This window comes from Lactuca saligna, chromosome 3 (genome assembly GCF_052625555.1).
Source record: "Lactuca saligna cultivar CGN05327 chromosome 3, ASM5262555v1, whole genome shotgun sequence".
Taxonomy (NCBI): domain Eukaryota; kingdom Viridiplantae; phylum Streptophyta; class Magnoliopsida; order Asterales; family Asteraceae; genus Lactuca; species Lactuca saligna.
Genome location: NC_136419.1, coordinates 144,501,311 through 144,573,399, shown reverse-complemented (window position 1 = coordinate 144,573,399; position 72,089 = coordinate 144,501,311).

Below are 72,089 nucleotides of genomic sequence, written 5' to 3'. Positions count from 1 at the left end.
ACCGATACAAAGTAATGCCAAGTTAAGTAAGACTCAAAGTCCGAGTACTGAAGCCGAGATAGCCGAGATGACCCGAGTACCTTACGCTTCCGCAGTTGGATCAATCATGTACGCTATGACTTGTACTCGCCCTGATGTGGCCTTTACTTTGATCATGGTCAGTAGATATCAAGGGAACCTTGGTAGAGCTCATTGGATTGCGGTTAAGAATATCCTTAAGTACGTTCCGAGAACCAAGGAATAGTTTCTAGCTCTCTGAGGGAGTGATAACTTAAAGGTGCGAGGGTATAGTGACGCCAGTTTCGAGACCGAAAGGGACAACTACCATTCGCAGTCAGGCTGGGTCTTCACCCTAAATGGAGGAGCAGTGACTTGGAAAAGTTCCAAGAAGGAATCTGTAGCTGATTCAATGTGCGAATCCGAGTATATTGCAGTGAGAAAAGCGTCAAAGGAGGCGATATGGTTGAAGAACTTCATTGGTGACCTTGGAGTTGCGCCTGCCATAAAGGAGCCTATGGAAAATTTCTGTGATAATGAAGGAGCGGTTGCCTTGACCATGGAACCAAGGGATCATGGTAGATCTCGGCATATCGACAGAAAATATCACTTTATCAGACATCGAGTAGAAGAAGGACACCTAGTGGTTAAGAGGATATCATCAGAAGATAACCCAGCAGATCTGCTTACGAAGGGACTGAGTACGGTTAAGCCCTTGCAGCACGCTAGGAGCATTAGGCTGAAGGATGATATTAGTTTAGATTAGATAGTTTTGGAAACATATAATAGATAAATGTAATTAATGGTTGATGATTAAATAAAAGTAAAGTTATTTTCTTATGTTAATTGTTTAACTATTCTTTTTAATTTGCATGTTTTGACTTCTAGAATAATTGTGTTTGTTAAGAATAATCAAATTATTCAAATTGATGTTATAAAACGCGTTGTTGTGTATAATTTGATTGATGGATAAGTAAATGCATATAAGTCGAAGTTTATATGTTACTTTTATCCTAAGAGGGTAAAAGCAATATCACGTCCGCTCGATGGTTTGGTTTGACTTATGTGCCGGGCCTGGTCAGGACTGACTTGATGTGTTCAATTAAGTTCTATGTCAAATAAATCTGAGATCGAGAAACCAACTACTGGACAATTAGTTCCATGAGATTGTCCACATAATATCTAAACAGAGGACTGTACGATCCCTACTAAAGGACAGGTTACTAATGAGATCAGAGTTGACAGCGTCTTTGAGAGCTACGATTGCTAATCAGATTGTGTTTACATTTATAGTTACTAGACTTATCCAAGTGGGAGACTGTTGGATTAGTGTCTAAGGCTGTAACTATATTTGGTAATTACTTGATCCAGTTGTGCATGGTCCTTTTGGGTTGCCTTCACCATAGCAACTTGACAAGGTGATTTATATAGAGAGAAGAAATATTATTATTAATATGTTATAAGAATAATATATTAAAGGAATAATAATATTGTTTGATTAATATAAGTCATAACTTAATTAGGAATTAATTTGGTGACTTAAAGAGATTAATTAAATAAAGGGGCATAAACTGTCAAATGTGTGATAGTTGTGTTTTAGGCTATTAATCCTTATGGATAAGGGAATGGACGATTTTAAGGATATGGATGTCCTAGAAATCGTCCAAGGCCCTATCTAGAAGGATATTTGGATTGCTTTGAGGCTAAGTTATCCAATTAGGGTTTAAGGTAAATCCCTTGGAGCTCATAGTATAAATAGACCCTTAGGGAAGGAGAAATCGGCGACTCTATGCTTTGAGAAAACCCTAGAGCCGATTTCTCACCTCTCCCTCTCTCTCTCATATCATCTTCTTGCTAGTAGGTGTTTGTAAGTCATTAGAGGAGTGATAATTGTGACTCTAAGCTCCAAGGAAAAGGAGTTTTCAAGCAAGTAACTCAAGGTATTATTCTAGATCTGATTTCATATGTTGTAAATTGTTTGTTTACATTAGATCTATGATTCAAAGTCTTGGATACAAAGCATGTTCAATTAGAGAAATCTAGATCCAAGCAATAGGGTTTGCATGTGCACAAAGGAAAATTCTTATGGCTCAAACCCATCATGATACACATGCTATAATACAAGATTTGAAACAAAATGCACAAACTATTTATCTTAGAAAATATTGGATTTTTTGGAGTTTACAAACCAATGCAAAGTTTTCATATAAACATGCGTATGAACTCACCAACATTTTATATGTTGACGCTTTTCAAAAAAACTTGTATTCTCAGGAACTCATTGTGACATCCCCAAAATCTCGGCCAGAAAAGACCGATTTTCATTTATGCTTTTAAAATAATTTCAGAGTAAATCCTTTTGATTTGAAAGAGTTGCGGAATTTGTTCCCAAAAAACAAAACGTGATAAAACAATGTTTACAAAAGCATTTCATAAAAGAAATGTATTTTCATTATATAATCTAAACTCGGGATGTGATGTTCTGATACAGACCATAAAGCATAAACGATAACATTACAAGTCATTCAACAAATATATACATATACTGACTTGCAAACAAAACAACTTGATGGTTCATCCATCTTATGCCCTTGCGCCACTTCCTGTAATACAAATAAAACTGAGTGGGTCAGGCTTTGGAGCCTGGTGAGCATATAGGGTTTTCAACCCACAATAAATAATTATATTTAATTCCACCAATCAACAATAACCCAATTACTCATTCAAATTATTCTCACTTTACATCCCTAAAACAACTAACACAAGAGACCTAGTCTTAGAATATTTCATCGGGGTGACAACACATGCTTCGGTGGTTCCCCAGCAATATAAGTCAAATAAGGCAACCATGAGGGGGATGGAGTACAATGAATGAACACCCAAGTTCATTAACACCTAAAGGTGGCGAACCTGCTAGCCTTCCATGTGACTGTCTAGAAAAGTCGGTGGTCGTCATTTAAACTCCGCTAGATGACTGAATCAAAAACAACATCGAGGCCTCTCATCTGTTTATCACACAACTATCTACCCATGTTCTACCTGACATATTAGTAGATAAAAATATATATTTTTATATATAGTTTAAAACCTGTATAGCATTCTCATTCAATACATATTCCAAAACAACAGATGAGACACATATACATAACACATATTTCATAGAGAATAAATCGTATCTATGAGATAGAGGAAAATGAATATACATTCGCGCATATAACAACAAAATATACCCATAACACATATTTTATATTAAATACTTAATAATTATGAGTTAGAAGAAAGTAACCACACACTCACTTGATCAAAAGATGATCGGACAACACTACGGCTTATAGAAGTAGTAATCCTCAGCAGATCTGGAAGATCTATACAAAAATCGAACTTCTCGCGGGCAGAGCTTCGGCTCAGGAATCGCACTTCTCGGGATCTTCGGGACTTCGAAACTTGCTTCGGGGCTCGAGAATATTACCGGGGCTTCGGGGTACTTTTGGAACGCAAATCGAGGTAAAACCGGAGAGAGAAGAGAGAAAAAGAGCAAATGAGCTGGCTGCCCTCGCATCCTATTTATAGGAGGCTGAGCCTCGCACGTACGCTGGGCGTACGTTTCCGAAATCGTCACTGCATGCATCATCCGAAGAACTCGAGTGCGAGGTGCATCATGCTTCGCGGTACGTTTAGCGTACTTCGGATCAGATCGGTGACTCCTTCGGATATACATCCGAATTAAAGATTAAATTTAAATATTAATTATTTAATAAACTTCGGAAATTCATATCTTCTTCATACGAACTTCGTTTTAGACGTTCTTTATATCCACGCGTAGGTGAGACTACAATCTACAATTTTCTTTTAGACTTCGTCGGCTAATTTTGAATTTATCTTTATTATTTATTTTTAGTAGGTCCGGATAGGAAAACTTCGTTATAGATTCATAACTTCTTCGTTTGACGTCCGTTCTCGCCTAAATTTTCATCGCTTTGATACCAACAACGAGATCTTTGATTCTCATTTAGATTGCTTTGGCTAAAAACCGCTCGGTCTCAAATCGAGTATTTCGGGCTGCATACCGCTAAGTTGAAACTTCAATAAATCATAACTTCCTCATACGAAGTCAGATTTTGGCGTTCTTTTTATGCACGCTCTCGGTTTAACAAACTCTACGACTTTCGTTTAGATCACTAAGGCTAAATATTACTCTAACGTAAATTTCACTTTTTACGTCATTCAGCGTTGTCGGTTTTGTCGCGAAACTTCGACAAGTCATAACTTCTTCGTTATAACTCGGATTTCGGCATTCTTTATATATTCAGAATCCTTGTTTCGACCACTACATCTTTATGCAAAGATATTGGGATTATCCCACACTTCAAATTTGACGCTTATTTTAGTCTTAATTAATCAAATCACATAATTAAGCAATTAAGCACAAAACACATAATACTCAAATAATACGCTCTTATTATTTCAAAACGGGTTACAAAGGTTAACCTAGACTATTACATCAACGAAAATGCGTAGCCTGGAAACGCGGGCATTACAATTCTCTCCCCCTTAGGATGATTCCATCCTCGGAATCACACATCAACAAACAAATGCGGATAGCGACTCAACATGTCACTCTCCGTTTCCCAGGTGAGATTTGGCCCATTCGAATGTTTCCAACGAACAAGCACCAATTCGACCATCTTGCGTCGAAGCTTCTTAGTCTTTCGGTGAACAATTGCCTCAAGTTCTTCAATTAACCTCTTGTTTTCATCAATTCTCAATTCAGAAATTGGAATTATATCGGGAACTTCTCCTGTGAACTTCCTCAAATAACACACATGAAAAGTGTTGTGAATTCCATTCAGTTCTTCGGGTAATTCGAGCTTGTAAGCTTGGTTCCCAACCCTTTGAAGAACTTTAAACGGTCCAATAAACCTTGGACTCAACTTTCCCCTTTTACGAAATCTTATAAGTCCCTTCCACGGCGAGACTTTAAGCAAAACCGAATCTCCAACCTCAAAAGTCATCGATCTTCGCTTCTTGTCAGCATAGCTCTTTTGACGATCCTGAGCTGCTAACATTCTTTCCCTGATCACTTTCAACTTCTCAGCAGTTTGATGGACCATCTCGGGACCCATAAACTGTTTTTCCCCAGCCTCAAGTCAACACGACGGCGTACGACACTTTTGTCCGTACAAAGCTTGATAAGGTGCCATCTTTATGCTCGAGTGGAAACTATTATTGTAGGAAAATTCCACTAAAGGTAAGTGTTCATCCCATTTACCTAGGAATTCCAGGGTACATGCTCTCAGCATATCTTCAAGTGTTTGTATTGTTCTTTCACTCTGACCATCAGTCTGCGGATGGTAAGCTGTACTTAAACATAACTTGGTACCCATTTCCTCTTGTAGACTTTTCCAAAACCTTGAGGTGAAACGACTATCACGATCCGATACAACCGTTAACGGAACACCGTGAAGCCTCACAATTTCCTTCACATAAGAATTCGTGAGCTTTTCCATAGACCATTTCTCGTTGGCTGCTCTGAAATGCGCACTCTTAGTGAATCGATCAACGACCACCCAAACCATGTCGTGACCATTCTTTGTTCTGGGTAGTTTAGTGACAAAATCCATCGCAATGTCTTCCCATTTACCCGTAGGCACAGGTAAAGGTTCTAAACTCCCATACGGTTTATGATGTTGTGTCTTGACTCTCGCACAAGTCACACACTCGGCCACATACTTTGGAACATCGAGCTTCATCGTTGGCCACCAGTAGTAGGGTTTCAGGTCCCTATATATTTTAGTGCTACTAGGATGAATCGAGTACATGGTTTTGTAAGCTTCTTCCATCGGAAGATCCTTAATTCCTCCTGAATTAGGTACCCAAATACGATCTTGGAATACCTTCAGTCCATGACCGTTTGTACCAAACACCAACGTTTTACCGAAACGTTCCTCCTTCCGGTCATTCTTCTCAGAAGCTTCCTCTTGATCTTTCTTTATACTCTCCGCAATTATCGAGACAACTTCTATTATCAACACTCTTGGCCTTTTCCTCTCAACATTGACTTTATGACTAAGAGCATCAGCAACAACATTAGCTTTACCGGGATGGTAAAGTATCTCACAGTCGTAGTCCTTGAGTAACTCTAGCCAGCATCGTTGCCTCATATTCAATTCTTTCTGGTTAAGGAGATATTGGAGACTCTTATGATCAGTGAAAAGTTTGCACTTTGTGCCATAGAGGTAATGCCTCCATATTTTCATAGCGAAAACTACCGCTGCCAACTCCAAATCATGAGTCGGGTAATTCTTTTCATGCTCCTTCAGCTGTCGAGATGCATATGCTATCACCTTTTCTCTTTGAGTCAAAACACAACCCAATCCAACCCCAGATGCATCGCTATAGACAGCGAAGTCTTCAACTCCATCGGGTAGAGAAAGTATCGGTGCCTCGCATAGCTTCTTCTTTAGCTTCTCGAATGCTTCTTTATGCTTATCACTCCAAGCATAAGTAGCTCCTTTGTGGGTCAAAGCTGTTAATGGAGTAGCAATCGAAGAAAAGCCTTGGATAAACCTTCGGTAATATCCGGCTAATCCTAAAAAGCTTCGGATCTCCGTGGGACTTTTCGGTTGTTCCCACTTCATTAAAGCTTCAATCTTTGCTGGATCAACCATTATCCCTTCTTGGTTGACCACGTGACCCAAGAATTGGACTTGACGAATCCAAAAATCACATTTGGAGAACTTTGCATACAACTTCTCCTTCTTCAAAACTTCTAACACTTCTTGCAAGTGTCTGCCATGATCCTCTTGGCTCTTTGAATAAATCAGAATGTCATCTATGAACACTATCACAGATTTATCAAGGAAAGGATTAGAAACCCTATTCATTAAATCCATGAATGCTGCTGGAGCATTGGTTAGTCCAAACGACATAACCAAGAACTCGTAGTGTCCATATCTAGTTCTGAATGCAGTCTTCTCGATATCTTGCTCTCTTACTTTTAGCTGATGATATCCTGACCTTAGATCGATCTTCGAGAAATAGCTCGAACCTTGCAATTGATCAAACATGTCATCAATCCTCGGCAATGAATATCTATTCTTTATTGTTGCCTTGTTTAGCTCTCTGTAATCGATGCACATTCTCATACTTCCATCTTTCTTTTTCACAAATAACACCGGATCTCCCCAGGGTGATGAACTAGGTCTAATGAAACCTTTCTCCAATAACTCATGAAGTTGCATCATCAGCTCCTTCATCTCCGTCGGTGCTAGTTGGTAAGGTGCTTTTGCTATTGGCGTGGTTCCTGGTAACAAGTCAATTCTGAACCCTACTTCTCTATAAGGTGGTAATCCAGGAAGATCTTCGGGAAATACTTCCGGATAATCACACACGACTGGAATACTCTGCATCACCTTCTTTTCCTTCTTAGCATCAATCACGAATGCTAAATATGATGTACATCCCTTGGTCAAACACATTCTGGCTTTCATTAGGGAAATGATTTCAGAATTTACTCAGAGTTTGTCCCCATACACCATAAACGAATCTTTCCCAGGCGGGTTTACTTTAACTATTTTCTTCTTGCATAAAATTTCGGCATCATTGGCGCTAAGCCAATCTATTCCCAAAACGATATCGAAACCATTAAGTTCGATAGGCAATAATTCCTCGTGAAACTTATTCCCATTAAGGTCGATTAAGATGTTTTTCATACGATGGCTAATAGGTACAAACTTGCCACTAGCAACTTCGACTACTAAAGCATTATCTAGTTTATCAATAGGCAAAGCTAGTTTTCTACCAAACTCATGCGAAATAAAGGAGTAGTTGGCTCCAGAATCAAACAAAATTTGAGCAGGTAATTCGTTTACGAGAAAGGTACCTGAAGCGACATCAGCTTCATCTTTAGCAGCCTCAAGTGTCATCTGGAAGGCTCTCACCTTCGGCTTTGGCGGAATGTTGGGCTTAGCTGCCTTCTTCTTCTTCGGACAATCTTTCAAAATGTGCCCCTCTTCATTGCAACCAAAACACATCCTTTTGTTGGACAGACACTCATTCGCAAATTGCCCAACCTTTCCACACTTGTAGCACGTTACATCCTCGCTACATTTCCCAAAGTGCTTTTTCTTACACTTATCACACCACTTCGCTTCGCCTCCTTTTCCTCCAAACTTTTTCGAATCAGATTTCGAAAATTTGCTTCTCTTACCGGAATCAGATGTTCCCTCAAACTTTCTCTTCTCGCCAACCTCAACCTTGTCGGTGGTTCTCCCCTTAATCATGTTCTCAACAGACTTGGCAGCCCAAATAGCTGCCTCTAGAGTAGATGCTTGACGAACTGGAACTGCGTACTCCCATGAGAGTCCCTTTGCATACCGGTCAACCTTTTTCAGCTCATCTGGAATGATGCGCAAAGAAAACTCCATCTTATCTGTAAATTTATTAGTGTATTCATCAACTGACATGCTGCCTTTCGTCAATGTCAGAAACTTGCTCTCTAGTTCCAACAGATTTTGAGCCAAGCAGAAATTGCGCTTGAACTGCACCATGAATTCTGCCCATGTCAATTGCAGTGGCTCATTAGGGCTTAAAGTCTTCCCTAGAGTATTGCACCAATGAACGGTTCCACCTCGGAATTAACGCACTGCATAAATAGTATGCAACTTGCCTCTGCAGCCACAAGTCATGAAGGCCAATTCATTTCTGAGATCCAATCCATCACTCCAATCGGATCCTCCTTTCCATTGAAGGTCGATGGTTTGAAAGTTAGAAAGTCCTTGTACTTGCATCCCATTCCATCATCCCTTCCATCATGGTTGTCTTGCCTAACTATCGGTGGGTTGGCTTGACCAACAGAACCACTGAAGTTCCCACCTTCCGAGTGCCCTTCATTTAATTCGGGCTCTTCCACACGAATTGACAGTTCTTCACGATTCTGTTGAAGCAACCGCCTAGTTTCATCCATCTGACGATCCAACATTGTCTGAATCATCATTTGCACACCAGCCATTGTTATCGGCTCAGGTGCTGCTGCTACGGCAGGTATTTGTTCAATCACTGGTGGTTGATTCCTGTTTTCATCAGCATTTCCAACTCCACTTCTTGTTCTCACCATTTTTGATCTACACACCGAATAAGGTGAAATTAGATCCTCATTCACGATAGATATTCAAATCATCCTTATCACTCCGAAACGTTTACACGTTAGTTCTAATATCGTAGACGTACGCTTAGAATCCTACACATATAAAGCTTCTAGATCCGGTCGGCGACAGACCATAGATCCGAACAAATAATATCATATATGGCAACATATAACATTTAGCACATAAAACATTTTAGGCAACTTTCCTAAAATAAACTAGTGCTCGTGTCTAAAATATAATAGACACACATCTCAAAATTCCACTTAGCATTCTAAGTTTAAGTCTACAAATCCTACAAATTCCTAGTTCGCTTAAACTAATGCTCTGATACCAACTGTGACATCCCCAAAATCTCGGCCAGAAAAAACCGATTTTCATTTATGCTTTTAAAATAATTTCAGAGTAAATCCTTTTGAATTGAAAGAGTTGCGGAATTTGTTCCTAAAAATAAAACGTGATAAAACAATGTTTACCAAAGCATTTCATAAAAGAAATGTATTTTCATTATATAATCAAAACTCGGGATGTCATGTTACGATACATACTAATAAAGCATAAATGATAACATTACAAGCATTCAACAAATATATACATATACTGACTTGCAAACAAAACAACTTGATGGTTCATCCATCTTATGCCCTTGCGCCACTTCCTGTAATACAAATAAAACTGAGTGGGTCAGGCTTTGGAGCCTGGTGAGCATATAGGGTTTTCAACCCACAATAAATAATTATATTTAATTCCACCAATCAACAATAACCCAATTACTCATTCAAATTATTCTCACTTTACATCCCTAAAACAACTAACACAAGAGACCTAGTCTTAGAATATTTCATCGGGGTGACAACACATGCTTCGGCGGTTCCCCAGCAATATAAGTCAAATAAGGCAACCATGAGGGGGATGGAGTACAATGAATGAACACCCAAGTTCATTAACACCTAAAGGTGGCGAACCTGCTAGCCTTCCATGTGACTGTCTAGAAAAGTCGGTGGTCGTCATTTAAACTCCGCTAGATGACTGAATCAAAAACAACATCGAGGCCTCTCATCTGTTTATCACACAACTATCTACCCATGTTCTACCTGACATATTAGTAGATAAAAATATATATTTTTATATATAGTTTAAAACCTGTATAGCATTCTCATTCAATACATATTCCAAAACAACAGATGAGACACATACACATAACACGTATTTCATAGAGAATAAATCGTATCTATGAGATACAGGAAAGTGAATATACATTCACGCATATAACAACAAAATATACACATAACACGTATTTTATATTAAATACTTAATAATTATGAGTTAGAAGAAAGTAACCACACACTCACTTGATCAAAAGATGATCGGACAACACTACGGCTTATAGAAGTAGTAATCCTCAGCAGATCTGGAAGATCTCTACAAAAATCGAACTTCTCGCGGGCAGAGCTTCGGCTCGGGAATCGCACTTCTCGGGATCTTCGGGGCTTCGAAACTTACTTCGGGGCTCAGGAATATTACCGGGGCCTCGGGGTACTTCTGGCACGCAAATCGAGGTAAAACGGGAGAGAGAAGAGAGAAAAAGAGCAAATGAGCCGGCTGCCCTCGCATCCTATTTATAGGAGGCTGGGCGTACACCAGTACGCTGGGCGTACGCGTCCGAAATCGTCACTGCATGAGTCATCCGAAGAACTCGAGTGCGAGGTGCGTCATGCTTCGCAGTACGCTGGGCGTACTTCATATCAGATCGGTGACTCCTTCGGATATACATCCGAATTAAAGATTAAATTTAAATATTAATTATTTAATAAACTTCGGAAACTCATAGCTTCTTCATACGAACTCCATTTTCGACGTTCTTTATATCCGCGCGTAGGTGAGACTACGCTCTACAATTTTCGTTTAGACTTTGTCGGCTAATTTTGAATTTATCTTTATTATTTATTTTTAGTAGGCCCGGACAGGAAAACTTCGTTATAAATTCATAACTTCTTCGTTTGACGTCCGTTCTCGCCTAACTTTTCATCGCTTTGATACCAACAACAAGATCTTCGATTTTCATTTAGATTGCTTCGGCTAAAAACCGCTCGATCTCAAATCGAGTATTTCGGGCTGCATACCGCTAAGTCGAAACTTCAATAAATCATAACTTCCTCATACGAAGTCAGATTTTGGCGTTATTTTTATGCACGCTCTCGGTTTAACAAACTCTACGACTTTCGTTTAGATCACTAAGGCTAAATATTGCTCTAACGTAAATTTCACTTTTTACGTCATTCAGCGTTGCCGGTTCTGTCGCGAAACTTCAACAGGTCATAACTTCTTCGTTATAACTCGGATTTCGGCATTCTTTATATCTTCAGAATCCTTGTTTCAACCACTACATCTTTATGCAAAGATATTGGGATTATCCCACACTTAAAATTTGACGCTTATTTTATTCTTAATTAATCAAATCACATAATCAAGCAATTAAGCACAAAACACATAATACTCAAATAATACGCTCTTATTATTTCAAAACGGGTTACAAAGGTTAACCTAGACTATTACATCAATGAAAATGTCTAGCCTGGAAACGCGGGCGTTACACTTATTAAGCAGGTTGGCAGCTTTGGACTTTTTTTGAAATTGTTGTATTTTATTTTCACCATACACTTGTTATTTTTAGGATCTAATTTATGAATGGATACAATGATGTAAACCATGTATGTTGTTATCTTATGTATGGTGAATTGCTGATGATGATGTCTATGTTTCATTTATATACACTTGTGATGATATCACAAAATGAAGTCATCTTCCCCCAGACGTTTTCATCGTTCTGGTTCGGGGGTGTGACATGTACCAAACATGCTATAAGGATAACCAACTTATAAGTGATGTATATTAGTGCCCATAAATAGCAGTGTCCTTTTGGGTTACACGCAAGAGCAAAATAAAGCGGAATTGAAAAAATATTTATTTTAAGAACTTGTTTTGTTAATTATTTAGTAGTTTAATTAATTAATCAAAAAACATAAAGAATATGGAATATTCTAGAATGATTTGATTCTTAGATAATTACCGAAAGCCTAGATAATTACAAATATATTTGATAATTATCTCTAGGGTTTCAAATCACCTCCATATATATAAAGGCGTTAATATCCGGTTTTGGTGACATTGAAAAATAACATTTCAGCTCCAAAGTTTGAAAACCCGAAGAAAATCCCTAGAAGAGTCGGAGCTTGTTGTTATGTCGCAGTCCATAGTTTGTCATGTCGTGGATACTAACAGATTCATCTAATTGAGTCTTGTTTGTGCTGGTTCTCAAGTTAGCTTTCATATTTGTTGGTGTTTTGCATCTTCGGTGCGAACACAAGAGAGGAACTCTACATTTGGTTCTCAAGTTCGATCAAATAGAGAGACTTAAGAAGTTGAAGAAAAACATGAAGGTATGATTCGTTCTATTAAGTCTATAAAGTTACATAGATTGTTTGTGCTAGATCTGGTTGTTACGAGTCCATAGATCAGAAATATTGTTGCTTTCTTTTTCCTTATTTGGTCTTTGACTAAGCTTGTAACCCATCAGTGGTATCTGAGCACTAGGTTAGCTCAAGTCTATTGCAGTTAGATGTTGTCTTTGATTGTATGTTAGTGTTTGTGTGTGTAGGATTTTTGATGTTTAAATCGTTTTAAATTTTTTTGAAATTTTACTTGTTAAAATCAAATATGTTTATGCATGTAAAAACGACTTTCAGTTCGTTCTGCCTCTTCACCATGATGTGGTTGGTCCTTCACCGCGTCGTGGTCCTGCTGATGTTGAATTTGGATCGGGGCTGCCTTCATCGCCACGTCATGGTCCCTTCCTGGACACATCGTGGTGTGCTATTGAGATCATAAAATTGATATTTAAATAAATCGTCGTGTTTTTAGTGTCACACAACATGATTGCCCATTCCCTACGTCATGGACCCTATGTTCCAGAATTTTAAATTTGTTTCTTGTTTTCACATTACTCTCTTTCGATTTCAAACACATACAAACTAGCCTTTATATTAAAAGATGAAAGTCAATTTGATTTAATTACGAGATTAATTAAAAGACAAAAAAGATGTGGAATTTAATAATTTAATTATTGTTTTACATCCTTACTTAGTCAATAGAATTAAAAGACATAAAATTTAAATTGTTTAAATCTCATATGTGTGTGTGTGTGTATATATATATATATGTGTGTGTGTGTGTGTGTATAGTAAAATCGTATTTATATGGTATCACATTATAATACAAACATCGTGCCCTCGCGTGTTTCTATAACACATCGATTCAGGTAAATTTCCATTTTAATCCTAAGTGATTTTTTGTTGCATTTTGGGTCCTTACGCCGTGCGTACTTGGGGCATACGTATGACATAAATCTTCGAAGTGGGACGCAGATTCAAGTGCGTACGTTGGGCGTACACATTGGTACGTAGGGCGTACATGGCTGGGGTCAAACCCTAATTTTTAAAGTTTGAGCCCTATTTAAACATCATTATCTCCTCAATACCATTCCCCTCATCAACCTCTATCTCCCAAATCATCCTTGCAAAACCTCATCCGTTGTGTGTCCCTTTTTTAGCTTGAGAGTGCATTTTTGGTGTTCTTGAAAGAACAAGAAGGAAAGGAAATCATCTTGGAAGCTCAAGGCATTTTGGATCTAGAAGTGTTTCACCCTTAAACATCCTTTGGAGGTATAAAGTATGCAACTTGATGAGTTATTTTCTAATATCTTGTTAACCTTGAGTTTGTGTTCATTTTTGGTCTCATAAGCTTAGTGTTCAAGAGTATGGATTACTCTAACCAGAAAAGTTGTCCTTTAAGGAGTTTTTAGGTGCTAGGAATCATACAAATATGATTTTGGTCCTTCTATTCCTTCCATGTAAGAGTTATGATGTCTTAATGGATTATTAAGTTAGTGTTTTAGCTTTTAGACCTTTTCTAGCCATGGAAAGTCATAAAGGTGGAAACTTGATGACTTAGAATGATATTTTGGGTCTAGATATGAGTTTGGATGAAAGGTCTTTAAGGAATAAACACTTAATAAAAATATTTGAACCCAAGATAAGTACGTTGGGCATACCAAGAGGTACATTGTATGTACTGGGTTTGAAACTCGTGATTTGGTTAAGTCTCAACTACGCCCAACGTAGTAACTAAGTACGCATGGCGTACTTAGTCAAATTGACTTTCCTTGACTTTTTAACTTTCTGACTTTGAAATTTGACCTTGGGTTTGACTAAGTTTTACCTAGGGGTATTTTGGGTATTTTAAGTAGCAGTTTGAGATTAGGTCACTATTGGTTGTATATGTGACCTATAGAGTAAACACTTGGAGTTATGATCTGTTCAGTTACATTTCAGATTGTTAGGTGAGTTTCCTCACTATACTTGTGTAACATCCCAAGTTCAGGTATATCTTATAAATCCTTGATCTTTTGAGTACTTGAACATTTTGGTCCTTGTTAGAGGAAATGTGATAGGCAAGTACGCGGGCGTACTAGAGTGTACGCTCAGCGTACTCGAATGTGTGCATGAAATATGGATGCCACCTAGGACGTTAGGTGTACCAGTGTGTATGTTGGGCGTACGTGGCCTAGAATGAAACCCTAATTGTGAGCAAGCCCCCTATTTAAAGAACATGATGGCCTCACTCCTGGCCAGAATTCCCAGATACAATACCGATCTAACCCTAAATCTTTGTTATTATAGCTAGAGAGTGCATTTGGTAGCTTGTTAGTGTGAGTGTGTGTTCTTGAAGAATAGAAGAAGGTTGGAGAAGAAGAGGGAGAGCTCCAGGAGTTTGGATCTGAGCTTAGCTGTGAGGAAAGCTTCACAAAAAGGTATAAAGCTTCAAGCTTTCTCATTCTTTGATTACGTTCAATTGTGTGGTGTATTTTAGAGTTTTGGTCCCAACAGGTGGAGACTTATGCAATGATGAACTCCAGAGACGTTGATCTACCCATTTTCAGTGTATTCTGTGAAGTAGAGTCATAAAAATCCAATCTTGGACGTTAGGGATGAACCATGCATGAGTTATGAACTTCATAAGGAAATAGGATGGATGTATTGAGTGTTTTTGACCTAATCAACCATGCAAAGGCTTAAATTGATTAACTTTATGGATTAAGAGATATTAGGAAGTCCAAACCTGAGATATGAGCCGATGTCTTAATAGATTAAGACCAAAAATGTGAGAAGATTGAAACTGGGATGTACGTCGGGCGTAATCCCAGTACGCACAACGTAGGGGTCGAGCATCCTCGATGCCTGCATAGCGGACGAGTACGCCCAGCATAGAGGGTCGTTACGCGCAGCGTACTCCCTGACCGTTGACTTTTGGTTGACTTGTAAGGGTTTGGTCAATATATGGTCTATTAAACCCATGGAGGGGTAAAATGGTGTTTTACCTTTCTGTGAGTGTGTGGGAGGATTAGTCCAGCCTTGAGAGAAAGTCGTTATTAATTAGAGATAATCATTGTATGTGTTAAGAGGAGTCTTTACCGGTGATTTGAGTTCGAGATTATTCCATGTTCTTTCGAGGTGAGTCTTCTCACTATACCTTACCTAGAGTGGTAACTAGGTGTGATCGGGAGGTCTTATGTGCTTACATGAGTTATGTGATATTATGATTCTGTTTATGTGATTTGTATATGTTATATTATAAGCTTAAAAAGCTGGGACCGGAAGGTCAATAGGGTTGGGACCGGAAGGTCAACAGATTTAGGACATGAAGTTCTACAGAGCTAGGACCGGAAGGTCCATTAGAGTTGTGGGATCGGAAGGTCCCACTGAAACACATTGACCGGAAGGTCTTATAAGGATATAGCCACTAGTGTCTTACGGATTGTATGTGGTATTTTGGGGAACTCACTAAGCATGTGTGCTTACTATGTTATGTGTTTATGTGTTTCTGGTACTTTCGATGATTGCGGGAAGGCACCGACTTGATTGTACACACACAGTTGAGATGGAGCTATGTTTGTGGATCCTGGATTCTGATAAATACTTTTGAAAACTATTTTGAAATGTGTTATAACTTTGACACTTGTGATTTTGAAAATTATAATATGTGATGTTGGTAATTTAAATTAAAAAATTTTGTTTGAAACTTTTACGTCGTTACAAGTTGGTATGAGAGCCTTGGTTTGAGGGATTCGGATACACCTTCGGGTATGTCTGGACTCAAACTAAGGATTTGATAAAAGTTTTCAAAAGGAACGATTTTTCTAAAAATGAGTAAGAGAATTTTAAGAGAAAGAGGAAACGAGAATTGTGTACAATCAGCCAGCGCCCGAACGGTGATTTCCTAAGACACCCTTACTTAATGTGTTATAAGTTGTTATGAGATATGTTATGCATGCTAGAGAGTAGGCTAGGTATTTCATAATTTAGGATTAGAGTGGCCTGCTTTGTGATACCTTAGCCTAGGGGTTTGTTATCTGTGATTTGCTTGAGTGCAAGTAGGAAGCAAGAATGAGCATGTGATAGATCTACTATGAGAGTAGTCGATGTTTAACGAGATGTAGAGTGCTTGTGAGCTAGGATACTAGGAAGAGGACTTGGGATGAACACATATGTGGTGTGGAAGGTAGTATTGGGCCTGTACTACTGGAAACACCGGGTCGTTGAGCAGTCCAAGTATGAATCCTTACGATGCTAAGGAGCAAGTAGGGGTGAGTGATCGGGTGTGAGTAGTCTCAGTCGAGTCTTTGATTGTTTTGTGTTGTGTTTCAGAGACATCATGGTAGGTACGCGCCACAACCCTGAGAGCAGTGGAGTTAGTGATGATGAGATTCGTAGGATGATTCATGACGAGGTGGCCGTAGCGATCTGTGAGGTTATTCTAGAGATGTTCAGGTCTATCAAGACCACACTGATTGAGACGTTTGACGAGTGATAAGATGTTGTTACTCAGGCGGCAGCTGCTACTGCAACCATCGCAGTTGTCGCTGCTGCTAGGCCACAAGGGGGTGACTCATTGCTGTACCGAGAGTTCAGCAACACGAAGCCACCAGAGTTTGATAGGACTCAGGATCCAATTGCAGCAATGAGATGGATCTCTGACATTGAGGGATGTTTCTACACTTGTTCATGTCTGGAACATTTGAGGGTACGGTTCGCGCTGAACCAACTTCACTTGGGGGCTAAGGACTGGTGGAAATTTGTGACAGCCAGCTTCACTCCTGCAGAGCTAACTGTAGTGACTTGGGAGAGGTTTACTTCTATTTTTCGTGATGAGTATGTTCCTCCGGTGGAGAGGGAGAGATTGGCCTAGAAGTTCTTATCCCTCAAGGATGGAACAGAGTCTGTGACAGTGATTACGAGGATGTTTCATGAGAGGGAATTGTTTTTCCCTGAGCATGTGTCTTCCGAACAGTCACATATAAGCCGCTATTTGAGCATACTGAAGAGAGATATCCATGAGTTTGTGGCAAACTCAACATATCGGACATTTTCTGAGCTCCAGGAAAATACCCTCAAGAGGGAGATTGAGTTAGAGACTCAGGCCAGGGAGGAGGCGGAGTCTCAGAGGAGGGATAGGCGGCCGACACAGTCTCAGCCGGAAGACAAGCAGGCAAAGCTCGCTGATTCGATATCTGGAGGCTAGAAGGGTCTCACTTGTGGGAAGTGCGGCAAGGGTCATGAGGGCGTCTGTCGAGCAGGCGCTTGCTACAAGTGTGGCAAGGAGGGGCACATAGCCAAGGATTGCCCCAAGGGGTTCACAATCTATTTTCACTGTAACCAGATTGGCCATCAGAAGGCCAAGTGCCCACAGCTATTGCAAGGTTAGCGTAAGGATTTGCACCTGCTGCTACCCGAGCTACCGAGAGTCGGCCAGCGAAGGCCAAGGCACCAAAGGCTCGCAGGAGAGCCTTTCAGTTGACAGTGGAGGAGGTCTATGCAGCACCCAATGTAGTGGCTAGTATGTGATCTCTTACTTATTTTATATGAGTTATTTTGTGCTTATACTGTGATATGCGTAGGTACTTTTCTTGTGAATTTTGTACCTGGTTTGGTGTTATTTGACTTAGGTGCTAGTCGATCCTTTGTATCTTTAGCATTTAGTCGTCACATTAGTATCTGACAAGAGGCATTGAGTCAACCTCTGAGATTCTCCATAGCCGATGAGCATGCGGTGTTTGCGACTGATGTGATCCGGGGATGTGATTTTTGGAGTTGAGTTTTCTGATAGATCTGGTACCGATCGCGATGGGTGATGTATGTGTTATTGTGGGCATGGACCGGTTGAGTCGATTCAGAGCTATGATCGACTGCAAGCATCAGATGGTGACGATACGAAACCCCAGTGGGGGAGTGCTTACTATATATGGAGAGGGTACCAAATCTGCATCAGCATTTTGTTCGGTTGCCAGAGCGAGACAGAGTCTTCAGCAGGGTTGTCGGGGTTTTGTAGCGTATGTGATGGATACGCGGGTGACTGCCGAGGTCCCCCACCGAGATCAGGAGTTTTTTGGGATTATCCGGCTACTATCAGAGATTTATCAGGGATTTCTCCAAAATTGTCGTTCCGCTCACCAGGTTGACCTGAAAGCGCATTACTTTTACCTGGGGACCCGAGCAGCATACCTCATTTGAGACTCTTCGCCAGAGATTGTGCGAAGCCCCGGTGTTAGCCCTTCCCGAGGGAATGGAGGACTTTGTGGTTTACTGCGATTCATCTATATATGGGATGGGTGTGATGCTTATGAAGAGAGGGCATGTGATAGAATATGCATCGAGACAGCTGAAGCCTCATGAGACGAGGTATCCCACCTACGATTTAGAGTTGGAGGTGGTGGTGTTCGCCCTTAAGATTTGGCACCACTACTTATATGGGGTTCGGTGTACCATATAGATGGACCACAAGAGCCTGAAGTACCTTATGGACCAGCCCAACCTGAATATGCGCCAGAGGAGGTGGTTGGACGTGGTGAAGGACTATGACTACGCGATCCTGTGTCATCCAGGCAAGGCTAATGTGGTAGCCGTCGCCCTAAGCCGTTAGGCAGAGAGTGCCCCGATTCGAGACATATGTATGAGGATGACAGTGATGACTCTGGTTTTCGATACCATCCGAGAGGCCCAGTTAGAGGCCATGAAGCTAAAGAACCGCAAGAGGGAGCGAGTGATTTGTCACACCCCCAAACCGGAATGGTGGAAATGTTTAGGGGCGGAGGACGTTATGTTTAGTATCACAAGACATGCATCATAGTAATCAAAGTAATAAACAACCATTTCATTAGAAAGAAAGTGTTTACAAAGTATGTTTTTTTCACAAAACATAGACTATATATGTAAATAACAAAACAAGATTTGAAGTTAATATGCCCAAATTCTGAATCCTAGTGCGCGTACCTGTCTACTGGTCTCCTAAGAATACAAGTTATTTTGAAAGTGTAGGTCAGCATTTAAACCGGTGAGTTCATAAGATTTTAGTGATGTAATGTAAGTTGTAAGAAAGTTGTAGTAAGTTGTAAGTTTTGTTTAGAAAAGTTCGCCTGTTCTTCTAGAAAATCCTATATTTCCTGCTTTGATGAAAGATAAGTAAAAATGAGTCTACAATCCTTTCTATGAGTACTAAGTGGATACAAGTTATATAAAACCCTGAGTAAACAAACAATCGATTGTGTGTATCTGCCCTAAGCCCACAACCAAACAAGGAACAGGAAATGTAACACCGTAAAATTTCAAACAAAATTTCACATTTTAAAAACAATTTAATTCAGAATATTATAAAACACATTGTTTCTTATATTCAACATAAGTCAAAACCCCAAGATCATAACATATAAACAAAACTATGCGTGTGTGTGTACTGATCATGTCGGCACCTTCCCGCGATACTCACTAGTACGTGAATCACATAACACAAACACTGTAAGCACGAAGTTTAGTGAGTTCCCCAAAATACCACATACAACACATCTTAGCCACTCAAGGCTATAACTCTGGTGGGCCCTTGGGCCCTAACTCTGTGAACCCCCTGGTCCTAGCTCTGTGGACCTTCCGGTCCTAACTCTGATATACTCACAGCATAAATCACATAGAAATAATGTAGTGCAACACATAACATAGATAGCATACAAGATACTCTATCACATAACTCTGGTTACCTACGCAAGGTAAAGTATAGTGAGAAGACTCACCTCGGATGTCTCGGTAATATCTTACTCGCGTAACACTGATCTAGCCTCTGCCTAAACACATAAACGATCATCTCAATTAATAACGGCTCTCCAGGCTAGACTAGATCCTCACATGTCCTCTAAGAAGGCTAAAAGACCATTTTACCCTTCAAATAGTCCACAAGTCCAATTGTTGACCAAACCCTAAAAGTCAACAAAAGTCAACGGTCAACCCTTTGACCAGACTCGCCGAGTGCACAATTGTGACTCGAAGAGTTCAGTCATGAACTCAAGTCCTCTAAATCCCCAATGACTCACCGAGTCACTTCCCCAACTCAGCGAGTCACTAACTGTGTGATTCATGAGGAAAAACTATCCGACTCGCTGAGTCTGTTCTTGGACTCGGCGAGTTCATCCCATGGTCAAACTCAAATGACCTCCTGAGGTCAGATCTGTTCCTCCAATCCATAGATCTGGCCTTTCCAACCACTATAATCATGTAAAGGTCTGACCTTTACACCCATACAATGACCAAAAAGCTTCTTTGCATGAAATAACCCCTAAAATGGCAACCTAGGGCCATATCTCTAATGGAGTAGCAAAAAGCAATGTGAATAGGACTCTCTAGACCTCTTAAGGTCCAAATATAAGAAGAACTCCACCTTGGGACTTCATATACTTCGAATCCAGCCAAAGAATGAAAAAGAAAACCCTAGATTCAACTAGAACACCAAATACCCGAGTTTGAGCATAGATTAGTACCTCTAGTAGCCTCCTCTGATGAAATGGATGATAGATCTAAGCTCCTCAACCTCCTTGTTTGTCCTCCTTCTTTCTTTCTTGCAAAATCACACTTAGAATGATGAAATAACCCTCCTCTTGCACTACAAGACTCCTTTCTTCTCTCTAGGGTTTCTCAGGGGTCTGATAGCCGCAAATGGTGGCTATAAAGGACCTTAAATATGGCTCGGGCCCCGAGAATTAGGGTTTCATTAAACAGCATGGACTCGTCGAGTCCGCCATTAATCAGTCTAACCATGCGCGATCCTACTCGGTAAGTCTGAGCACCTACTCGTCGAGTCCCTCTCCAAAACTCAATATAAATGCATAAAATAAGATACCTGGGAATCCGGATGTTACAGGAAATGAGGTGGAAGTCACACCTCCCATTGTTTGTTAGATCATCGTTTTATACAACCCTAAGGAAAACCATTATTTCCTTTAGTAAAAATGATAACCACAATAGTTCCTTCTATAATCACTTAGTTTATACAAGCTATATATCATCTAATATCGAATAGATAGTTAATTGTGTGGATCTGCCCTAAGCCCACAACCAAACAAGGAACAGGAAGTAAGGCGGAAAGAACACATCCAACTACCTATCGGATATTAATTATATATAACTTTGATGTATAAACTAAGGTATTATGGCATTAACCATTAAAGGTCCTTTAAGTATAAGGTTTAATAAAATGGATTGAACCCATTTTTACTGATAAGTTTCTACTTTAGTCTATTTCATGTTCTTTCTGAAAAGTATGTTCTTGTACTAGAAAACGATGTATTTGAATTAGTTTACTATGACTTGACCTATACTTGATACTCCTTATGATTAATTGGTGTATACAGAATATATATATATATATATATATATATATATATATATATATATATATATAAGATCATATAGACAGTAGATTGGGTGCATCTACCCTAAGCCCACAACCAAACAAGGAACAAGAAGTAAGGTGGAAAGCACACACCCTACTATCTCCTAGACCCGATTAACATGTATCATTGATGTATACACTAAAGAATCATAAAGTTAGCATTATAGGTCCCTTTCTACTTAATGTTCATGTTACAAATAAGTTATGTATATTATTTATTATTGTTAGGTACTTTACAAAGATACACTGTAGAAATAATTTCGATTCAATATATTGCTATCACCTCGTGCCTGCTAACCCTGGTACATGAAATCGTATTGGTGTTAACGCAAACCCGAAAAGATATATTAGTATGTTTTATCACCTCGTGCCTGCTAACCTTGGTACGTGAAATCGTATTGGTGTTAACGCACACTCGAAAAGATATATTAACATCTTAATTTGTTACAAACAATGAATTAAGGATACAATATCTTCCTAGAGTACTAGGAACGTCGTGTAGGTGTGTAATTCTTGAATTGTTCGTCTGTTATTGTATAGTGTGATCCTCCATGTACTTGTTATAGTATGGTCTTCTCTGTACTTGTTATAGTATGAACTGAACCCCTAAACTATACCTAATATAGTTTACTTGAGTTGATATGGACTTGAAGAAAGACTCATTTTATCTACTAAGTTATGATTGTACTTTTAAAAATAGAGTTTTGTAAACTAAAAAGTAACACAACTTTAAAAGAGTTTTTGAGATGTTTTGATCACTTATTAATACATAAGCAATACTTTAAAAGATGTTTATAACAAAACATTTACACAATTAACATTGTGTTCAGCTTGTACCCCCCCCCCCCCCTAAAAGCATTTAAAACAATTTAAAAGATTGATTATAGGGGTATGAACTCACCTTATGCGGGTGATTCGAACGAATATACGCGTAAGGATGAGGAGCTTCACTAGTGAAGTCCTGAGACACATACGAGTCCTAAATTACATATATTGGCATGGATATAGTGTTAAGAAGCAACCACATGTGAGGAAACACCTTTAGGGAGAATGAAACACTTGGACCAAGTGTTAGAATCATATGTGATTCATCTAAGGGGAGTGTACGGACACAATGAAGAGTGTGCGGCCATGGATGTATAGAAAGGGAGTGTACGGCTGTACACTCCTGGTAACAAGTGCACAAAAGTTTGCTTGGATGATAGGGAAGCTTGTGGGACTATTGTTCATCAAGTCCTGAAGCTAGATTTGCATTTTGGGGCTCTTTAGGGGTGTTTTGAGGGGTGTACGGCCACACATGGGTGTACGTGTTGGGTTTTGAGCATTCTAACACTCCTAAGTGTACATGCAACCCTAAATACCTTGGATCTATGTTTTCTCTATTATACATGCAAATAAGAACATCCAAGGTATTATCCTAATCTAGCATACAAAACAATGAGTGTAACAAGATAGAATACATACCTCTTTGATGTAGAAAGTCTTCATGAAGCTTGAGTGCCTAGCCCCAATAGTGTGGAAGCCTCCAATGGAATCACAATCATCAAAACACTTAGAATAACTTGAGAGAGTTCTACACTTCATGAAATCGGCTAGCCCTCTTCTTCACTTTCTAATGTGATTCTAGTGGCCAATTTTTGTCAAGAATAAGATCTTTATATAGTGTTACAATTAGGGTAAATCCTTAATTGTCATGGCTTTCCATTTCCTTGGATCCATGGGTTCAAATACACCATGGATCATCCATGGACCATCCTATGGGTTTTAGCCCAACTTGATTATCCATGGAGCATTAGCCCACTATATAAGTATGGATGATTTACACAATCAACCCATATATTTAATTAGTCTTCTTTTGATCACTTAATTTATCCTAGATTAATTCTTGATCAATACTAATTAAATAATCTTATTATTCTTATTATTAATATACTAGAACTTATAATATATTAATAACCATAAGTGTCTTATTTCTCTCATTATAGTCTATCCAAGTGCATGATGGTATGCAACCCAAATGGACCATGTCGGGTTGGGTCAAGTCCTACCAATTATAGTTATGGACTTAGACATTAATCCAACAGTCTCCCACTTGGATAAGTCTAAAACTATTTGTTGCGTATGACTTCAGGAACCAACTGGAAATCATAGCTCTCAAATGCTTCTGTCGAACTCTGACCTTGTAGATGAACTCTGATCTTGTCAATGACTTGTCCATTAGATAAGGGATCATATAATCCTCTGTTCTCATGATATCAGTCGGACAAATACATGGAACAATGTCGTACTTATTGTCCAGCAGTTTGTTTCCTGATTTTCGATTTGTTTGACAAAGAACTTAATCGAACACATCAATTCAGTTCTGACCGGCCGGTACATAGGTCACAACAAAATCATCGAGGGGCCCAGATATCGCTTCTATTTCTAGAAGGAACAGATAAACTTCGACTCATATGCTTGTTCTACTACTTGTTGAATTGCACACAAAGGCACATTTTATAACATCAATTTACTGATGTGTTTACATGCAATCAATGCACAACCAACTCATAGGTAACAACTCATATCTCTAGGTTTGAAGATTTATATGATATTACCATCTCACGATCATTCGAGATAAATTCCATGAAGTGATACAAGTGAGCGTGGGTTTATTCCGATACTCATAACTTATGAGCACTCATGAATGTTGTAGCAACCATTGCTATGACTAAACCTATTTAGCCATCTACAAACCCGATTCATGACAGTCTTGATTCATACCTACTTCCAACATATGAACGACTATGGAGTGTTTAAATAACTTAGTCATTCGGAAAGAATAACCTAGCTATTTTGGAAGTCAAAACATGCAAAGTGAAACACAATAATAATCGCATCTAATATGGTCTCAGAATCCTTTTGAATATAAATAAAACCACTTTTTATTTATCACCATATTGATTACACATTATTCAATGTTTCAAATAATCAACTTAAGACTTGAATAAAAACAACAATCGTCCCATGCTCCTAGCATGTACACTTTGTTTTTCTAAACAATAGTTATGCCATACCCCAAGTATACACACTATGTTTGTCTATGATCCTTACATTGTGATGTAGATCAATTGAACATGATTCCAATGATACTCATTTCACAATCCCAAATCCTTATTGTAAATGCAAGAATTCCAAATTCATGTCATTTACTGAAATCTGTTAGATTCTAAACTTATATGCATTGATCCTCTTGTAATGATTATGCATGAAGTCAGAAAGACTTGACAACAACCATTACAGAGCATTCCAAAGGAGATCAGCTCCTTGGGAACATCCTTCTTGCATTAATTTTCATAATCTTACATAGATTGAATAATTTCTAACTTTGAAACATTTCCAGATCCCATTTTGACTATCACTTCTGAACAATAGTTGCCTCCTTACAGATTATGTCAATATGGTCCTTCCAGAATTATCACTATACTTCCAAATGTCCCTGAGCAACCAATCTTTGGCAAACCTCAGATTGTCCTCGACAATTGCTTAATCACTTTAGTCATATCCAGTTCTAGACTTTTCCCTTCTAAATGCCTTAAGCATTTGGAAAATTTAGAAAGGATGAATATTATAGCACGTGAAATCGATCCTATATCCGAAGCATATGGGACACGATTCATGATGTTTGACATAAAGACATGATACTAGACCAGTCTTTTGCTACAATATTTTTTATTTGCCATGTTTTCAAAATTTAACTATGAAGAGGGATGCCGTAATCATAATCGAATTTTGAAAACGCAATATATATAGAATTTCTTCAAGTTGAACCATTCCAACACAAAATTCATATATATTCTTGACTAAAGATGATTAAAATCTCAATCTAAGCTTTAGAATTGAAATGAAGTATAATTTCCTCTCCCTTAATTATAGCAAAACAACTTTTCAACCCCTGCAACTTCACGAATTGAAACTTTGTTTTCTATAATTAACATTGCTAGATTGCAATACTAATCATAATAATCATGCTCCCACTAACATGATGATTATCAGCATAACACTTATGCTCCCACTAGCTCTGACATATTTTCAGAAATCTGCTGGACTTCTAAAATTTAGATTCATACATCCTTTCTTAGATAACTCACATGTGTGTCTAAACAATTTTCAGAACTATGAAAAGGGATGCTGTAATCATAGTCTCAACTGCTTAGGCATTTGCCATTCCTCACAAGTCCATGTTAGCGTGCCGGTTAACCACACGCGCTCCACTAACGACTTTTGAAAATGCAAATAACACAATTGATATCTACGTAAAATCTACTTAGTGAAAGCGTTTCCTCACCACCATTTTCATGAATCGGAGAGAAACCTTATGACACTTAGATTTTATAGTGTATGACTTCCTATCCATGTTAATTTGTCAAAACCATAATCACAAGACAAGGTTAGTGACAAATTCAAACTCATATGGATTGAACTTGTTCAATCTTAATTTCTTGTCACCTTGGTAGCACAAGGCCCACCAATGCTTCCAAGTTGAATTCTGATAACTCACATGCAAATTCAACTTATTTGAAGTAGGTACAAAAATAAGAATTATGTCAACACGATAGGTTGCAAACCTTAAGTCGTGTGCTAGTGATAAATTACAGGTTTTACTCTTGATTAAATCTTGAAACTCTTTCAGGATCTTTAAGGCTCCCACTGTCCCCTTGACATATAAGTTTCCCCAGTCAAGAACCATTCCTTGACAAAACAAATATTCAAGGGATAGTGCGGATTCTTATCAAGACTAACACTTCACACAATTGGTCTTAGTTGGTCTTTGTCTCATCCAAGACATCACAACTTACCAATCTCAAATGTACAAGAGTAGAAACATTTCACACTACATTTGATAAGTGTTTTAAACCTTAGTTTATGTCACTCAATGTTACAATCTTGGAGTATGACTCTAAGAATTGTTTTGGAACGAAGTATGACTCATCTCCTTGATCTTAACCAATCCAACAATTCATGACCTCTCTTCTTAGCCATAACAATGCACTAAGACGTCCTTAGAGTATGACTTTGTGATATGGTTTCTAAATCATTAAGATGATCATAAAACTGATACTAAAGTACTCTCCCATCTTTTCAGATCTGAGAAACTTTTATCCTTCTGCCTAATTTGATTCTTCTTATTTGCTCTGCCATACATTGGATCCTTTCCAATGTTACAGAATTATACTTAACCTTATAAGTATAATCATATTTACTAATCTTTAGTAAATCATGACAAATCAATCTTTGTGGTGGACCTTGACCAGCGCACACCCAATGTACCTAATTCCTTAGTCCTTCAATTGACTCACATATACATGTGATCAAAGAATTAGTCTTAATTTTTGAAAGATGAAAATTCTCATTCATCATACAATACAACTTGTATGATTCCAAGTTTCTGTCCAATTGAAACTTGGGTGATGAAAAACTTTCTTCATTTGGTAAATTCGGACACTACCACAAATGAAAGAATCAAATCCACTTTCCAATATTGCTATTACTGGAAACATATAAGCAACAATTTTCCATAGATGCCATTGTAAGGATATTTTTAAAACAAACAAAATTAAAACCCTTTTTTTTTTAAACATTGCGGAAAAACTTATCCTTACAATCCACATGAAAACCTTGTTGTTATCTATTCACAAGCAATATATTATAACTCTTAAGCAACAACTCAAAATTCTGATTACCGAACTATGCGATCGAAACCCATCTTCGCAATCAAAATCAACATGTACTTCTTTAAGCTTCCTATCTTTTATTTGATTCTTAAAAGACATCAGCATGTGACCCATTCACATTATGTAATAAGAATCTCCAAATAGAAACTTAGCAGAGTCAGATAGTGGACTTTACCTAAAGTAGAGTCAAACTTATCGACTTTAACATCCTTAGGTAAATTATGGCAGCTTTGCAACCAATGCCCCTTTCTTTGGCAACAAAACACATGGACCCTTTGGCACATGAGACTATCTCAGACTTAGCCTTTCTCTTTACCATTTGGTCAACCGAGTTGACTATGGCCGATCCCTTTCCATTGGGAAAAGAATGCTTTTCTGGATTTCCTGTGTCACTATTGTCAATGTCCATCAAGTTTTGAGGAAGTTGATCTTAACAAATAGATAAAATCATTAAGGGTCTTGTCATAGTCTTTTTCATAGGTGTTCCAAAAGAACTCACTATGTGACTTAGAAATTGATTGAACCACCAACTTTCTCAAGACTTTGACACCCAATTCTCCCGGCTTGTCAATATGTGACTACATCTCCAAGATGTGACCACACCAAGACCTTTACTTGCCAATAGGGCTCGAGTGACCTTAAACTTTTCAAGAACTTGTGGGGTAGGGAGAATAATTGGAGGAGGTGAAAGAAGTATGATTTCCATTGGAACATCATCTTCATTTAGGAAAGCTAGTTTCAAGAGATTTGGGAAGATCATAAATGTCTAAACCAGACATGTTTTGGGAGATATTCAAGATAGTTGATTTAAAGTCCTTAATATAACACCCAATATGAAATATTAAGGCTAGGACCCAACACAATATTTTATAATTTGGAAGAGGGATGCCGTAATAAAGCTATAAAATATTTGAAGGTAGGGAAGAGAATGCTTTTCTGGATTTCCTGTGTCACTATTGTCAATGTCCATCAAGTTTTGAGGAAGTTGATCTTAACAAATAAATAAAATCATTAAGGGTCTTGTCATAGTCTTTTTCATAGGTGTTCCAAAAGAACTCACTATGTGACTTAGAAAGTGATTGAACCACCAACTTTCTCAAGACTTTGACACCCAACTCTCCCGGCTTGTCAATATGTGACTTTATATCCAAGATGTGAGCACACATAGACTATGCTTGCCAATAGGGATTAAGTGACTTTTAAACTTCTCAAGAACTTGTGGGTGAGGGAGAATAATTGGAGGAGATAGAGGAAGTGAAGCATGATGTTGAGGAACATCATCTTCAAGAGATTTGGGAAGATCATAAATGTCTAAACCAGACATGTTTTGGGAGATATTCAAGATAGTTGATTTAAAGTCCTTAATATGACACCCAATATGAAATATTAAGGCTAGGACCCAACAAACTATTTTATAACTTAGAAGAGGTATGCCGTAATCCAAGCTATAAAATATTTGAAGGTAGGTGAATGACGATTCACCAATTTCCACCATGAAAAACGAAATAATTTATTAGGTTTTAATTGGATTTGAAATTCCTAGATCTTTTGAGATTCATTGAACTTTTCAATGGCATGTTTCAATCTCGAGTGTGCCCTCTCAAATTTTGTGACTGGGATGCCGAGGATCACAAAACAAGGTGTGAATAACCATACCAATTCACTTGGTACCCTTAATATTATCACCTAATCAATGTGCCGGTTAACCACACACGCTCCATTGATCTATGACAAACATTAAGTCACCCTTCGTGGTCCTTACTAGTCCAAGTTAGTGTGCCGGTTAACCACACACGCTCCACCAACGACTTGGTAAGGTACAGAGTGTGAATTCCATGGGCTAGCACCAAATTCACATTTTTCCTAAAGTAACTAATATTGGGAATTATTAAGAGTTTAGTTACTTAGTATTTATCATTAATACTTTTAATGAAGGGAGAATTTAAAGTCATTGTCCTACCCATTCGGCTAACGACCCTCCACCGATCAAGCAAGCGGTGGGTGAGAGTATACACCCATTAAGTCGCCATTTTATAGGCAACAACCTTATACCCACCTTATAGATCGGTTTCGTGAATGAGGCCTACTAACGGTAAAACGAATTGTTCTTATACATATATATGATAATTAACCGTTAATGTTATAAATAGTATAAGTGTTGAATTTTAACTCTTTAGAATTCTAAGGGCTAACTTGGAATTAAAGTATTCATAAGAGAAAACTTTTCAAATTCCAAAACTTGAGGGCAAGTTTTGAAACTATTCAAAACTAATTAATTCCATAATTTATGTGTTTAAAGTAGTTTTAATCCAAAAAAACTCTTCAAGTTCCATAACTTATGGAAGACTTTAAACTAATAAGAGAATTAACTTTTCTTTATTTTTATAACTTATGGAATTAATTACGGTTACACTTTATTTATTTATTTATTTATTTAATAATGAAGTGACTCTTGAACTTCCATAACTTGAGGACAAGTTATGGAGTCATAAAAAAAATTCAATGACACAAGACTCTTCATTTTGTAACCACAACCAACTTTTATGAGTTTTATGAGTCTTTAATGTGACTCTTCATGTAACTTGAGGACAAGTTACACAAACACATTTTATACTCAACTCTTAGATTAAAATGGATTGAAAACAACTATTTCAATTAACTTTTCTATTAATCTAAGCAACTCATAAGAACAAGATAATTCAAATCAAACTTTCTCATGTAATTAGTCTAAACCTTAAACTAATACAAACCATGAATCTATTGAAAATTATCTTTGAAAATGGATTAGCATGAACATTACCACATTAAAAACAAGCTTATAAGTTCAAAAGCAACTTAGGGTAATGTTCCTAGTCCATTTCTAGCCAAAAACCTCGAAAATATGCTGTCTGGGGGTCCAACTCGTCGAGTGCATGAACCAACTCGGCGAGTTGGATTGAATTGATCAATTTTTAGGCATGGACTCGCCGAGTGTGACAACCCGATATTTCAACTCTTTGTAATAGCCTAATAGGTCAAGTATTGTAAACATTTTTGAGTTAATAAAATTAACTTTGATAATAAAATGTCCAAAAAGTTTCTATTTAAATTCTTCTATGTTTAAATATCATTAAACCATGATCGTACGTAAAAAGAACGCCCAAATCCGACTTCGTATATTGAAGTTATGATTTTTCCAAGTTCAGCTTAGCAACAGACAGCTAAAAACTCGAAACGGAGATCGAGCGACATTTGGCCGGAATGACCTAAACGAGAATCGAAGGTCTCGACAATGGTATTTCAACGGTAAAAAGTTTGGCAAAAACCGACGTCAGATAAAGAAGTTATGAATTTTTAAAGAAATTCCTTAATCACGTCATTTTAATAAATAAATAATAAAAATAATTTTGGAATTTGCCAACGGAATCTAAACAAAAGTTGTAGACTGTAGTCTCACCTTCGCGGGGATATAAAGAACGTCGAAAACGGAGTTCGTATGAAGGAGATATGAAATTTTGAAGTTTGATAAATAATTTATATATAATTTTTTATTAAAAATTCAGTATTATCCGAAGAGGAGTCAGCCTAGGGACGAGGTACGCACCGCGTACCCTCGTACGCCCCGCGTACTCGAGGGCACGGCCTCGGATCGTCCACGTCGCCCTATGCGAAGCTACCCGACCCGCCGTCCCATCCGACCCGCTCCATCCGAAATACGTAAGCGATGACGTACGGGTACGCGCTGCGTACGCCCGTACGCCCCGCGTTCGGAGGCGGTTCAGCACCCCTATAAAAGGGATGCGAGCCTTTCCGAAAAAGTTGTTCATTTTCTCTCTTTCTCTCACGATCTTGCCTCGATTTCCGTGCCCGTTCAAACCCGAAGCTCTGGTCTTTTTGCTCAAGTCCCGAGGGTCGATTTTACTCCCGAGATTCCCGAGAATCCTGAGAAAAATCCGTTTCCCGAGACGAAACTCTGCCCGGTTTTCGATCTCGCTATCTTCAAACTCCCAAGTGAGTTCATACCCCTTTATTCAACCTTTGAAATGCTTTTAAATGTTTTAAATACTTTATGGGGGGGGGGGGGGATACACGTTAAACACTTATAGTTATTGCTTCGATCACATGTGATTGCATTAATCACATGTGATTAATAACTAGGAAACCAATGATTTTATCACTATTCAAACTGTTTTACTTCAAAATGTTTTACAAACTCTTTTACTTATCAAATGCTTTATTGTAAACTTTGTTTTACTACCTATAAATTTGCATGCCCATATATGTATAACTGTATAAATAATGTTTAAAGGGCTTAGGAAAGCCACCTGTCCTATTTCCTTGTCCTCGATTTGGATGTGGTCTGGTGGAATTTCGGGTGACCATCCGAGGGTCGTTTCAATATTAGTTATATATCATATATACATGTATTGACATAAAAGTACTTCCATATTCATACTTATCAGCACCTCGTTAGTAAGTTACCATCGGGGTAACACGGGATCATACTACTACAATTTCTAAATCAACGAGTCAGTTCATTCAGGAGTCAATACTTATTACTAAGAGAACATATACAACGATACTAGAACAAGTAACATTATATTGCATATACACGAATACGTTAACAATTGTGATCCACTGTATGGGAGCATGCCTTAATTGACATGACCCGAGTTGTAGCCAGAGTCTCTTGGAGGGAGAGCGTGAGTTTGCGTATAGATCTATACTGGATTGACTATCCTACACCTCGCTGCTAGCTACAGTGGGACCGACAGGTCTGCGGGTGCCAAACGTCATACCTTATTTTTCGACTATACGTTGTCGATGTTACCAGTCGATAGTATGGTGCAATTTATCACACGATACCTTAATATAAACCCGGTTTAAGGTAGTTAGTACAGCAGTAGTTCCTATAAAACAAAACTACCGTACTACAATAATTTACCCATTACATTTTGGTGATAACCTCACTTAAACTTTAATGTACAAACTATATTTTGTTAAATGATAGTTACACTTGGGAAATTACACACTTTTACATCAAACGAGCATACAAAACAGTTAAGCTTGGTAGAGGGCTACTTTAACAGAAAATATAGGTTTTTCTGAGAGATTCAAACTTTTACAAACACTTACATACATTTACAACTCATACTTGCAACAGGTTCAAACGTTTTGATAACAAACCTCGACACTAAAATATTTATGAATTCACCAGCTTAATGCTGATAAATTCTTTCAAAATAACTTGTATTCTCAGGTCATCAGTAGACAGGCACCGATGCTAGCTTTTGAGAAGATGGAGCGCATTCAAGACTCATCATACTATTTTGATTTAAATTATATTTTTGGTGTCTAAAACTATACTGAACACGCTTGTATTAAAATTTTATATTTAATGCAATGGATGATGTTGTTTGCTTATTTACATTTACTGTGTTGTGATACTTTACATGACGTCCTCCGCCCCAGAACGTTTCTGCCATTCTTGGTTTTGGGGTGTGACAGATTAGTATCAGAGCGTTGTTTATAGTGAACCAAGTATATCAACCCATAAAAGATATACTAAACTATAAACCCATTTGGGATTAAAACACTCTGACCAAGAGTCTATACTTTAAATACTAAAATAGTTAATTAAGTATACTAGTCTGCATTCATACTAAAACCAGTGTCACAACGACAAGAACAAGAGTATTACGATTGTTAAATATCATAGGTAAGCTAGGGGATGTATGGTCAGTCCTGGGAATGGCATAGCCTGATCAATTATGCTGGTCCGAGGAGTGATTAGCATATGCCCTAGAATAGTTGTGATGTGTTAACAAGTCTAAAAAAAAAACTTACCAACAATGCCACAAAAAGATCAGTGGAACTTAAACTTAAAATACTATAGGTGTATTTTGTGCTATTAACTACATACATATCTTTATACCTCTCTTCTCGCGTAGATTTAAATGGCTGGATTCCATCACGACGACCCGTACTTTCCAAATGAAGGCAACATAGGAATGCTCGAAGCAGAGTCTGACAATGAACACCAAATTCCGTTGGATGATCATCAAGCTGAAGGCTTCTCAGATGGATCGGACTCTGAGCCTGAAGTCAACAACCTACCGCTCGTAGGTCAACCCCCGAACAACAACCCTCGACCATCTTTTCCAGGTCCTACTCCCTTATGGGCAAACAACTTGAACCGTTGGAGTGATGAACAGGGTCAACCCTTACCATACTTTGGGGACCGAAGCTTTTACAACGTCAGCAATGGTGGCTCTGCTGACCGAGCCCTGCCTGTCATTATTCGCAGAATAGCTCGTAATGTCGAGCAAGGTAGAGCAGCCATTGACCGGGTCATGGAGATTGATGCCAACTCAGGTGTCAACACAGTCCGCATCCGCCGTCTTGAAGAAGACATGGAACGGACCCGGAGAACCAATGAAACCCTACAGCAACATCTGGTTGCCTCTCAAGCTGAAGTCATGGAACTCCGAGCTCGTCAAAGTGCTCATGAGCAACACCTTCAAGAGGTGGTCCATCAAATGAGAGACCTTAGGGTTCTCCCGAGGAATATTCATCGCCGTTAGATGATGTCTAGTACATCATTATCTTTAGGGTTAAGGATTAGCCTTTAATGTAACAGCCCGGAATTTCAGGTATTGCTTTAAAGCTATTTTTGGGGCATTTTTGGAAGGGACTCGGCGAGTTGGAGCCAGACTCGCCGAGTAGGACCACAGACTAGGTCGCGGGTTCGCGACTGGACTCGACGAGTCCATTATGGACTCGACGAGTCTACACTGTTCAGCAGAAACCCTAGCCGTTTGGTTTTGGATCGTATATAACGCCCCATATGCCGTCATTGTCCGTCTTTTAGCCGATTGAGAAGAACCCTAAGCGTCTGTGGACATCTAGAGCAAGATTTGAGGCTATTGGCACTTTGAAGAGATTGTTGGGCAAGAAGGAGAGGAGTTTTGGCTAAAGGAATAGCAAGGGATTAGAGTTCTGAGGTTTGGGGACACAGAGAGTACGTTTTTCAGGTAATACTTCGGATCATTCCTGTTATTTTGATGTGTACACGGATTTAGGGTTTATGAAACCCATTTGGTGATTAGATGGATTATTATGTTGTTACCCAAACGTTTATACCCCAGTAATAGGATGTTTAGATGTGCAGAAAGTCCCATGATTGTGTATTTCGGGACCATACGTATTTCAGGAAGCAGTTGATCGACTGCATGGCATGGACTCGCCGAGTCCAATGAACAGACTCGCGAGTAGCTTGAAGATTCACTGGGACTCGCCGAGTTGTTCTTCAGACTCGGCGAGTGGAGTCGGGGTGGCCCCGCAATTCTTCCACGTGGATCTCGTCGAGTCAAGGGGGATACTCGACGAGTAGAAAGGGAACATCAGGGAAAGTTGGAGAGGACGTCTCGACTCGTCGAGTCACCTTTGCACTCGACGAGTCCGGTCCAGTTGACTGTTGGCCAGAGTTGACCTGCATATAATTTCTTAGGGTCAGTTATCTTGAATGATAAGAGTATTAATAAGGGTATATGGTATTATAGGGAGTCTGCAGATCGGCGGATCGAGTGCGAGTGATTTCAAGAGTTGATAGTTTTCATTACCACGAGGTGAGTCTTCTCACTATACTGTACCCGGAAGGGTTTGACTGTGTGACCGGAAGGTCGGATATGATCTGTGTTATACGTGCTATAAATGGTAAGGTATTTGCTATGTGTGTTATGTGTGTTATACGGGCCGGAAGGCAATATGTTATGTGACTGAAAGGTCGGATATGATATATGATATATGTGCTATATGTGTTAAGATTAATGTATAAATTGCTGTGTATGTTTATGGGCCGGAAGGCAATATGTTATGGGCCGGAAGGCAATATGTTATGGGCCGGAAGGCATTATGATATGGGCCGGAAGGCAAAATGTTATGGGCCGGAAGGCGATTATCTCAAGGCCTGGAAAGGCATATATGCGTAAGTAGTATACTGGGGAACTCACTAAGCATTTATGCTTACAAGTTGTTATGTATGTGTTTCAGGTACTAGCGAGGACCGTGGGAAGGCGCCGGCATGATGCATACACACTGCTGCTATTTGTGATCTTGGGGATTTTATATATGTATTTGATATGAAACATGGAATAAATACTATTGGTTGAATGAAATCACTTTATTTTAAAATGAAAAATTTATTTGAAAATTTGCGTTGTTACAATTGGTATCAGAGCTAGGGCACGGGTCGATGTGTTCAACAGGGACGTCGAACCCTATAATGGGGGGTGAAGGTGGGTTTCACCTGATCCTACATCGGCTTGGAAGGAGAACGAAACATTTCCTTATAAAGGGGTGTGGATACCTTCCCTATCACAACGCGTTTTAAAGCCATGAGGGCAGCAGATCCCATAAGAACTCTGCAGTTAAGCGTGCTCGGGCGGGAGTAGTACCGGGATGGGTGACCCCCTGGGAAGTCCTCGTGCCGAGTGGCCCAAAGCGGACAATATTGTGATACGTGCCAAAGGGGGGGTGTTACAATTGGTATCAGAGCCTTGGTTTGAGGGATTCGGGTGTACCTTCGGGTGTAACTGAACTCAAACCAAGGATTTGAGGAAAAAAATCTTTTAAAAATAATAAAGACATAAATTTTTATAAATGGTAAAGTGGTAAACAAGAACGGAGCAGTGTGTACGATCAGCCAGCGCCCGAACGGTAAAGATCCCCAGAATACCTTACAATGTTATGTTATGCACTGAATTATGAATTGTTATGCATGCTAGAAGACTAGGTATTCATGATAGGACTAGAATGGCCTGTTTTGTGATGCCTTAGTCTAGGGAGTTTGCTTATAAGAGATATTCGATAGCGTGCAGGTAGATAGTGCATACTAGAGGCAGAGTACTCACTATTCGGGGTTTGGGGAGGAAAATTTGGGACGAATACTGACACGGTGTGGTCGGTAGTATTGGGCCCGTACTACCGAAGACACCGGGTCGGTGGAAGACCCAAGTAAGAATCCCTGGATATCGGAGATTGAGTAGGGTTGCGTTATCGAGTACAATTGTACTTGATGGAGTCTCTGATAATTTTATGTTGTATTTCAGAGACATCATGGCTACCACACGTCATGGGGCGAGTTTGAGCAGTGTGAGCGACGAGGATATTCGTCAGATGATTCAGGAGGAGGTAGCTGCAGCGATCCGGGCTGAGATCCCGGAGATGTTTGGGTCTATTAATACCACACTGATGGAGACGTTTGAGGAGCGGTACGCCGCACTAACTGAGGCTGCAGCCGCTGCCGCTACCGCAGCTGTGGCCGCTGCCAGGCCGCAAGGGGGCGATTCGTTGCTATTCCGGGAATTCAGCAACACGAAACCCCCTGAGTTTGATGGGACGCAGGATCCAATTGCTGCGATGAGGTGGATCGCCGACATTGAGGGGTGCTTCTACACTTGCTCATGCCCGGAGCACCTGAGGGTACGGTTCGCCTTGAACCAGCTCCGTCTGGGAGCAAAGGATTGGTGGAAGCTCGTGACGGCGAACTTCACTCTGGCGGAGATTACAGCGGTGACATGGGAGAGGTTTACTGAGATGTTCAGGGACGAGTATGTTCCCCCACTGGAGAGGGAACGTTTGATTCAGGAGTTGTTGACCCTTAAGCAGGGTACTGATTCCGTTGCAGTGGTCACACGGAAGTTTCACGAGAGGGCGATGTTCTGCCCGGAGCTGGTGTCTACAGAGCAGTCATGGATGAGCCGGTATTTAGGCGTTTTGAGGAGGGATATCCGGGAGTTTGTGTCAAACTCCACCTATCGTACTTTCACTGAGCTTCAGGCGAACGCCAGGAAGCGCGAGATCGATTTGGAGACTCAGGCCAGGTAAGAGGCCGAGTCTCGGCAGGTGGACCGACGACCAGCTCAGTCTCAGCCGGCAGCCAAGCGGATCAAGTCCGCTGATTCGAGGATGGGAGGTCAGAAGGGCCGCACTTGCGGGAAGTGCGGCAAAAGTCATGAGGGGGCGTGTCGAGCTGGTGGTTGCTACAAGTGTGGCGAGGAGGGACACATTGCCAGGGATTGTCCTAAGGGGTTCATGGTTTGCTTTCACTGCAACCAGACAGGCCATCGGAAGGCCGAGTGCCCGCAGCTTCGTCAGGGATCTACACCTACTATCAGGACTACTAAAACCCGACCGGCGAAGGTCGAGGCCCCGAGGGCTCGCGGGAGAGCCTTTCAGCTGACTGTGGAGGAGGTCCGCGCTGCGCCCGATGTTGTGGCAGGTATGCTGTAATTCACGTATTTACTTTAAAGTCGAAATGTTATGCTTATGTTAATATATGTGTAGGTACTTTTCTTGTGAACTCTATGCCTGCTCTAGTGTTATTTGATTCGGGTGCGAGTAGATCCTTTGTATCTTTAGCTTTTAGTCAGCATATCAGCATTAGTCGTGAGCTGTTAAGTCGGCCTCTGAGCGTTTCTATAGCGGCCGAGAGGGTGGTTTGTGCCACGGAGGTTCTTCGGGGATGCGTACTAGAGATTTTCGGGGTGGAGTTTCCGATTGACCTAGTTCCTATTGCGATGGGTGATGTCTGTGTCATCGTGGGCATGGACTGGTTGAGCCGATTCAGCGCTGTCATCGACTGTGAGCGCCAGCTGGTGACTATACGAGACCCTAGTGGGGGAGTTCTTACGGTATACGGCGAGGGTACCCGTTCGGATCAGCTTTTTGTTCGGCCGCTAGGGCGAGGCAATGCCTACAGCAGGGATGTAGAGGTTTTGTGGCGTATGTGATGGATACGCGGGAGGCTTCCGAGAGACCGAGGACAGTGGAGGAGGTTCCAGTGGTGCGCGAGTTTCCAGATGTTTTTCCCGAGGAGTTGCCGGGAGTACCTCCTACGAGGCAAGTAGAGTTTGGTATCGATCTGATTCCGGGGGCTGCGCCTATTGCGAAGGTGCCTTATCGTCTTGCACCTCCAGAGATGCAAGAGTTGTCCTCGCAACTCCAGGAGTTGCTGGGGAAGGGATTTATTCGGCCGAGTAGCTCGCCGTGGGGAGCACCGATTCTGTTCTTCAAGAAGAAGGATGGCTCACACCGGATGTGCATTGATTACCGGGAGTTGAACAAGGTGACGGTCAAGAACCGTTATCCGTTACCTAGGATCGATGATCTATTCGATCAGTTGCAAGGGGCATCTTGGTTTTCCAAGATCGATCTGAGATCAGGGTACCATCAGGTAAGAGTGCGGGATGAGGACATCCAGAAGACAGCATTCAGGACGTGGTATGGGCATTACGAGTTCGTGGTGATGCCTTTCGGGCTCACCAATGCCCCGACAGTGTTCATGGACCTCATGAACAGGGTATGCATGCCGATGCTGGATCGGTCTGTGATTGTATTTATCGACGACATCCTAGTGTATTTGCGAACTAGAGAGCAGCATGAGCGACATTTGAGGGAGGTCCTTGAGGTATTGAGGTCGGAGAAGCTATATGCGAAATTCTCCAAATGTGACTTCTGGTTGCGGGAGGTCCAATTTCTTAGACATGTTGTTAATCAGGCAGGGATATTGGTCGATCCGGCCAAAGTGGAAGTAGTGATGAGTTGGGAGGCACCGAAGTCACCTTCCGAGATCAGGAGTTTCCTTGGGTTGGCGGGGTACTATCGGAGGTTTATTAGGGACTTCTCCAAGATCGCGGTACCGCTCACCAGATTAACCCGGAAGGGTGTTACATTCTCATGGGGACCCGAGCAACAGACTTCCTTCGAGACACTACGTCAGAGACTGTGCGAAGCCACGGTATTAGCCCTCCCGGAGGGGATGGAGGATTTTGTCGTATATTGCGATGCATCGATTTCGGGACTGGGTGCAGTGTTGATGCAGAGAGGCCATGTGATAGCTTATGCATCGAGGCAATTAAAGCCTCACGAGGCGAGATATCCCACGCATGACTTAGAGTTGGGGGCGGTTGTGTTCGCTCTCAAGATTTGGCGTCACTACCTGTACGGGGTTCGTTGTACTATATACACGGACCATAAGAGTTTGAAGTATTTGATGGATCAACCCAACCTAAATATGCGTCAGAGGAGACGGTTGGACGTGGTTAAGGATTATGACTGTGAGATCCTATACCACCCAGGCAAGGCTAACGTGGTAGCCGATGCATTGAGTCGTAGGGCGGAGAGCACTCCATTGCGAAACGTATGTCTGAGATTGACAGTGATGTCTCTAGTATTAGATGGTATTCGTGGGGCACAGGCCGAGGTTGTGAGATCCGAGATGCAGAAGAAAGAGCGGGTCGTTGGGTTAATTTCGGAGTTCGTTAAGGATGGACGAGGACTTCTGACGTTTCAGGGTCGGATTTGGGTACCATTCGTGGGCGGTACGCGTGCTACTTTGATGGAGGAGGCTCATATATCAAAATTCTCGATCCATCCCGGTGCTACGAAGATGTATTTGGACTTGAGGAAGGAATATTGGTGGCCTTGTATGAAGAGAGACGTCGCATGGTTCGTTGAGAGGTGTTTGACCTGCCGTAGGGTTAAAGCCGAGCACCAGAGACCGCATGGTAAGTTGCAGCCCTTGGAGATTCCTGAGTGGAAGTAGGAGCAGATTACTATGGATTTCATCACCAAATTGCCGAGAACTGCTAGGGGAGTCGATGCAATTTGGGTGATTGTGGATAGATTGACGAAGAGTGCACACTTCCTTGCCATTAGCGAGAGTTCATCAGCGGAGAAGTTGGCGGAGTTATACGTGAGAGAGGTAGTATCTCGGCATGGAGTGCCGATCTCGATTGTTTCAGACCGTGATGTACGCTTCACTTCCAGATTCTGGAAGAAATTCCATGAGGAGCTGGGTACTAAACTGCATTTTAGTACCGCATACCATCCCCAGACAGATGGTCAGAGCGAGCGGACGATTCAGACATTGGAAGACATGCTTAGAGCGTGTGTGCTAGACTTCGGGGGTAGCTGGGATGCGCATTTACCCTTGGCTGAATTTTCTTACAACAACAGCCATCATTCGAGCATTGGTATGCCACCTTTTGAGTTGTTGTATGGTAGGAGGTGTCGGACTCCCATTTGCTGGGGAGAGGTGGGACAGAGAGTGATGGGCAGTACAGAGATCGTACTCCAGACGACAGAGCAGATTCAGCAGGTTAGGCAGAGGTTATTGACCGCCCAGAGCCGACAGAAGAGTTATGCGGACAGACGCCGGTCCGAACTGGAATTCCAGGTTGGCGACTTCGTTCTCCTGAAGGTTTCTCCTTGGAAGGGAGTGATCCGGTTCAGAAAGAGGGGCAAGTTGGGGCCCCGGTTCATAGGTCCATTTCGTGTAATTGCAAGGGTAGGTCGGGTAGCTTATCGGTTGGAGTTGCCAGCAGAGTTGGGACAGATTCACAATACCTTTCACGTATCACAGTTGAGGAAGTGTATAGCCGATGAATCGGCAGTGGTTCCGTTAGAGGATATTCAGGTGGATGCGAGCCTGAATTACGCCGAGAGACCGGTAGCTATCAGGGATCGGAAGATCAAGGTTCTGCGGAACAAGGAAGTACCTCTGGTGTTGGTTCAGTGGCAACATCGGAAAGGATCGGAGATGACTTGGGAGCCGGAGCGTGAGATGCGGGAGCAACATCCGGAGTTATTCGCAGAGTGAGACTTCGAGGGCGAAGTCTAGTTCTAGTGGGGGAGAGTTGTAACAGCCCGGAATTTCAGGTATTGCTTTAAAGCTATTTTTGGGGCATTTTTGGAAGGGACTCGGCGAGTTGGAGCCAGACTCGCCGAGTAGGACCACAGACTGGGTCGCGGGTTCGCGACTGGACTCGACGAGTCCATTATGGACTCGGCGAGTCTACGCTGTTCAGCAGAAACCCTAGCCGTTTGGTTTTGGATCGTATATAACGCCCCATATGCTGTCATTGTCCGTCTTTTAGCCGATTGAGAAGAACCCTAGGCGTCTGTGGACATCTAGAGCAAGATTTGAGGCTATTGGCACTTTGAAGAGATTGTTGGGCAAGAAGGAGAGGAGTTTTGGCTAAAGGAACAACAAGGGATTAGAGTTATGAGGTTTGGGGACACAGAGAGTACGTTTTTCAGGTAATACTTTGGATCATTCCTGTTATTTTGATGTGTACACGGATTTAGGGTTTATGAAACCCATTTGGTGATTAGATGGATTATTATGTTGTTACCCAAACGTTTATACCCCAGTAATAGGATGTTTAGATGTGCAGAAAGTCCCATGATTGTGTATTTCGGGACCATACGTATTTCAGGAAGCAGTTGATCGACTGCATGGCATGGACTCGCCGAGTCCAATGAACAGACTCGGCGAGTAGCTTGAAGATTCACTGGGACTCGCCGAGTTGTTCTTCAGACTCGGCGAGTGGAGTCGGGGTGGCCCCGCGATTCTTCCACGTGGATCTCGTCGAGTCAAGGGGGATACTCGACGAGTAGAAAGGGAACATCAGGGAAAGTTGGAGAGGACGTCTCGACTCGTCGAGTCACCTTTGCACTCGACGAGTCCGGTCCAGTTGACTTTGGCCAGAGTTGACCTGCATATAATTTCTTAGGGTCAGTTGTCTTGAATGATAAGAGTATTAATAAGGGTATATGGTATTATAGGGAGTCTGCAGATTGGCGGATCGAGTGCGAGTGATTTCAAGAGTTGATAGTTTTCATTACCACGAGGTGAGTCTTCTCACTATACTGTACCCGGAAGGGTTTGACTGTGTGACCGGAAGGTCGGATATGATCTGTGTTATACGTGCTATAAATGGTAAGGTATTTGCTATGTGTGTTATGTGTGTTATACGGGCCGGAAGGCAATATGTTATGTGACTGAAAGGTCGGATATGATATATGATATATGTGCTATATGTGTTAAGATTAATGTATAAATTACTGTGTATGTTTATGGGCCGGAAGGCAATATGTTATGGGCCGGAAGGCAATATGTTATGGGCTGGAAGGCATTATGATATGGGCCGGAAGGCAAAATGTTATGGGCCGGAAGGCGATTATCTCAAGGCCTGGAAAGGCATATATGCGTAAGTAGTATACTGGGGAACTCACTAAGCATTTATGCTTACAAGTTGTTATGTATGTGTTTCAGGTACTAGCGAGGACCGTGGGAAGGCGCCGGCATGATGCATACACACTGCTGCTATTTGTGATCTTGGGGATTTTATATATGTATTTGATATGAAACATGGAATAAATACTATTGGTTGAATGAAATCACTTTATTTTAAAATGAAAAATTTATTTGAAAATTTGCGTTGTTACATTTAACATCTGTGCTCTCAGTAGCACTTGTCTGTAAAATATTCCTAACTTTCAGTACTCTAATTAGGAATCTAAGAACTGTCAAACTTTTCTATATGGTATGATGTAAGACCTACTGTTAGGTCGATTTTTCCTTGAACTCATTACATCAGTAATACCAGTATTATTGAAATCTATCTAAATTGTGGGAAAAATCTATACACTTGTGTTTCCCTACTAATATTTCTTGTTGTGATTTCAAACACTCATTCAACTGTTGGGCTATGGTTAGTTAGTCCATGTATCACTCTCACGTTGCTTACAAAATGATTCTTACCATTTTTCTTACCTTTATAAACTTATAGCTGAAAGATGCCTCCTCGCAAATCTCCCAGGAATAATCCTGCACCACCACCTCGTCCGCCTCCGGTCATCGATACTGCAGCCCTAAATGATGCCGTAGCTGCAGCAGTGGCAACTGCCATGGCTCAGTATCACTCTTCTGATGCCAGCAGAGGTGGAACCCCTGTGGAATCAACCCCGGTTGAAACCCCTGTGCGCTCGAGAGAGTGCTCTTACAAGGATTTCACCAACTGCAAGCCGAAGTCCTTTCATGGGACCGGCGGAGTCATTGCTCTCTCGCAATGGTTCGAGAAGACTGAAGGGGTCTTCGAAATTTGTTCATGCCCTGCTGCGAGCAAAGTGAAATACGCCGCATGCACCTTTGAAGGAAAGGCCCTGACGTGGTGGAACGGCCACGTTAAATCTCTAACTTTCGTCGTAGCCAACGACATAAGCTGGGAAACGATGAAAGACCTCATGATTGAGGAATACTGCCCGAGGGGCGAGATCCAGAAACTAGAGCAGGAGCTTTGGAGCCTGACCATGAAGGGCACCAACATTGTCGCTTACACCGCCAGATTCAGCGAACTGGTGGCCCTCTGCCCTAATATGGTTCCCACTGAAGGGAAAAAGATCGAAAGGTACATATGGGGGCTTGTGCCTCCGTATCAGGGGAATGTTCTAGCATCAAACCCCGCTACCTTCGACAGTGCCAAACGGTTGGCACAACGACTCATTGACCATGGAGTCAAAACCCCTGCAACCACAACCACCCTAGCCATCCCGGAACTCTCCAAACCCGCTGATACTAAGCGGAAATTCTGGGATGAAAAGAAGAAACAACAGGCTGCCAAAAAGCAGCAAATTGTGGCAATACATGCCGCAATAACCCCTGCTGCTGCTACTACTACTCCGGTGGGTGGGTATGCTGGAAGTTCGCCCAAGTGCAACAAATGCAACTACCACCACAATGGCCCCTGCCATGAAATGCAGTGCTCTAACTGCCACAGGAGAGGACACACAGTCCGTTTCTGTAAATCTCCGGCGAGACCGATCGCCCAAGTCCCCGGCTCTGGCACGAGCCCGACCTGCTATGGATGTGGCGAAGCAGGCCACTATAAGAGGGACTGCCCCAAGGCGAAAAATGCTGGCGGAGCAGGGAGGGTACTAGCGATAGGCCATGGGGAAGCAGTTGCTGACCTGACAGTGGTGACTGGTACGTTCCTCCTCGATGACTACTATGCATGCATTCTATTCGATAGTGGAGCGGAGCGAAGCTTCGTAAACCATAAATTTACTCGCATGCTTAATCAACCACCGCACGCACTCAAAGAACTATTCACAGTAGAAATGGCTAATGGAAAAACTGAAAGTACGAGTAGCATATACTTAGGTTGTACCCTAACTCTAGATAACCATTCAGTCCCAATCGACCTCATGCCAGTCTCAATAAAAAGTTTCGACATTATCATTGGCATGGATTGGTTAAGCCTTCATCGCGCCGACATCATGTGCTACGAGAAAGCAGTTCGTTTAAACCTTCCGTCTGACGAAACTCTTATAGTCTACGACGACAAACCCGGTGCAAGTCTTCGCATCATATCAAGTATTCAAGCACAGAAGTATCTGCATAAGGAATACCATGCATTCCTTGCTCACGTCGTCGACACGAGCCTCAAAACGAAAGAACTAAAGAACATCCCTGTAGTGAGGGACTTCCCCGACATCTTCCCAGAAGAACTACCCGAGTTACCTCCGCAACGACAGGTCGAGTTCAGAATCGACTTAGTCCCAGGAGCTACCCCAGTAGCCAAGTCGCCTTACCGCTTAGCACCAGCTGAGATGCAGGAACTCTCTGGTCAACTTAACGAACTGCTCAGCAAGGGCTTTATAAGACCGAGTTTCTCACCTTGGGGAGCACCGGTCTTGTTCGTTAAGAAGAAAGACGGATCATTCCGTATGTGTATTGACTACAGAGAACTCAACAAACTGACGGTCAAGAATCGTTACCCTCTGCCTCGCATAGATGATCTATTCGACCAACTACAAGGGGCGAACTACTTTTCTAAGATTGATCTGAGATCCGGATATCACCAGTTACGGGTACTAGAGGAGGATGTTCCAAAGACATCCTTCCGAACTCGTTACGGACACTACGAGTTCGTGGTGATGCCATTCGGATTGACCAATGCGCCAGCAGTCTTCATGGATCTGATGAATAGAGTATGCCGACCTTATTTGGATCAGTTCGTCATCGTTTTCATTGACGACATCCTGATCTACTCCCGAAGCAAGAGAGAGCATGGCGATCACCTGCGAGAAGTTCTAGAGACATTACGAAAAGAGAAGCTTTATGCGAAGTTCTCGAAATGTGAATTTTGGATCCGGAGAGTCGAATTCTTAGGACACGTGGTAAGCGAAGAGGGAATCCACGTGGACCCATCCAAAATTAAAGCCATTGAGAACTGGTCAGCACCCAAGACGCCTACAGAAATTCGCCAATTTCTAGGTCTCGCCGGCTACTACCGCAGATTCATTCAGAACTTTTCTCGAATAGCGAAACCTCTTACAACCCTAACCCAGAAAGGCGTGGTCTTTGACTGGGAAGAGAAACAAGAAAGAGCGTTCCAAACACTCAAACGAGCCTTATGCACCGCACCAATACTATCCCTTCCCGAAGGAATAGAAGACTTTGTGGTCTATTGCGATGCATCGAACCAAGGGCTCGGGTGTGTTTTGATGCAGCGAGGTAAGGTCATCACCTACGCCTCGAGACAGTTAAAGACACACGAGGTTAACTACACGACCCACGATCTTGAACTAGGAGCAGTGGTGTTTGCTCTGAAGATCTGGAGACATTACTTGTATGGAACGAAGAGCATTATCTTTACCGACCACAAGAGTTTACAACACATATTCGATCAAAAGGAGCTCAACATGAGACAACGACGGTGGGTCGAGCTACTCAGTGATTACGAATGCGATATTCGTTATCATCCAGGTAAAGCCAACGTAGTAGCAGACGCCCTAAGTCGGAAGGAATATTCTGGTCGAAAAATCAAGTCATTGTCAATAACCATCCATTCACACTTGTCTAATCAAATTCAGACGACCCAACTTGAAGCCATGAAACCTAAAAATGTGACGAGTGAATCCCTCCGAGGAATGGACAAGAATTTAGAAGCCAAGGGTGACGGAGCCTTATATTTCATGGATCGGATCTGGACACCGAAACACGGTGGTTTCCGAGACTTGGTCATGACCGAGGCGCACAACACTCGGTATTCCGTCCACCCAGGTTCAGATAAGATGTATCTGGATCTTAAAAAGCTATACTGGTGGCCTAATATGAAAGTAGAGATTGCTACCTTCGTGAGTAAATGCCTCACTTGCGCAAAGGTTAAGGTTGAGTACCAGAAGCCCTCTGGTTTATTGCAACAACCAGAGATCCCGGAATGGAAGTGGGAGCGGATCACTATGGATTTCATAACCAAGTTACCCAAGACAACGGGTGGACTTGACACCATATGGGTCATCGTTGATAGATTGACCAAGTCTGCACACTTCCTGCCTATCAAAGAAACCGACAAGATGGAGAAACTTACGAGAACATACATTAGGGAAATCATACGGCTACATGGTGTACCTATGTCCATTATCTCCGATAGAGATAGTAGGTTCACCTCAAGATTTTGGCAATCACTACAACATTCCCTAGGAATAAGGCTGGACATGAGCACAGCCTACCATCCACAGACCGACGGACAGAGTGAGAGGACCATCCAAACTCTAGAAGATATGTTGGGAAGGCATGGGATACTCATTTACCCCTTGTCGAGTTTTCCTATAATAACAGTTATCACACGAGCATTAAGGCTGCTCCATTTGAAGCCCTCTACGGCCGAAAGTGCAGATCCCCTCTGTGCTGGGCTGAGGTGGGTGATACCCAACTAGCAAGGGGGAAAGCTTCCGACATTACTCTTACCGGTCCGGAAATCATCCGGGAAATGACAAAGAAGATCGTTCAGATCCGTGAACGATTGAAAGCCTCTAGAGACCGACAAAAGAGCTACACAGATAAACGAAGGAAACCTTTGGAATTTCAGGTGGGAGACCGAGACCTTCTCAAAGTCTCACCCTGGAAGGGCTTGATACACTTCAACAAGCGTGGGAAGCTTAATCCGAGGTACATAGGGCCTTTCAAAATTCTTGCAAGAGTCGGCCCCATAGCTTACAAACTCGATCTACCAGGCGCATTTCGTAACGTACATTCTACATTCCACGTATCTAACTTGAAAAAGTGTCTATCCGACGAGACTCTCGTAATCCCACTCGACGAGATCGAGATCAACGAGAGCCTCAATTTTGTGGAAGAACCAGTAGAAATCATGGACCGAGAGGTCAAGCAAACAAAACAAAGTCGCATACCCATCGTGAAGGTTCGCTGGAACGCTAAGCGGGGACCTGAATTCACATGGGAACGCGAAGATCAGATGCAACGCAAGTACCCACATCTGTTTCCCTAATCCACGAGTGTTCTCTTACTTTGAATTTCGGGACGAAATTCCCTCTAACGGGGGGATGATGTGACAACCCGATATTTCAACTCTTTGTAATAGCCTAATAGGTCAAGTATTGTAAACATTTTTGAGTTAATAAAATTAACTTTGATAAGAAAATGTCCAAAAATTTTCTATTTAAATTCTTCTATGTTTAAATATCATTAAACCATGATCGTACGTAAAAAGAACGCCCAAATCCGACTTCGTATATTGAAGTTATGATTTTTCCAAGTTCAGCTTAGCAACAGACAGCTAAAAACTCGAAATGGAGATCGAGCGACATTTGGCCGGAATGACCTAAACGAGAATCAAAGGTCTCGACAATGGTATTTCAACGGTAAAAAGTTTGGCAAAAACCAACGTCAGATAAAGAAGTTATGAATTTTTAAAGAAATTCCTTAATCACGTCATTTTAATAAATAAATAATAAAAATAATTTCAGAATTTGCCAACGGAATCTAAACGAAAGTTGTAGATCGTAGTCTCACCTTCGCGGGGATATAAAGAACGTCGAAAACGGAGTTCGTATGAAGGAGATATGAATTTTTGAAGTTTGATAAATAATTTATATATAATTTTTATTAAAAATTCGGTATTATCCGAAGAGGAGTCAGCCTAGGGCCGAGGTACGCGCCGCGTACCCTCGTACGCCCCGCGTACTCGAGGGCACGGCCTCGGATCATCCACGTCACCCTATGTGAAGCTACCTGACCCGCCGTCCCATCCGACCCGCTCCATCCGAAATACGTAAGCGATGACGTACGGGTACGCGCTGCGTACGCCCGTACGCCCCGCGTTCGGAGGCGGTTCAGCACCCCTATAAAAGGGATGCGAGCCTTTCCGAAAAAGTTGTTCATTTTCTCTCTTTCTCTCACAATCTTGCCTCGATTTCCGTGCCCGTTCAAACCCGAAGCTCTGGTCTTTTTGCTCACGTCCCGAGGGTCGATTTTACTCCCGAGATTCCCGAGAATCCCGAGAAAAATCCGTTTCCCGAGACGAAACTCTGCCCGGTTTTCGATCTCGCTATCTTCAAACTCCCAAGTGAGTTCATACCCCTTTATTCAACCTTTGAAATGCTTTTAAATGTTTTAAATACTTTATCGGGGGGGGGGGGGGGGGGGGAATACACATTAAACACTTATAGTTATTGCTTCGATCACATGTGATTGCATTAATCACATGTGATTAATAACTAGGAAACCAATGATTTTATCACTGTTCAAACTGTTTTACTTCAAAATATTTTACAAACTCTTTTACTTATCAAATGCTTTATTGTAAACTTTGTTTTACTACCTATAAATTTGCATGCCCATATATGTATAGCTGTATAAATAATGTTTAAAGGGCTTAGGAAAGCCACCTGTCCTATTTCCTTTTCCTTGATTTGGATGTGGTCTGGTGGAATTTCGGGTGACCATCCGAGGATCGTTTCAATATTAGTTATATATCATATACATGTATTGACATAAAAGTACTTCCATATTCATACTTATCAGCACCTCGTTAGTAAGTTACCATCGGGGTAACACGGGATCATACTACTACAATTTCTAGATCAACGAGTCAGTTCATTCAGGAGTCAATACTTATTACTAAGAGAACATATACAACGATACTAGAACAAGTAACATTATATTGCATATACACGAATACGTTAACAATTGTGATCCACTGTATGGGAGCATGCCTTAATTGACATGACCCGAGTTGTAGCCAGAGTCTCTTGGAGGGAGAGCGTGAGTTTGCGTATAGATCTATACTGGATTGACTATCCTACACCTCGCTGCTAGCTACAGTGGGACCGACAGGTCTGCGGGTGCCAAACGTCATACCTTATTTTTCGACTATACGTTGTCGATGTTACCAGTCGATAGTATGGTGCAATTTATCACACGATACCTTAATATAAACCCGGTTTAAGGTAGTTAGTACAGCAGTAGTTCCTATAAAACAAAACTACCGTACTACAATAATTTACCCATTACATTTTGGTGATAACCTCACTTAAACTTTAATGTACAAACTATATTTTGTTAAATGATAGTTACACTTGGGAAATTACACACTTTTACATCAAACGAGCATACAAAACAGTTAAGCCTTGGTAGAGGGCTACTTTAACAGAAAATATAGGTTTTTCTGAGAGATTCAAACTTTTACAAACACTTACATACATTTACAACTCATACTTGCAACAGGTTCAAACGTTTTGATAACAAACCTCGACACTAAAATATTTATGAATTCACCAGCTTAATCCTGATAAACTCTTTCAAAATAACTTGTATTCTCAGGTCAGCAGTAGACAGGTACCGATGCTAGCTTTTGAGAAGATGGAGCGCATTCAAGACTCATCATACTATTTTGATTTAAATTATATTTTTGGTGTCTAAAACTGTACGGAACACGCTTGTATTAAAATTTTATATTTAATGCAATGGATGATGTTGTTTGCTTATTTACATTTACTGTGTTGTGATACTTTACATGACGTCCTCCGCCCCAGAACGTTTCCGCCATTCTTGGTTTTGGGGTGTGACACCGAGTCCCTTGATGGACTCGCCGAGTCTAATGATCAAACAGCAACACTTTCGATTTTTTAAGCATCTATTGCAGGTATAACAAGAAAACAAGCCTAGGCTCTGATACCACTGTTGGGTTTTGAGCATTCTAACACTCCTAAGTGTACATGCAACCCTAAATACCTTGGATCTATGTTTTCTCTATTATACATGCAAATAAGAACATCCAAGGTATTATCCTAATCTAGCATAGAAAACAATGAGTGTAACAAGATAGAATACATACCTCTTTGATGTAGAAAGTCTTCATGAAGCTTGAGTGCCTAGCCCCAATAGTGTGGAAGACTCAAATGGAATCACAATCATCAAAACACTTAGAATAACTTGAGAGAGTTCTACACTTCATGAAATCAGCTAGCCCTCTTCTTCACTTTCTAATGTGATTCTAGTGGCCGATTTTTGTCAAGAATAAGATCTTTATATAGTGTTACAATTAGGGTAAATCCTTAATTATCATGGCTTTCCATTTCCTTGGATCCATGGGTTCAAATACACCATGGAGCATCCATGGACCATCCTATGGGTTTTAGCCCAACTTGATTATCCATGGAGCATTATCCCACTATATAAGTATGGATGATTTACACAATCAACCCATATATTTAATTAGTCTTCTTTTGATCACTTAATTAATCCTAGATTAATTCTTGATCAATACTAATTAAATAATCTTATTATTCTTATTATTAATATACTAGAACTTATAATATATTAATAACCATAAGTGTCTTATTTCTCTCATTATAGTCTATCCAAGGGCATGATGGTATGCAACCCAAATGGACCATGCCGGGTCGGGTCAAGTCTTACCAATTATAGTTATGGACTTAGACATTAATCCAACAGTACGGTCGTACACTCATTATGATCTTGAGTTTTGGTTATTTTTAGGGTGTTAATCAAGTGTTCCTAACAAGTACTAAGCATAAGGAAGGAGTACTTACGATTTGGGAGCCTCAAAAGGGTTCACAATCACCAAGAACAAGTGTGTGTTCTTGGTGTTCTTAGTGAAATGGATGAAGATTTGAAGATATAGCCAAAAGATGATTTCCATGGATGAAATCAAAGGGTGTTACTAGGTGAAGAAGGATAAAAACAAATCAAAATGAAAGGAAAGCTTACATTCTTGAAGAACAGGGTGAAAGCTCGATGATAGTTGAGATAGAAATCGATGTTCTTGACCTGGAAACTGAGGAAATGGATTGGAAATGGAAGGATATCACACTTATAGAGGGGGTGTATGGCCAACATGGGTGTATGGCCGTACACACATGTGTACGACCATACACTCCCTCACGTGGAGTGTTCAGCTTAATTTCAACGCGAAAAACTTAAGCAACTCGTTCCTATACCCAATGCTTGAATGGATTGAGCTTTGAACCCTTAAACAGACTCTAAACAAGGCTAAAATATAGCAGAAATAAGTCTAACACACTGTCGGATTGAATGGATGAACTTACAACACAAATATTTTCGAGTTGTCACATGATTGGTCAGGTTTCAGAGTTTATGATGGATAGTCGAGGGCTTATGACTTTTCAAGGACATATTTAGGTGCCCTATACGGGTGGAGCTCGGGGTATACTAATGGAAGAGGCGCATAGATCTAGATTCTCGATCCACCCTGGGGCCACTAAGATGTACTTCGACTTGAAGAGGGACTACGGGTGGCCCTATATGAAGAGGGATGTTGCGTGGGTAGTCGAGAGGTGCTTGACCTGCCCTGAGTCAAGGTGGAACATCAGCGACCACATGGTGCCTTGCAGCCATTAGAGATTCCCCAGTGGAAGTGGGAATAGATCTCCATGGATTTTATCACCAAACTACCAAGGACGACATGTGGTGTTGATGCGATCTGGGTGATTGAGGATCGACTAAAGAAGAGTGCTCACTTCCTTGCTATTAGTGAGAGCTCTTCTGCAGAGAGGGTGGCTGAGATGTATGTGAGAGAGGTGATAGCACGACACAGAATGCCGATCTTGATTGTGTCAGATCGAGACGTGGGATTTACTTCTAGATTTTGGAAGAAATTTCATGAGGAGTTGGGCACGTGTCTACATTTCAGCAATGCGTATCACCCTCTGTGACAACCCGAAGTTTTTCCATCGCCGCAAACCGTTCCGCCTATAAAACTCGTTTTCATCGAATTATTCCGATTTTGTTTTTGGATTAGGTCAAATAAGTTAAGAGTTTTATTTGACCTTGTAAGTATCCAAACATTTTGGAAACATGTGAAAACGTCCCAGACTAGTAATTAGAAAAAATTTAGTTTCGACCATATCGGGTGACGACAACTTAATCGGGTGCGACCAAAAGCCTCGGTTAACATCAGTATCGGGTAGAATTCCACTGTGTCCCAAATCCAAACCATATTTAAAGTGGTTCAAGCCTCATTTGAAGCCTTTTCACTCTCTCTCTAACCTCTCTCCTCAATTCAAGAATTTTATCCAAAAATCATCCATTTCAAGCTTCAAAACACCAAGGTAATCATCTTAGCTTCTTGTACAACATCCTTAGCCTTCAATTTCGAGTTGAAATCATGATTTAGGACCTCAAACATGTGTTTACGGCCCTAGAACACGCTTGGGCCGTGAACACATATAAGTGGTGTTTTTGAGCCTCAAAACCCTTCCAAATCACCATTGGAGCTTAGATATGGCTTAAGGACTTATTGGATTGGACTTAGGACACCTTAAACTCAACATTTGAGGATTAAACATGATTTTACTATCCAAGAACAAGCTTGGTCCGTAAACACCATTTCATGGGGAGTAAACTCCTTTTTGGGTGTTAAAATGCAACTTACACACCTCATAAGCCCTGCAATAAAGTCTAGAAGCAACCACAAACAAGTTAGGGACCTTAAACTTGATTAAAAAAACTCCATAAGTAGTTCACGGCTGTAAAACCCCCAAGAATGGCTTCCTCGGCCGTAAACTCCTATAAATGGGTTGTTTGATGCCCTAAACTCACCCCTTGGCTTGTAAAATTGAGTAGAATCACTTGTGATTAATCTATGATCTTCAAAACACTTAAGAATGATGTGGGTGAGAGTTTATGACCCTAAACACTTAGTTTACTATCGTAAACTCATCAATTAGTCCATATGTTTGATTTAGTCCCTTTCAAATGCCCTAGAACCAAACCTAGCAACACCCCTCATTTGATTTAAGGCCATTTAGCACATAAGAACACCCCACCATGAGTTTACGGTCGTAAAATCATGGGTATGTGGTGTATATGGCCATGAACACTCCTTAGAGTTTACTCTTGAAGAGTAAACTCCATATCCTAGCCATACACGTCCGTAGATGTCACCCGGGTCACTCCAAACATGTGATTTGAAGTGTTTTCGCTCATTGGAGTGTATCATCATATCTAATTAGTCTTTTAAAGTCTAATTAGATACCTTTGGATATTATTTCATATTACATAGGAACCTCACGCGTTATCAAGCCCCGAACCGACACATAGCGTCAAAATCGTCACGTTTTCTCGCCTAGTAAGTTCATACCCCTACCCTTTTTCAATGTTTTTCACTGTTTTCAGGGGGGAATACAAGCAAAGTACAAGTAATACTTGTACACAAAACTTATTTTATATGTGTTGTGTTCCATATTACATATGTTTTTAACACTGATAATCATAAAAGATAACCGTTTGAACTTGCAGATCATATTATCATAGTATTTGTGAAAAACGTTATAAATTGTTGTACTTTATATTTTCACAAATGGTTTCCACATTATAATAGTTAAAAACATAATCTTTGAACTTTAAACAAGAAACTTAGTATATCATTTTGTCCTCGATAACACTCCACAGAGATACGCGAGTGGAGGATCGTCTTTATAGATTTGTTATTCCTATGAGTTGGAGACACGTCCTCGGAGAACACTCCACAAAGATACACGAGTGGAGGACCGCCCCTGTAACAAGAATCTATTAGATAGGGAGCGTGACTTGAGTGTATAGATCTATACGGGACTGACTATCCCGCACCTAGCTGCTAGCTACAGCCGAACCGAAAGGTTTAAGGGTGACTAAAGTCATAAAAGATATTGGCCTCGTCTAGAGTCATATCTAGTCTTTAGTATGGTTATAGAACTCGCAATTTGGATAACAAAAATTTACTTTTTAGTAATAATGGATATAGTAAATTAATAACCATAAGAATTAGTTTACTATGATAATCAAGTTTTCAGTATACATCTTTTACATTACATTTTTGGGTTGGTAAACAAACACACACTTCACAAGGTTAATCAGGTTTTCAGTACACATCTTTCACATTAGGAAAATATAGGATTTTCCTGGGGAAATCACAATTCGTAACCAGAACAGTGTAACATAACAGAACAACTAAACATTACTTTTAAGAAAATATGGGATTTTCTTGGGTCGTAACATTTTCAGAAACCAAAAGGAATCTTGTACATTTTCATAAAAACAAACCGCTTATGAACTCACCAGCTTTATGTTGATTTTTAAAATGCTTGTATTCTCAGGTTCTACTTAGACAGGTACCCCGCATCCTTTTGCAGAAGACGGAGCGAATGGAAGTCACGTCTTTCTTTTGTTTAAACTTATGTATCTATGAAACGTGTACTACTTTACTTTTCAACTGATGTAATGAAATCTATGTAATGTAATGTTTTGTGTTTTAATTTGCTTACTATGTACATTGGTTATGATATTCACATGAAGTCACCTCCGTCCTGAGACGTTTCTGCCTTCGGTTTCGGGGTGTGACACCCTCAGACAGATGGGCAGAGTGAGCCGACAATATAGACACTCGAGGACATGCTGTGTGCGTGTGTCATGGAGTTTGGAGGAAGTTGGGACACCTACATACCACTGGCTGAGTTTTCTTACAATAACAACCACCATTCGAGCATTGGTATGCCTCCCTATGAGCTTCTTTATGGGAGAAGGTGTCGAACTCCCATTTTCTAGGGAGAAGTGGGACAGAGAGTGATGGGTGCCACCAAATTAGTGTTGAAGACGAATGAGTAGATTCAGCAGGTCAGGCAGAGATTATTGACGGCATAGAGTCACCAAAAGAGTTATACGGACAGGTGACGATCCGAGTTAGAGTTTCAAGTCGGAGACTTCATACTCTTGAAGGTATCCCCTTGGAAAGGGGTGATCCTATTCAGGAAACGGGGAAAGCTGGGGCCCGATACATCAGTCCTTTCAAAGTGACAGCCAGAGTGGGAAGGGTGGAATATCAGTTGGAGCTACCTACGGAGTTGAGCCAGATCCATAATATTTTCCATGTATCTCAGTTAAGGAAGTGTGTAGCTGATGAGGCGGCAGTGGTACCGCTAGAGGATATTCAGGTGGATGCGAGCCTAAATTACATCGAGAAGCCGATCGCAATTGTAGATCGAAAGGTTAAGGTTCTTAGGAACATGGAATTGCCTTTGGTTCATCTCCAATGGAAACATCGGAAGGGATCTGAGCTGAATTGGGAGCCAGAGTCGGAGAAGCGGGAGCAGCATCCAGACTTATTTGAGGAAGCATGACTTCGAGGACGAAGTCTGATTCTAATGGGGGAGAATTTGCACATCCCAAGTTCATGTATATCTTATAAATCCTTGATATTTTGAGTACTTGAACATTTTGGTCCGTGTTAGAGGAAATGTGATAGGAAAGTACGCGGGGTGTACTAGAGTGAACGCTCAGCATACTCGAATGCGTGCATGAGACGCGGATGCCACCTAGTACGCTGGGCGTACATGGCCCAAAATGAAACCCTAATTGTGAGCAAGCTCCCAATTTAAAGAACATGATGACCTCACTCCTGGCCACCATTCCCAGACACAATACCCATCCAACCCTAAATCTTCATTCTTATATCTAGAGAGTGCATTTGGGAGCTTTTTAGTGTGATTGTGTGTTCTTGAAGAATAGAAGAAGGTTGGAGAAGAAGATGGAGAGCTCCAGGAGTTTGGATCTGAGCTTAGTTGTGAGGAAAGCTTCACAAAAAGCTATAAAGCATCAAGCTTTCTCATTCCTTGATTAGGTTCATTCATATGGTGTATTTTACGGTTTTGGTCCCAAAAGGTGGAGACTTTATGCAATGATGAACTCTAGAGATGTTGATCTACCCATTTTCAGTGTATTCTGTGAAGTAAAGTCATAAAAATCCAATCTTGAACGTTATGGATGAACCATTCATGAGTTATGAACTTCATAAGGAAAGAGGATGGATGTTATGAGTGTTTTTGACCTAATCATCCATGGAAAGGCTTAAAGTGATTAACTTTATGGATCAAGATACATTAGGAGGTCCAAATCTGAGATATGAGCCAATGTCTTAACGGATTAAGACCAAAAATGTGAGAAGAGTGAAACTGGGATGTACGCCGGGTGTAATCTCAGTATGCACAATATAGGGGTCGAGCATCCCCGATGCCTGCATAGCGGACGGACACGCCCAGCATAGAGGGTCGTTACGCGCAGCGTACTCCCTGACCGTTGACTTTCGGTTGACTTGTAAGGGTTTGGTCAATATATGGTCCATTAAGCCCATGGAGGGGTAAAATGGTCTTTTACCCTTCTGTGAGTGTATGGGAGGGTTAGTCTAGCCTTGAGAGAGAAAGTTGTTATTAGTTAGAGATAATCATTGTATGTGGTAGGCGGAGGCTAGACCGGTGATTTGATTGCGAAATTATTCTGAGTTCTTTTGAGGTGAGTCTTCTCACTATACCTTACCTAGAGTGGTAACTATGTGTGACCGGAAGGTCTTATGTTCTTACATAATTTATATGATATTATAATTTAGTTTATGTGATTTGTATATGTTATATTCTGAGCTTACAAAGTTGGGACCGGAAGGTCAACAAGGTTGGGACCGGAAGGTCAACAGATTTAGGACCGGAATGTCTACAAAGCTAGGATCGGAAGGTCCATTAGAGTTGTGGGACCGGAAGGTCCCACTGAGACACATTGACCGGAAGGTCTTATAGGGTTATAGCTACGAGTGGCTTATGGATTGTATGTGGTATTTTGGGGAACTCAGTAAGCATGTGTGCTTACCGTGCTATGTGTTTATGTGTTTCAGGTACTTTTGAGGATCGCGGGAAGGAACCTACTTGATTGTACACACACAGTTGAGATGGAGCTATGTTTGTGGATCCTGGATTCTGATAAATACTTTTGAAAACTATTTTGAAATATGTTATGACTTTGACACTTGAGATTTTGAAAATTATGATATGTGATGTTGGTAATTTAAATTAAAAAATTTTGTTTGAAACTTTTATGTCGTTACAACTTGGGGGTCGAAGGCACCAATGTCAGCCCAGTAGATTATGTATCCTGGTTTAGGATGTTACTATGTTATAGTGATCTGTTAGATCTGCATGTTTATCTTTTATTGTTATATATTTATCAGTCACATATATCGATATAGTGCGATTGAGTTGAGGCAATACTGCTCTGCGCGGAAGCTAATAAACCCGGGAGCAATCCAGACATAAGTAATGGTCCAAAAAAGCAAGCCTGGCTTTTGATGTGGGCTCGGGAGCACTCCATACATGAGCTGTGGGCTATAAAAACAAGCTAAACTTGTGTTGTGGGCTCAGGGGTAATCCGTCTCGATAGTTGAGGACCTAGTATGCATGTTATTATATGTTTATGTGGCGTATTGTTTTTTTTTTGGGCAGGAGGGATCACTAAGCTTTGTCTTACAGTTTAAATGTTATGTTTCAGGTACTTCTGATGATGGGGGGAAAGCAAAGGCATGATCATACACATACTTCAGTGACATGTTTTGGAGATGTTATGATACACTGATTTTGGAATATTTGTACTTGACATTTATTTTTTATGACTTGGGTTTTGATTGGAAACAATGATTTTACTTTAACTAAAAATGAAAATTTTTATTGTGATTTTGGGATGTTTTAGTTTCTTAATGTACATTGTTAGTCTTACCACGATCATGCTCACCTACTTTAATTATATAAGGATGGTTCTAGGCATCTCTCTTTGATTCCTAATGATGTTGGCTTTTAAGTGACATTTAGTGTTCGCCGCCCTCACCTCTGTAATGCCCGTGTTTCTAGGCTAGGCATTAATATTGATGTAATAATCTAGGTTAACCTTTGTAACTCGTTTTGAAGTAATAGAAATGTATTATTTGGGTATTATGTGTTTATTGCTTAATTGTGTGGCTTAAATGACATAAGAATAAAAATAATGTCACACCCCGTAAACCGAAGGCGGAAACATTTCCGGGGTTGACTCCACGTTGAGTATCAAATCCAATGCACATAGTAAGTAAAGTAAAACAACCATTACATTACATAAGAAAGTTTTACAGTTGTTTCAAAAGTAAAGTTTGTACAGTTGTGATACATAGTATATATAAACAAAATGAAACGGATCTTCATGTACTCCGTCTTCGAGCAAAAGGATCTTCGGGTACCTGTTCTAACGCTGACCTGAGAACACAAGCGGTTTGAAAATCAGCATAAAGCTGGTGAGTTCATAAGCGGTTTTGTTTTATGAAAATGTATCGGTTTCCTTTTTGTTTCTGAAATGTTATGTACACCAAGAAAATCCCGTATTTTCTTAAAAGTTGGTTATTGTTTCACAAATGTAAAGTATAGTAAGGTTGTACACTGAAAACATGTCTACTCATGTGAAAATGTATAGTTGGTTATCTGACTGGTTAAACTGTTCTGTTTACTTATCATGTGTTACCAGGAAAGTCCCATACTTTCCTTATAGTATGTTACAAATTGTAAAAGATGTAATGTTATCCAGTTTATTACTCTTTCTAGTTATGTAATTGTTACCCAGGAAGGCCCCATGCTTTCCTGCATGTTGGTTTCTAATGTAAACGATGTTAAAGATGTAATCGTGATTGGTTTCCATGTTTTCCCCAGGAAAGTCCTGTACTTTCCTGAATGTTAGTTTCAGTAAGTGAAAGATGTAAAAGATGTAAAAGATGTATAAAGTAATTCATTATTACTGTAAGTAAATCTCTGTTATCCTAATTGCGAGTTCCATAACCATACAATAGACTAAAACCTGTGGCAATAAGTAGTCCACATGTGGAAATAAGTCGTCCACATACTTATGACTTTCGTCACCCTTGAACCATTTCGGTTCGGCTGTAGCTAGCAGCCAGGTGTGGGGTAGTCAGCCCCGTATAGATCTATACACTCAAGTCACGCTCTCTAAATACCAGAGATTCTGGTTATGGGTGTAGTCCTCCACTCGCGTAATCTGGGTGGAGTGTTCTCCGAGGACGTGTCTCCAATCATACAGGAATAACAAATTTACTAGTAATAATATGATAGCCCTCCACTCGTGTATGTGTGTGGAGTGTTACCGAGGACAAAACAGTGTACAGGTATTATGTTCAAATGTTTTAATTTCATGCTTTTAACTGATAAAATGTGGAAAGCCATTTGTGAAATATATGTAAAACATACTAGTTTAAAGACCTATTTCACAAATATATGTTACGTGATCTGTATGTTCAATATGTTATCAGTTGTAGTAATCAGTCATAAAAGCATAAGAATATGAAACACACATTTGAAAACATGTTTTGAGTACAAGAATTCCCTTGTACTTTGCTTGTGTTCCCCCCCTGAAAACAGTGAAAAACAGTGAAAAAAGGTAGGGGTATGAACTCACCGGACTCGGAAACGTGTCGGTTTTGAATGCTAGACGTTGGTTCGGGGTTTGATTACTCGCGATGTCCCTATGTAAAATGAAATAATGTCCACATATATATAATTAGGGATACATTCACTAATCATATGGAACATTACACTCCAATGAGGTTAAACACCTCAAAACGAACGTTTGGAGTGACCCGGGTGACATCTTCGGACGTGTAATGGCACTAGGGACTTGGGACTTGAGTTTACTCCCCAAGAGTAAACATTTTAGAGAGTTTACAACTATGGAACACACACATACATGAGTTTACGGCCGTAAACTCATGTGGGTGTGGTTTTGATGGTTTAAGGGCTCAAATGGACATAGGGATTGCTAGAATAGATTATCTAAAATGCCTTGGAACACTTGGAATGGATTCACATCATTTAAAACATGAGTTTACGGCCACACTCATAGATTTTACGGCCGTAAACTCACCCATGGTTAAGAATGGTTAATTTGAACTATTTGGGGCAATCACATGTGATTCTAACTAATTTTCTAAGCATTGTTATGAATTTAGATTACCATTTCACAAACTTTTAGGAGTTTACGGCCTAGGAGGAGTTCTTTGGCCGTAAACTCACACATGTAGGGCATATGTTGTGTTTAAGGTCTCCAACTCATTTTTAGATGAATCTAGGATTTACCACAAAGCCATTGGTTGAGTTTGAAAGCATTTTGACATGTTTTAAGGCACTAATTCACCATTTAAGAGGAGTTTACGGCCCAAGGGTATGCCTTGGCCGTAAACTCACTTTTATTATCCAAAAATCGTGTTTAAAGTGTTCCAAGTCTAGATTAGCAAGCCCAAAGGTCATATCTAAGTCCCAACTATGGTTTGGAAGGGTTAATTGGCTCAAAAACCCTTTGAATATGAGTTTACGGCCCAAGAATGTGTCTTGGCCGTAAACTCACTTTTGTCCCTTAAAATGAATGTTTTAATTGTTGTAAGTCCCTTCCATTAAGTCATTAAGCCATTACTAATGTCTAACATTGCTTAAGAGGGGTTTTAGGGCTTAAAAACCCTTGATACATGAGTTTACGGCCCATGAAGGTTCCATGGCCGTAAACTCATGAATGTAGTCCTAAATCATGCTTTGAAGTCGTATTTGAAGGCTAAGGAGGTTACAATACAAGCTAGGGGAAGTACCTTAGAGATTTGAAGCCTTAAATTTGAGTTTTTGATCCCTTAAACTTGGATGAGGAGAGAGGTTGGTAGTGTTTAATGGTAAATTGACCAAAGGCTTCAAATGAAGTCTTAAACACGTTTATATAGTGTTTAAGTTTTGGACACGGTGGAATTCTACCCGATACCGACGTTAGACGAGGCTTTTGGTCGTACCCGATTGAGTTACCGTAACCCGATACGGTAATTTCTAGAAATATTCCGATCACTAAAGTTGGGTGTTAAAATGATTTCTAAATGTATTAAGACACCCATTAAGTCATTTTAAATGTGTACCAGATAATGACTTAATTAAACGGAAGATCGGAAATCGAAATTGGAAACGACGATTGGTTGTGCGAATTGTACTACAAAAGAGTTACAATAAATGATATGGAAATTTCGGGTTGTTACAAATAAGCATAATAGTAAAATATTAGATAAGCCCAATATCTATGAAGGAAGTTGTGGTGGTCGTGACAAGCGTTCCAGATATATAAAGAATGCCAAAATCTGAGTTATAACGAAGAAGTTATGACATGTCGAAGTTTCGTGAAAGAACCAGTATGACACTGTGTGACATAAATAGTGAATTTATGATAGAGCGATATTTAGCCTTAGTAATCTAAAAGAAGGTCATAGAATACATTAAACCAAGAGCGTGCATAAGAAGAATGTCTAAATATGACTTCGTATGAGGAAGTTATGATTTTTCGAAGTTTCGACTTAGTGGTATGCAATCCGGAAGTTTGAATATGAGATCGAGTGATTTCTAGCCGAAACAATCTAAACGAGAATCGAAGATCTCACCGATAGTACTCTAACGGTAAAAAGACAGATGAAAACCAACGTTAGATGAAGGAGTTGTGAATTTCTAACGGAGTTTTCCTGTCCCGGCCTACTAAAATAATATAATAAAAGTTAAAGTCAAAATTAGCCGACGGAGTCTAAACGAGAGTTGTAGAGCACAATCTCACCTACCCGTGTCTGTAAAGAATGTTGAAAACAGAGCTTGTATGTGGAGGATATGAATTTCTGAAGTTTGGGGCACGAACTTCCACCTGCATCAAAGCTCACGACGTGAGCACAGTGTTCACAACGTGAGCAGGTGATGGAAACCTTCCAGAGCAAGTGGCCGAATGACAAACGCAGTGACATAATGAGCTCACGACATGAGTAGTTGTGGCTCACGACGTGAGCACAGAAATTCAGCCATATAAATAGAAGTTGAAGGGCAGCTGACCATGGTTGCTAATTCCTCACTCTCTCACTCCTGATACTCTTTCTAGCCATATTGAAGTACTCTTTCTAGCTGTATTGAAGTACCCCGAAGCCCCAGTATCATCCCGACACCAGAAGCGAGTCCCAAAGCCTTGAAGATCCCGAGAAAAAGATAGTTTCTGAGCCGAAGCTCTGCCCGCGAGAAGCCCGGTGTGTGAAGATATCTCAGATTCATCGAAGAGTTACTACTTGAAGAGCCGTAGTGTTGTCCGATAAACATCTTATCAAGTGAGTGCATAGTCTCTTTCATATACATGATTTTAATACAAGTATTGATGAATGTATTAGATATATAATATGAGTAAGTGTGTAGTTGCTTTCTGATAATACACATATATGAATTATACTCTATGAAATACGTGCTATGTGATTGTATACTATTTGTTATGTGGTATGAGTATTGAATGAATATGTTACATAGGTTTTAAGCTGTATATAAACAAGTATATTTTATCTATAAATATGTTGGGTAGAACATGGGTAGATAGTGATGTGTGATTAAATAAAAATTATGAGAGGCCTCGATGTGATTGTGATATAGTCATCCAACAGAATATGGATGACGACCACAAACTTTTCTAGACAGTTCAGTGGAACGTTGGCAAGCTCATAATCGGTAGGTGTAGTGAACTTGGGTGTTCATTTTTGTATTCTATCCCCCTCATGGTTGCCTTAGGATATTCATTGCTGAGGAAACCCTTTGCAGTAGTGTTCGTCCCGATGAAAATCCTAGATTAGGTCCCTTGTAATAGTTGTTGTCATAGGGACATAAAGTGAGGATAATGAGAATGGGTAATTGGGTTATTGTTGGTTGGTGAAATTAAATATAATTATTTATTGTGGGTTGAAAACCCTATATGCTCACTAGGCTCCCAAGTCTGACCCACTCAGTTTCTTTGTATTACAGGTAGTGGCGCGAGAGCATAAGTTGGAGAACTTGTGAAGATATTTTTGTTTATACACCAGTAGTTGTATGTAACTGTGTAAGGCCTATGTTTTATTGTTTATGCTTTTGTGTATCGGAACATGACATCCCGAGTTTGGTATATATTGAATATACATTTCTTAGATAAATGCTTTGATAAACTTTATTTATCATATTGTGTTTTGGGAACAAATTCCGCAACCTTTTTAAATCAATGGATTTACTCTGAAATTATTTTTAAAACATAAATGAAACCGGTCTTTTCTGGCTGTGATTTTAGGGATGTCACTGTTGGTATCAGAGCATTAGTTTAAGCGAACTAGGAATTTATAGGATTTCTAGACTTAAACTTAGAATGCTAAGTGAAAAAGTGAGATGTGTGTCTCTTATATTACCGACACAAGCACTAGTTTATTTTAGGAAAGTTTCCTAAAATGCTTTTATGTGCTAAATGTTATATGGTTACCATATATGATATTATTTGTTCGGACCTACGGTTTGTTGCCAACCGGATCTAAAAGCTTCTGTGTTTAGGATTCTAAGCGTGCGACTACGGTATTAGAACTAACATGTAAACGCTTCAGAGTGATAAGGATGATTTAATTATCTATCGTGAATGAGGATCTAATTTCACCTTATTCGGTGTGTAGATGAAAAATGGTAAGAACCAGAAGTGGAGTTGGAAATGTGAACGAAAACAGGAATCAACCACCTGTGATTGAACAAGTAGCTATTGTAGCAGCAACACCTAAGCCAATGACAATGGCTGGTGTACAAATGATGATTCAAACAATGTTGGATCGTCAGATGGAATAAACTAGACGTCTTCTTAGGAAAAATCGTGAAGAACTGTCTATTCAAGTGGAAGAGCCCGAAGTGAATGGAGGGCATTCGGAGGGAGGTAACTTCAGCGGGATCATTGGCCAAGCCAACCCACCAATTGTTAGACATAATAAGCACAATGGAGGAAATGATGGACTTGGATGCAAGTACAAAGACTTTTTGACTTGCAAACCATCAACCTTCACTAGGAAGGAGGATCTGATTGGAGTCCTGGATTGGATCTCAGAAATGGAGCTAGCCTTCATGATGTGTGGCTGCAGAGGCAAGTTGCATACCACTTTCCCAATACGTCAGTTCAGGGGTGAAGCTGTTCGTTGGTGGAACACTCTGGAGAATACCCTAAGCCTTAATGAGCCACTACAACTGACTTGAGCAGAGTTCTTGGTGCAGTTCAAGCGCAAGTTCTGCTCGGCCCAAAATCTACTAGAGTTGGAGAACAAGTTTCTGACGTTTGACAAAAGGCATCATGTCAGTCGACGATTACACTAACGCCTTCACCGATAAAATAGAGTTTGCTTTGCGCATCGTTCCAGAAGAGTTGATGAAAGTTGATTGATATGCAAAGGGACTCCCGTGGGAGTATGCGGTGCTAGTATGTCAGGCACATACTCTAGAGGTAGCTATCTAGGCTGCCAAGTCTATTGACAACATGATCATAGGGAGAACCTCCAGCAAAGTTGAAGTTGGTGAAAAGAGAAAGTTTGAAGGAACTTCAGGTTCCGGCAAGAAAAGAAAATTTTCGAAGTCTGATTCGAAAAATTTTGGAGGAGGAAAAGGGGGCGAATCGAAATGGTGTGAAAAGTGCAAGAAAAATCACTCTGGTAAATTTAGTGAGGAAGTGACTTGTTACAAGTGTGGAAAGACGGGGCAATACGCCAACGAGTGTCCGTCCAACAAGAGAGCATGTTTTGGATGTAACGAAGAGGGGCACATTTTGAAAGACTGTCCGAAGAAGAAGGAGACAGCTAGACCCAATATTCCCCCAAAGACGAAAACAAGAGCCTTCTAGATGACACTGGAAGCTGCTAAAGTAGAAGCTAATGTCGTTTCAGGCACCTTTCTCCTAAACGAATTGCATGCCCAAATATTATTTGATTCTGGGGCCAACTACTCCTTTATTTCACATGAATTTGGTAGAAGACTAGTTTTTCCCTATCGATAGAATAGATAATGCTTTATTAGTCGAGGTTGCTAGTGGCAAGTTTGTACCTGTTAGCCATCTTATGAAAAACATCTTCATCGATCTAGATGGGAATGAGTTCCACGAGGAGTTATTTCCTACCGAGCTGAATGGTTTCGACATCGTGCTGGGAATGGATTGGCTTAGTGCCAATGATGCTGATATATTGTGCAGGAAGAAGATAGTCAAAGTAAACCCGCCGGGGAAGGAGTCATTTATGGTGTATGGGGACAAACGCAGAGTAAATTCTGGAATCATTTCGCTATGAAAGCCTGAAAGTGTTTGGTCAAAGGATGTACATCATATTTGGCATTCATAATTGATGCAAAAAAGGAGAAAAAGGAGATGCATAGCATTCCTGTGGTGTGTGATTATCCAGAAGTATTTCCTGAAGATCTTCCAGGATTACCGCCTGATAGACAAGTGGAGTTCAGAATAGACTTGTTACCAGGAAGCACGCCGATAGCAAAAGCACCTTACTGACTAGCACCGACGGAGATGAAGGAGTTGATGATGCAACTTTAGGAGTTGTTGTACAACGGCTTCATTAGACCTAGTTCATCACCCTGGGGAGCTCTGATGTTATTCGTAAAGAAAAAGGACGGAAGTATGAGAATATGCATCGATTACAGGGAGCTGAACAAGGTAACAATAAAGAATAGATATTCATTGCTGAGGATTGACGACTAGTTTGATCAACTACAAGGTTCAAGTTATTTTTCAAAGATCGACCTAAGGTCAGGATATCATCAGCTGAAGGTGAGAGAGTAGGATATCGAAAAGTCTGCATTCAGAACACGATATGGACACTACGAGTTTTTGGTTATGTCAGTTGGACTAACCAATGCTCCAGCAACATTCATGGATTTAATGAACAGGGTTTGTAAACTGTTCCTTAATAAATCTGTGATAGTGTTCATATATGAATTCTGATTTACTCGAAACGCCAAGAGGAGCATGGCAGACACTTGCGAGAAGTGTTGAAGTCTTGAAGAAGGAGAAGTTGTATGCAAAGTTCTCCAAATGTGATTTTTGGATTCAAGAAGTCCAATTCTTGGGTCACGTGGTCAACCAATAAGGGATGATGGTTGATCTAGCAAAGATTGAAGCTGTGATGAAGTGGGAACAACCAAAAAGTCCTACGGAGATCCGAAGCTTTCTGGGATTAGCCGGATATTACCGAAGGTTTATCCAAGGATTTTCTTCGATCTCTACTCCACTAATAGCTTTGACCCACAAAGTAGTGACTTATGCTTTGAATGATAAGCACAAAGAAGCATTCGAGTTGCTAAAGAAGAAGTTATGTGAAGCAACTATTCTTTCTTTACCCGATGGAGTTGAGGACTTCACTGTTTATAAGGATGCATCTGGAGTTGGGTTGGGTTGTGTTTTGACCCAAAGAGAAAAGGTGATAGAATATGCATCTTGACAACTGAATGAGCATGAAAAGAACTACCCCACTCACGATTTGGAGTTGGCAGCGGTAGTTTTCGCTCTGAAGATATGGAGGCATCACCTCTATGGCACAAAGTGAAAACTTTTCACTGATCATAAGAGTCTCTAATATCTCTTTAGTCATAAATAATTGAATATGAGGCAGCGATGCTGGCTAGAACTACTTAAGGACTACAACTGTGAGATACTTTACGATCTTGGTAAAGTAAATGTTGTCGCTGATGCTCTCAGTCGGAAAGTCAATCTTGAAAGAAAAAGGCCAACAATGTTGAGAATAGAAGTTGTATCAACCATTATGGAAAGTATAAAGAAAGCTCAAGAGGAAGCTTCTGAAAAGAATGACCGGAAGGAGGAACGTTTGGGAAAAACGTTGGTCTTTGGTACAAACGGTCATGAACCGAGGGTATTCCAAGATCTTATTTGGGTACCTAATTCAGGAGGAATAAGAGACCTTCTGATGGAAGAAGCTCACAAAACCATGTACACAATTCATCATGGCAGCACTAAAACGTATAGGGACCTGAAACCCTATTATTGGTGGTCGACGATGAAGATCAATATTGCAAAGTATGTGGCCGAGTGTGTGACATGTGCAAGAGTCAAGGCACAACATCAGAAACCATACGGCAGTTTAGAACCTTTACCTATGCCTATGGGTAAATGGGAAGACATTGTTATGGATTTTGTCACTAAACTGCCCGGAACAAAGAATGGTTACGACATGATTTGGGTGGTTGTTGATCGTTTCACTAAGAATGCGCATTTCATAGCAGCCAATGAGAAATGGTCTATGGATAAGCTTATGAATTCTTACGTGAAAGAAATTATGAGGCTTCACGGTGTTCCATTAATGATTGTGTCGGATCGTGATAGCCGTTTCACCTCAAGGTTTTGGAAAAGTCTATAAGAGGAATTGGGTACCAAGTTGTGTTTGAGTACAACTTACCATCCACAGACTGATGGTCAGAGCGAACGAACGATACAAACGCTTGAAGATATGCTGAGAGCATGTACCCTAGAATTCCAAGGTTATTGGGAAGAACATTTACCTTTGGTAGAATTCTCCTACAATAATAGTTTCCACTCGAGCATTAAGATGGCACATTATCAAGCTTTGTACGGACATAAGTGTCGTACGCCGTCTTATTGGCTTGAGGCTGGGAAAAGCAGTTTATGAGACCGGAGATAATCCATCAAACTGCTGAAAAGTAGAAAATAATTAGGGAGATAATGTTAGCAGCTTAGGATCGTCAAAAGAGCTATGCTGACAACAAGCGAAGACCGATGACTTTTGAAATTGGAGATTCGGTTTTGCTTAAAGTCTCACCATGGAAGGCACTTATACGATTTGGTAAAAGGGGAAAGCTAAGTCTAAGATTTATTGGACCGTTTAAAGTTCTTCGGAGGGTTGGGAACCAAGCTTACAAGCTACAATTACCTGAAGAACTGAATGATATTCATAACACTTTCCATGTGTGTTATTTGAGGAAGTTCACAAGAGAAGTTCCTGATATAATTCCAATTTCTGAGTTAAGAATTGTTGATGTGTGATTCCGGGGACATAATCATCCTAAGGGGGAGAGAATTGTAACACCCGTGTTTCTAAGCTAAGCATTAATATTGATGTAATAATCTAGGCTAACCTTTGTAACTCGTTTTAAAGTAATAGAAATGTATTAGTTGAGTATTATGTGTTTATTTCTTAATTATGTGGCTTAAATAAATTAAGAATAAAAATAAGTCTAATAATAAAATATTAGATAAGCCCAATATATATGAAGGAAGTTGTAGTGGTCGTGACAAGGGTTTCAGATATAGAAAGAATGCCAAAATACGAGTTATAACAACGAAGTTATGACCCCTCGAAGTTTCGCGACAGAACCAGTACCACTGTGTGACGTAAATAGTGAATTTATGATAGAGCGATATTTAGCCTTAGTAATCTAAAAAAAAGTCGTAGAATATGTTAATCCGAGAGTGTGCATAAGAAGAACGTCTAAATCTAACTTCATATGAGGAAGTTATGATTTTTAAAAGTTTCGACTTAGCGGTATGCATTCCGAAGTTTGAATATGAGATCGAGTGATTTCTAGCCAGAAATATCTCGTCGATAGTAGTCCAACGGTAAAAGACAGACGGAAACCGACGTCAAATGAAGGAGTTGTGAATTCTTAACGGAGTTTTCCTATCCCGAACTACTAAAATAATATAATAAAAGTTAAAGTCAAAACTAGCCAACAGAGTCTAAACCAGAATTGTAGAGCATAATCTCACCTACGCGTGCATATAAATAACGTCGAAAACAGAGCTCGTATGCAGAAGATATGAATTTCTGAAGTTCGGGGCACAAACTTCCACCCGTGCCAGAGCTCACGACTTGAGCACAGTGTTCACGATGTGAGTAGGTGATGGAAGCCTTCCAGAGAAAGTGGCAAAATGACGAACACAGTGACATAATGAGCTCACGACGTGAGCACAGAAATTCATCCCTATAAATAGAAGTTGAAGGGCAGCCGACTGTGGTTATTAATTCCTTACTCTCTCACTCCCAATACTCTTTCTAGCCGTCTTGAAGTACCCCTGAATCCCCTGTATCATCCCGAGACCCGAAGCGAGTCCCAAAGCCCCGAAGATCCTGAGAACAAAAGAGTTTCCGAGCCAAAGCTCTGCCCGCGAGAAGCCCGGTGTATGAAGATATCTTTGATTCATCAAAGAGTGACTACTTGAAGAGCCGTAGTGCTGTCCGATAAACATCTTATCAAGTGAGTGCATAGTCTCTTTCATATACATGATTTTAATACAAGTATTGATGAATGTATTAGATATAGAATATGAGTAAGTGTGTAGTTTCTTTCTAATAATACACATATATGAATTATACTCTATAAAATGCGTGCTATGTGATTGTATACTATTTTTTATGTGGTATACAGGTTTTAAGCTGTATATAAACAAGTATATTTTATCTATAAATATGTTGGGTAGAACATGGGTAGATAGTGATGTGTGATTAAATAAAAATGATGAGAGGCCTCGATGTGATTGTGTGACAACCTGTTATTTCAGGTCAATGTAATGACTAAAAGTCGAGTCTTGTAACCTCTTTGTAAAATAATAAGAATATCATCAAAAATGAAATGTTCAAAAATCTCTATTTGGGTAAACTATGTGGTAGATATCGTGATAAGGTTTCCAAAAATATAAAGAACACTAATATCTGAGCTATAATGAAAGAGTTATGACCAATCTAAGATTCATAACGCTACCGATAAAGCGTTGTTAAGCATAAAACGAGAAATTTTAATAAAATACTTTTTAGCCTTATGTATCTAAATGAAAGTTGTATATATCATTAAACCGCGAACATACATAAAAAGAACGCCCAGATCTGACTTCATATGAGGAAGTTATGAATTTTCGAAGTTTCTGACCTAGCAGTAGACAACTAAAAAATCAAAATAGAGATCGAGCAGCCTTTAGCTGACACAACCTGAACAAAAGTTGAAGACCCCGACAATAGGAGTACAACATTCAAAATTCTGATGAAAATAGACATCATATGAAGGAGATATGGGATTTAAATGGACTTTTCCAGGCCCTTCCTGTTAAAAATAATATAATAAAAATAAAGTCAAAGTTAGCCGATGGAGTCTAAACGAGAGTTGTAGAGAATTTTCACACCTACGTGTACATATAAAGAATGTTGAAATCGGAGCTTGTACAAGAAAGTTACGGACTTTACAAGTTCGGGACACAAAACCCGAGGCTGACTCAGCCTCACGACGTGAGGGAACCATGCTCACGACATCAGCTCGTGACTGATGGGTTTCTAGAGTGTCAGACATGCCAACTCATCGAAGAGGATCATACTGACTAAGCCTCACAACGTGAGCAATCCAAAACTCACGATGTGAGACCCCAAATCAGCCCCTATAAATAGAAGTTTAAGGGTGCCCGGTTTAGTGCTCATCTCTTTCCATCTAAGCATCATTACTCTGCGTGATTACCTTGATAAACCTTCCAGAAGCCTCGATTTTTCATACTCGAGTCCCGAAGGAAGTCCTACACTCCCGATATCCCTAAAAATCCTGAGATTTCAACTCTCTCTAGTCGAAGTTCTGCTCGATTCTTCTCTCGATTACTTCAAAACAACCACTTCAATCAAGTGAGTTCATACCCCTTAATCAACTTTTGAAATGCTTTTAAATGTTTTTAAATGATTTATTGGGTGAATACAAGTTGAACCATGTTAGTTATTAGATCAATCACATGTGATTAATAACTAGCATACGAATGGATTTATCATACTTCAAACTGTTTTACCAATCAAATGACTTCAAACTATTTATCAAACTATTGTACATGTTAAACTCTTTATCAAATTTACTTTTGTATACTAAACCTTTCTTTTACAGTTTTCAAACTTATATATTGTTAAAACCATGTCTACTACATATATAGTTATATAAATAAGGTTTGAAGGACTTAGGAGAGATAACCCACTTTACTTCCTATCCTTGTTTGGTTGTGGTCTTAAAGTACCCGGTTGTTTGTCCGAGTGTCGTTGAATCCTTAGTTACATATTATGTATATATGTATAGATATAAAGACTTTTATCTCAGTTCAGTACATTCAGTGTATCGGAGCATGCCTTCATTGCCATGGCCTGAGTTGTAACCAGAATGTGATCCACTGTATCGGAGCATGCCTTCATTGTCATGGCCTGAGTTGTAACCAGAATCTCCTGGAGGGAGAGCGTGAGTTTGCGTATAGATCTATACTGGACTGACTATCCTACACCTTGCTGCTAGCTACAGCAGGACCTGCAGGTCTTTGGGTGCCAAATGTCATACCTTTTGACGACTTACATTGTCATGTTTTCCAGTCGATAGTATGGTACAATTAATCATATAATACCTTGATATAAATCCGGTTTAAGGTAGATAGTACAACAGTAGTTCCTAAAATACAACACTAAAGTACTACATTAATTTTCCCTTTACATTTATTTGGTGATTACTTCACTTAAAACATTAATGTACAAACTATATGTTGATAATGATAGTTATACTTGGGACCATTACACACTTTTACAAGAAACAAACATACAAAATAGTTGTGCCTTGG